Raw genomic sequence first — 72,089 nt, forward strand, 5'->3', positions numbered from 1 at the left:
TACCATTGGAGATGAAATCACTGCTGAGCAGACCTAGGGGGCTGAGCCTTAGACCTGGGGTGAGTACAGGGTTCCAGTGAAAGACAACACACCAGAGGCAGCAGCAACAGCCGCAAGGTTCCCCACTACCTGGTGAAATCACTAACAGCTGGGATCACTAAGGACTGTTCTAAGTGATGAAACCTGAGAACACACTATTGGGGCTAAAGGCATGCAGAGATGCAGCATCAGCATCAAATACATTGCTCCCCCCCCCCCCCCCGCCACCCGATGCAGCAAACTCTAGAGCTGTGATTCCTAAGAGCTGGGCTAGGTGATGTGGTGCTATTGGACCAGACTGGGTCAAGAGGGGACAGCAGCAGGAAGCGGAAGAGGAAGTGGCAGCATACAGCATCAGCAGTGGTAGCGGTATCACTTGCCTGTCCCCCCAGGGTCTGCAGGTGAACCTACCTGAATACACTTCTGGAGCCTGGGACTTCTCTGACTTTGGACAACAAATCCTGAGTGGGGTGTATCAAAGGGAAAGTGGTATCCTGAAGGGACACTAACCCACTGGGTTCTCACACTGCAAGATGGGAAACTGAGGCAAAGGACAACTGCCCAAGATGCTGTGGAGTGAGTGTTTTACCTGTTGCTTGCGTACTTCTGAGTCACTGTTGATGTGTTTTTCCAAATTAATGTTGTGTTCCCTCTCCCATTAATAAAAGTTTGTTGTACGCACACTCAGTGTTTGGGAGTGGGGAAGTATTATCTATTAGAGGTTCCCAGAGATGATGTTTAGTTTTTCTGGACTTCTGGGTTGGGGCTCAAGACAATTTTGTTTTGTAATTTTAAGTGGAACCTCTAGCTGTTGAACCCAGGCCTTGTTGCTGTGACGACCACCTGGCAGCACAGTTACACATGTGTAAGCTAACACATGTTCATACCATTTTTTTTTCTAAGTGAAGATAAGGCCATAGAGGAGAATCCAGAAGCTGGCTCTATTTTTAATTTAATTGTCTTATTGTAGATGTTGAAAATGATAGTTTTGCAATAAAACAAATCCAGGTAGTCCCAAATCCAAACAAAATGACTCATATATATTTCAAGTACAGATTATAAATGGGTATTTTTGCAACAAAATATTTCCATGATTATTTTAAGCTAATAGGGTTTTTTAATGGGGTTAAATAGTAAGGTGCAGAGTTGCAGGTAGTTTTCTTGATATTAATCATTTTCATGAACATAGACGTCTATTTGGTCAGCATTAGGACAGTGGATTTGCAACACCCCATGCCTATGTTAGAGCAAGTCAAACCTCAGACTTTCCATTCTGCAGGAAGTTCCCACATTTCAAAATTTGTTTTTCTTCCATATTGGAATGGAAAAGTTTCAAACCTTCCCACAAAATGAAATTAAAATATAAATCCCTTTCAAGTAAATCAAAATATTTCAATAAAGTGGAAATATTTCAATATGATTTTGACTTTTTACCAAATTATAATTTATAATATATAATATAATATAAAACATTTCAAAATAAAAGGGATTTTTTTTGTGTGTCCAAACAAGTGTTCCAGTTCAATAAGGTAAAAATGGACCTCATCAAAAGGCTTTGTTTCAAGTTTTTTTTTCTAAATGAAATATCACTGAAATCAACATGATGCTGTAGAAAGTTTCAGATGTGATTTCTGACGGAAAAACATTTGGTCGGAATTTTTTTCACCAGCAATATTTGTGACAACATAAGAAGAATATAAGGTTTAGCAATGATTGCTTTTGTTCTATGCATTGTATGGTCTTTAATGCTTATTGTGCTTGACAACAAATCCACCTTGGCTTCATAGCTAGGCTTACACAAATTGTTGTTATAAAGTTTTGGCAATAATACTTCAAGCTGGGTCTTATAGTTCTCCCTCTTGTGTCTCTTTACTCCTCCATCATTATGTAACCCTTGGGTTTTATTTTGTGGAGAACAACATTCTATCCACAGCAGAGTCATCGCTGGTTCAGCATGGTCTGTTCTTGTATTATATTATATTTTATATTATATTTATTATAAAAACAATTGGGAAAAGCATACATTAGTGCAATACGATTGCACAACTAAAATGATATAACTTAAGCTATGCAAGAATTAAGGTTCCAGCAGCAGCAGAGCCACATTGTGCAATCTGAATGTTTCATGGTATCTTTCCAACATAAATATCACACAATTAAGCAAGAAGGCAAGAATAGAATAAATAGACAACATGTGCTGACTGGCTGAGTTAACTCTGCTGCGAAAACCTTGATTCTTATATTCTTTCTGTGCTTGTGACTGCATCCACAATAGTGCATGCACAGTGATATCTATTTTTTCTTAAATGGAAGAAAAAGTGTGTGTGTGTGTGTGTGTGTGTGTGTGAGGGGGTGAACTGCTTATGCCCGGTAATGTTATATGGTTTCAGAAAATGAGGTTTTTCATGTTCACATTTGATTAAAATGGATGGGGTATAAGAAGCATGATTATGTACAGAAAAAAGTTATTTTAGGTAATTTTTAGTTATAATTTTCTTTAAGGGGCCAGATTCTCAGTATAAACTGACATGCTCCTTCTATGCCATTTGGCATCATCTGAGGAATTGGCCCGAAGGCTTTTGCAGTAGCACTCAATTTACTGAACGACCATCAGTTTACAGGAGGAGGGATATACCAAATCAGTTCCAACAACATTTTTAAAACTTCACAACATTTCGAATGTAACTTTTCTGTAAAATGTGTGGCATATAAGGAAGATATGATGCTATGGTCTACTACAAAGACTTTACGGGCACTCGTTTTGAATGCATAACTAAGCACTTGTGAATAATGCTGCCAATAAAACTTTTATACCCCAGCACCCTCTATTCTTTCTGATATATATAACTTGGAATGCTGCCTACTGGCTGAATTCATACTAGTGTGAACTTCAGGAAGCAGTACTGCCTTGAATCGAGCTTTTCTCTCTGACTAGAATAAGTTTATCCCACCTCTCTCCCTCTCCTCTATAGAGACCATCCTGTCTGAGTCCTGCCAATATTTGGAAATTCAATGACTGGAAAAAGCTTAGCCAGCAGCTGCCAGCCAAAGTACTTGGTAATTGAAAGCAAGAGTAGATAAATCTCCCCAAAGAAGAACCAAATATAAGATATGAAATAAATGATATACAATAACAAAAATGTCAAGTATAACCAAATCTGATTCCTATTTTCTCAAGTTTGGTTACAAAGGGGCTCCCACTGAAATCCATGACAAAGCACCCATCAACTTTGAGAGCTGGCTGAGATCCTGATCCTTGTGGTCTGATTGATTTCATGAGATGCTGAGTGCTCTTGATTCCCATTCACTTCATATCTCAGGACAGAGCCCTTAATGTGCAGAATGCATCACAAATCCAGTAACAGGATAGCAGACTCCATCCACTAATTAGCCTTGACTGCTCTAGACCAGGACCCCAGTTGGCAGACACAGTACAGATGGCCTGACTGTTCTCCAACTTACAGCTGTATAAATCTGGAGCCACTCTGAAATGAATATTGTTTCAATGAAAGAAAAGGAGTACTTGTGGCACCTTAGAGACTAACCAATTTATTTGAGCATAAGCTTTCGTGAGCTACAGCTCACTTCATCGGATGCATCCAATGAAGTGAGCTGTAGCTCACGAAAGCTTATGCTCAAATAAATTGGTTAGTCTCTAAGGTGCCACAAGTACTCCTTTTCTTTTTGCGAATGCAGACTAACACGGCTGTTACTCTGAAACCTATCGTTTCAATGGTGTAAGCAAATAGAGAACCAGTTACATAGCAACTGGTGTGTGGATGATATGAAAAACTTTAACCAGAATTCTGTAATTCCCCTTCACCCATTTTACCTTTTAGGTTTTTTTTCTTACTTCTGATATTCAAAGGAATGGTCATACATTAGAAGTTAGAGGTGGAAAGGACCTATTAGACCATCTAATAAGTTCCTTGCCAGGGCTGGACTTTTCTGTATAATGCAGCAGTTCTCATCCTTTATTCAGTACTTTCTAGTGCTTTGTGTGGCTGACATATCTTGTACCTTATTATATTTGGGGAAAATAGTGTATATTGGAACTACTCCTGCTGAACTTTTTTCTTGTCACGTTTGGTTTCCAGGACCACTCTCTTTTAAACCTGGGATACAGGGCAGTGTCTATTCCTGACTGATTAGTAGAGGACTGTGCAGAAGTGGGAAGGGCACAAGAAGCCTTCTCCTTCAGTTATACACATTATCAAAAGTGTCTGTACTCAAAGCATGCAAGGAGACAATTCCTCTGTGCTTCCCTCTGGGCACACCGCAATGGGGGCAGGGAGGAGGCAGGATTGTAGCCTATCCCCTGAACATTGGCCTGCTGGGCTGACCAGGGAGCATGAGAGAACATTCCAGAACAGCAGTTCTCAATCTTTTTCTTTCTGAGGCCCCCCCCCAACATGCTATAAAAACTCCAGGGCCCAGCAGGGAAGTGGAGGACTCGGGGCTCTGAGCCGGGTGGGGGCTCAGGCATAGGTGTAGTTTGACTTCTATTTGGAGTGGACAGGGGCCAGCGGGGCTTGAGCAAGCTCTGCATGGCAAGGTCTGGGAAGGGAGCGTCACCTCCACCCCCTGACTCACCTCAGCAGGTCACTGTTAGGATAGAGATATTCAGGCCTGCCTGTAAAGGCCTTGTCAAGGTTCCTTCCCCACTCTGAACTCGAGGGTACAGATGTGGGGACCTGCATGAAAACCCCGTAAGCTTATGTATCTTGTCTCCTCATTGGTCATTTTGGTCAGGTGCCAGCGAGGTTATCCTAGCTTCTTAACCCTTTACAGATGAAAGGGTTTTTCTTCTGGCCAGGAGGGATTTAAATGTGTTTACCCTTCCCTTTATATTTATAACAAACCCCCCAAATCACAGATAGGGTGAAACGCTGACTGTAATTTCTTCCTGGAGCTCTAGGGGAAAACAGAGTTAATAAGACACATGCACCTCTAAATATACTACCAAGTATATAAAGACTAACAATATTTTCCACATCTCAAGGACGATTTTAACCAGTTGATTCTGGGAAACTTTAACGGGAGAGTGCATCAGCCATTTGTTAGGAGCTCCTGAGATGTGTTGTATGTTTAAATCAAAATCTTGGAGAGCTAAACGAATAAGTTTTTTGTTATTTCCCGTGGCTGTATGAAGCCACTGTAGCGCAGCATGGTCGGTTTGCAGGTGGAAACGCCATCCCCAAACGTATGGGCGTAGCTTTTCTAGAGCGTAGACAATAGCGTAACATTCTTTTTCACTGACTGACCAGTTGCTTTCCCTCTCAGACAGCTTCTTGCTGAGAAACACTACAGGGTGGAATTCTTGATCCGGTCCTTTCTGCACTAAAACTGCTCCAACACCATGCTCGGACGCATCTGTGGTTACTAGGAACAGTTTTTCAAAGTCTGGGGGCCTTAGCACAGGGTCAGACAGGAGTGTCGCTTTAAGCTTGTTAAAGGCCTTCTGACATTCTTCGGTCCACTGAACGGCATTTGGCTGTTTCTTTTTGGTTAGGTCTGTCAGCAGGGCAGCGATTTGGCTGTATTGCGGTACAAATCGCCTGTAATATCCGGCCAAACCTAAGAAGGATTGGACCTGTTTCTTTGACTTTGGGACAGGCCACTTTTGGATAGCATCCACTTTGGCCTGTACGGGGTTGATAGTTCCTTGACCCACCTAGTGTCCAAGATAAGTCACTTTGTTTAGGCCTATTTGACACTTCTTAGCCTTAACAGTTAGTCCTGCCGCCCTTATGCGCTCAAAGACTTTTTGTAGATGTTCCAGGTGTTCTGCCCAGGAATCTGAAAATATGGCCACATCGTCAAGGTAGGCGACTGCATATTCTCCTAATCCCGCTAGGAGACAATCTACAAGTCTTTGGAAGGTGGCGGGTGCATTCCGAAGCCCAAAAGGGAGTACATTAAATTCATACAGCACGACATGTGTAAGGCTGACCTTTTCTTGGCGGATTCATCTAGCGGTACCTGCCAGTAATGCTTGGTTAAGTCCAAGGTAGAGATGAACTGGGCCCATCCCAGTTTCTCTAATAGTTCATCTGTGCATGGCATTGGATAGTTGTCTGGGCGAGTTACAGCATTTAGCTTACGGTAGTCCATGCAAAAACGTATCTCCCCATCTGGTTTGGGAACTAGAACCACTGGAGATGCCCATGCACTGCCAGAGGGGCGGATTACCCCCTGGATCTCCCATTCTATAGCAGTTTTAGCTTGAGGAGACACCCGGTAAGGTTGGACTTTAATTGGGTGAGCATTACCTGTGTCAATGGAGTGGTATGCCCGTTCAGTCAGTCCTGGGGTGGTTGAGAACGTTGGCGTGTAGCTAGTGCACAGCTCCTGGATCTGCTGTCGCTGCATACGACCAAGGATCATAGAGAGATTCACCTCTTCCATGCCACCAGCACTTTTCCCTTCATAGTAGACACCTTCAGGCCACTCAGCGTCATCTCCTCCCTGGGCTGTAAACTGACAAACCTTTAATTCTCTGGAATAAAAGGGCTTTAGAGAATTAATATGGTACACCTTAGGCTTTCAGTTGGAGGTGGGGAATGCTATGAGATAATTAACAGCTCCCAGGCACTCCTGGACCGTGAATGGCCCTTCCCATTTTATGGGCCTGGAGCACCTTTAAGACCATGACCTGGTCCCCTACTTTGAAGGAATGCTCTCTGGCGTGTTTATCATACCAGGCTTTTTGCTCTTTTTGAGCATCCTGTAGGTTTTCTTTAGCAAGTGCTAAAGAGGTTCGGAGGGTGTTTTGTAGGTTGGTTACAAAGTCCAGAATGTTAGTTCCTGGAGAAGGTGTAAATCCCTCCCATTGTTGCTTCACCAACTGTAATGGCCCCTTAACCTCACGGCCATATACAAGTTCAAATGGTGAAAACCCTAAACTGGGATGTGGTACAGCTCTGTAGGCAAAGAGCAACTGCTGCAACACTAGGTCCCAATCATTGGAGTGCTCATTTACAAATTTACGTATCATGGCCCTCAAAGTTCCGTTAAACTTCTCCACCATGCCATTTGTTTGATGGTGGTAAGGAGTGGCAACCAAGTGATTTACCCTATGAGCTTCCCAAAGGCTTTCCATAGTTCCTGCCAGGAAATTAGTTCCTGCATCTGTGAGGATGTCAGAGGGCCAACCTACCCTGGCAAAAATGTCTGCTAGTGCCTGGCACACACTTTTAGTCCTAGTGTTGCTTAGAGATACTGCTTCCGGCCATCGGGTGGCAAAATCCATGAAAGTCAGTATGTACTGCTTCCATCTGGGTGTCTTTTTCGTAAAAGGACCTAGAATATCCACAGCTACTCGCTGAAATGGAACTTCCATGATGGGGAGTGGCTGGAGAGGGGCTTTGACTGGTCTTGGGGCTTTCCCACTTTTTGGCATACCTCACAAGACCGGACATAGGTAGAAACATCCTTGCCCATTCCCTCCCAGTGGGATGACCTCCCCAAATGGTCTTTGGTCCTGTTCACCCCAGCATGGTCACTAGGATGATTGTGGGCTAAGCTCAAGAGCTTGACCCGGTACTTAGTTGGAACTACCAACTGTCTCTGAGGATGCCAGTCTTCCTGGTGTCCACCAGAAAGAGTTTCCTTGTATAAAAGTCCTCTTTCTACAACAAATCTGGATCAATTAGAAGAGCTGAGAGGCAGTGGGTTGCTCTGTGTCGCTGTCCAAGCTCTCTAGAGGCTTTCATCTGCTTCCTGTTCGGTCTGGAACTGTTCCCTTGATGCTGGAGACATCAGTTCCTCATTGGATTGTGGACCTATGCTTGGTCCCTCTGGAAGCGATGTAGGGGATGGGGCTGTTTCCGTTGACTGTGAACCACTCTCCGCTGGTGCACTATGTTGGGGTTCAGGCTCCGGCTGAGCCTCTGGTGTAGGGTTATCGGCTGCTGCTGGTTCAGGTTTGGTGGGGCCCTCTGGTGTTGAGGTTGCAAGTACTGGATTCAGTGCTGGCAATGGGTCTGGTGCTGGTTGTTCCGCTGGTTCCGGTTCTGGAACTGGCTCTGTCTGGGTCTCTGGGACTGGATCCACTACTGCAGTTGCAGACATTGGCCTGGGATCTGGGTCCATCACCTCTGACCGTGTCCTGGTAGAAGTTTCCGGAACAGAGCTAGGCATGACGGCTTGCTTAGCCTGGCTGCGGGTGACCATTCCCACCCTCTTGGCTAGCTTCACATGATTGGCCAAGTCTTCCCCCAACAGCATGGGGATGGGATAATCATCATAGACTGCAGAAGTCTACGTTCCTGACCAGCCCTTGTACTGGACAGGCAACTTGGCTGTAGGAAAATTGAAAAAGTTGGACTTGAAGGGTTGAATCATCACTTGGATCTCTGGGTCGGTTAAATTGGGGTCCACTAAGGAAGCATGGATAGCCAACACTTGTGCTCCAGTGTCCCTCCATGCGGTGACCTTCTTCCCGCCCACACTCACAGTTTCCCTCCACTCCAAGGGTATCTGGGAGGTATCTGGGCCTGAGGACCTCTGGTGTGATTCCGGTGCAATGAACTGTAATCTGTTGGGGTTCTTGGGGCAGTTGGACTTCACATGGCCCAGCTCGTTACATTTAAAACATCGTCGAGCTGACGGATCACTGGGGAGAGGTGGGTTGCTGGAGAACGGTGTGGCAGGATGATAAGGTGTCTGGAGTATTCCTTGGTGTGTAGTTGGGGCCTTGGGCTGCCCCTGGTAGTAGGGTGTGATCTGAGGGTGTCCCTTCTGGTATCTGCTCCAACTGCGACCAGGGTTGTTCCTCTCTCCTCCCTCCACCCATTTTGTTCCGGCTTGCCCCGCCTCTCTGGGACTGCTCGTATCGATCAGCATAAGAAGCAAGACTTTCTGCTGAGTCCATTTCCTTATCCCATAAACACTGTTTTATTTCCTCCTTGGACATATTCAGGAATTGTTCCTGAGCTATCAAATCACACATTCTGTCAAAGCTAGTGACACCCTTTCCTTGGACCCATTTATCTAACAGATCCTTCATCTGGTTTAGATAAGCCACATTACTTAGTCCAAGCCCTCTCTTAAGGGTTTGAAATTTTACTCTGTACGTTTCAGATGTAATTTGAAATTGCTTTAAAACCAAATCCTTGAACTTATTATAGTCAGAAGCCTCATCAATAGGCATCTTATTGAATATGTCCAGAGCTCTTCCAGTCAATTTTGTGACCAATATGGTCATCTTGTGAGCTTCAGGAATTTTATGGAGAGTGCACAGTCTCTCAAAGGTGAGAAAATATTCAGCAATATCACTGGATTCATCATACTGTGGACATAGTCGCTCCCATTTGTGGATTGTTGGAGAAGGATTGTTAGGGTTATCCAGTGGATTCCACCCAGCCCTTACCTTCTCCGTCTCCAGTTCATGCTTCCTCTCTTTTTCTTTTTCCTTTGCCTCCATAGCTCTCCTGTGAGCAGCCTCTTGGTTCTTTTCTGCCTCTATAGCTCTCTTGTGGGCAGCCTCTTGGTTTTTTTCTGCCTCTTTCGCTGCCTCCATTTCTTTGTCCGCTGCCTCCATTTCTTTGTCCTTTGCCTCCATAGCTCTCCTGTGGGCAGCCTCTAGGGCTTTTTCTGCCTCTTTCACTGCCTCTAGTCTCTCTGGGGGTGTGGGTTCGAATCCCACTGCTGCCACCATGTCAAGGTTCCTTCCCCACTCTGAACTCTAGGGTACAGATGTGGGGACCTGCATGAAAACCCCCTAAGCTTATTTTTACCAGCTTAGGTTAAAACTTCCCCAAGGTACAAACTATTTTACCTTTTGCCCTTGGACTTTATTGCTGCCACTACCAAGCGTCTAACAAATATATAACAGGGAAAGAGCCCGCTTGGAAATGTCTTTCCCCCCAAAATCCTCCCCAAACCCTACACTCCCTTTCCTGGGGAAGGATTGATAAAAATCCTCCCCAATTTGCACAGGTGAACACAGACCCCAACCCTTGGATCTTAAGAACAATGAAAAAGCAATCAAGTTTTTAAAAGAAGAATTTTAATAGAAGAAAAAGTAAAAGAATCACCTCTGTAAAATCAGGATGGTAAATACCTTACAGGGTAATCAGATTCAAAACATTGAGAATCCCGCTAGGCAAAACCTTAAGTTACAAAAAGACACAAAAACAGGAATATCCATTCCATTCAGCACAGCTATTTTATCAGCCATTTAAACAAAACAGAATCTAACGCATATCCATTCCTGTTCTGTTTCTGGCAAAAAAACAACACACAGACAGAGAGAACCTTTGTTTCCCCCCCTCTGTCCAGCTTTGAAAGTATCTTGTCTCCTCATTGGTCATTTTGGTCAGGTGCCAGCGAGGTTATCTTAGCTTCTTAACCCTTTACAGGTGAAAGGGTTTTTCCTCTGGCCAGGAGGGATTTAAAGGTGTTTACCCTTCCCTTTATATTTATGACAGGCCTATACTTTAAGAATGTAGGTATATGTTTATCATTTAGCTAGTAATACAGGTATACAAGAAAGAATCTGTGTAAGGGCCTTCTCTCACTATGACAGTCTGGGGCCCTGTTCTTAGGCCAATGCCTTTGGCTAAGCAGCAGAGGCAGCCATAAGCTGGGAAGTGAGCAGTCACATCCTCACATTCCAAACTAGTCAATATGGGGCTGTTAGGAAGGTGATCTGATCTATCACCTCCAGAGAAAGGGAAGAGCCTAGAAGATGCCAAAGAAAATTTAGTTTCATTGTTTTCTGTCTGGTAAGAACTCACTTATCAATAGACACAGCTGGGAAACCCTTATGTCTTTATAGATGTAGTTGTGAAATCCTCACTTCTGTATTGTTTTGTCATTATAGTTCCCACTTTGCTATTGTTTATTTGCATGGTCTCTGTCTGGTTCTGTGATTGTTTCTGTCTGCTGTATAATTAATTTTGCTGGGTGTAAACTAATTAAGGTGGTGGGATATAATTGGTTAGCTAATCACGTTACAATATGTTAGGATTGCTTAGGTAAATTTCAGTAGAAGGATTGGTTAAGGTATAGCTAAGAATATTACTATATAAATTAGGGGCAAACAGGAAGTAAATTGGGATTCAAAAATAAGCAAAAAGAAACTTGGATTTAAGCTTGCTGGAAGTTCACCCCAATAAACATCGAATTGTTTGCACCTTCGGACTTCAGGTATTGTTGCTCTCTGTTCATGTGAGAAGGACCAGGGAAGTGGGAGAGTGAAGAAATAAGTTCTCTAACAGCCACCTGCCTGTCTGGGTTGTGGGGGGAGGGGGTGGGGTGCAACCAAAATTATAACTCAAAGGTGGGGGGCTCAGCTCAAAAAGTTTGAAAACAGCTCAGGGTGCAGGAAGAGGGGTACTTAAGGGCTGTGTGTGTGGACAGGGGGTAGCTCAGGGTGCAGGGAGATGGGTAGCTAGGGGCTGTGTGCAAGCAGTGGGTAGCTCAGGGTGCAGGCAGAGAGTAGCTAAGGGCTGTGGGTGGACGGGGGGTAGCTAAGGGTGCAGGCAGGGGGAACCTAGGGGCTGTGTGCAGGCACTGGGATAGCTCAGGGTTCAGTGAGGGGGTAGTTCAGGGTGCAGTGAGGGGGGTAGCTAGGGGCTGCGTATGGGCAGGGGGTAACTCAGGGTGCAGGCAGGGGGTAGCTAGGGGCTGTGTGCAGCTGGGGTGGGGAGGGGTAGCTCACGGTGCAGGGAGAGGGGTAGATGGGGGCTGTGTGCAGACAGGGACATAGCTCAGAGTGCAGGGAGAAAGGTACTAGAGGTTGTGTGCTGGGAGGACTCCCCTGCCATCCCTGTTCCTCGAGGGCTCTGCCAGCATGGACCTGGGTCTACACTTTTACATTCCTTACTAATGACATGATTTGACAATTCGTAACATTAATTCGTAACATTAATAAACAGTCTACCTCAATCGATAGCACTTTATCAGTTTCTTCCCTTGCATCTTAGCCCACCCTCCCTACATGTGCATTAGAAAGCCATGACAAAAGCCAGATGATGGCTGAAGTGTTGTGATTTTGCCCTGAAAAATGGCTGAAGTGTTGTGATTTTGCCCTCTTTGCCCTCTTTGCTCATATGAAGAAATATTTCTTTTAAAGAAAGAAAAACCTCTTCTAGTGGAATCATCATTGGCTGTTGTGATTTGGTGTTGTATTGATTCATTATCAGCTTTAATAAAAGTTCACAAGCATTGCTATTATGATCAATTATTAGAAGAAATGAAGTTTGGGGTATTATGCTCCCTCATGCTACTGGACCTTTATAGTCAAGTATGGTTGGATTTACTGGATCCACTAGTGAGGCAGCTGGTAGATTAGCACGTTTATTATATGAGAAAACATCTGTGAATTTAGAATTGACTATGTTATGGTATTATAAAGAGGAATAGCCCAGTGATTTTTCTGAGTGGGTATATCAATGGGAAACTTTAAGAAATATTCAGACTAATCGGTGGGAAAGGGAGGAACAAGCATTTCTGGTTATGGTCCTTGAAGCATGCCCAGTGGGTTTTAAGGATTACATGCAGCAATATACCCCTATCCTCAATAGGACTCAGCATTGGTGAACAGTAAATAAGAATACTATAACTGTTGTGGAGGCTAAATTATTAAAATGGAAACAGGAAAAACATGAAACTAATTGGAGGGGTGGGGGGTGTGGCTACAGGAGTAAGGGAACATATAAAAGGCAAGAAGAAAGGTGTTTAAGAGATCGAAGAGGTATGAATTGAAGGGAAAATTCTATTGTTTTGGGGAAATTATGGGAATATACTAAGGAATTATAAAAAAAAAAATTAGAGAACAAAAGTCACCTGATGGATTATGCTGGGTAAATCACTGAAAGGAGAAGCAGGAGAAAGAGTTTTTAAAATGCCTGGGTGATAGAATGAAAAAGGAGAGTCGTACGGTGGGCTCAAGTGTTACTCATTCCAAGAAGAAATATTATGCCGGGCGGAGGGAGAGCGAGGGGGGGAGCCACAGGCAGCTGTGCAAATGTAAACAAACTGTCTGGGGGCCCACCAGCACATTACCCTGATGGGCCGCATGGGGCAGGTTGCCCACCGCTGCTCTATACCATTATCTAAATCATTGATGAAAATATTGAATAGAAGTGGACCTAGAATCGATCTCTGTGGGTCCCCAGGTTAATAGTGAACCACTTATAACTACTCTCTGGGAATGGTTTTCCAACCAGTTATGCACCCACCTTATAGTAGCTCCATCTAGGTTGTATTTCCCTAGTTTGTTCATGAGAAGGTTATGCGAGACAGTATCAAAAGCCTTATTAAAGTCAAGATATACCACATTTACTGCTTCCCCACATCCACAAGTCTTGTTACCCTGTCAAAGAAAGCTATCAGGTTGGTTTGACATGATTTGTTCTTGACGAATCCATGCTGTTACTCATCACCTTATTATCTTCTAGGTGTCTGCAAATTGATTGCTTAATTATTTGCTCCATTTTCTTTCCAGGTACTGAAGTTAAGCTGACTGGTCTGTAATTCCCCCAGTTGTCCTTATGTCCTTTTTATAGATTGGCACTGTATTTGGGAAATGGGACACTCACCAATCTACATGTATTAATCAGCCAGGAGATTGTGAATTGGTTTCAGCATCAGGCATTGAGAAACACTTCAATTATTTGGGAGAAGGTAAAGTATGCTTCCATGTTAGAGAATTTGCTAATTTTCAAACTGAAACTCAAAATATTATTGTTGTGGGCACTGTGGTGGCAGTTACCTGGTGCATCAACCAAAGTATTCAAGAAATTCAAGTAGGGGACCAAAAGTAAACTGTACTCATCATTGTATTAAAGGATCAGGAAATTTCAGGAACATCTTGAAGGGGATTGTGTAATCAAGTCCTATCTCAGTTGGAAAACCAAACATACATTACACAACTTAATGCAAAATTAGGTAGGGAATATTAAGGTTAAAATGAATATTGTTAATAGAAAAATTGCAAAACAAGTTGAAATTATCAAAAATATTATCCAGCATAATTGGTGAGAATTGGTTTTGCAATGGTCACTTACCACAAAGGGAGTTTTGAATGTAATGCTACATCTTATAGTTGTATTATGCATTATACAAATTGTTTGTGTATTAAGTATGTTTTTGATGTGTTGTTGGACCAAAAGAATGTATGTTGGACTGTGAAGCATTCAAGAGAAGATGAAAATTGAAATGAACTTGTTAAATTAGTTAAGCAAATTGTAAATAGGACCTGAAATGAAGCATAACGCTAAGGAATATCCTCCCTTGAGGGCTGGTGAGCCAATGATGAGTAAGATCCCTAAAAGATAGGGGCAACCTAAGACAGGCCCGTTGGGAAAGCAAAGAAAAGGAGTGGAATGTAGGCTGCACTAACAGTATAGTGCCAGTATAATGAGTGCCGCCTAAGGGCTGTCTATCAAGGTGCCTCTTGTGTGACCTTTGTGGATCTGCACATGTGCAGAATGGACTCCTGGCCTGAGGATTGCAGGTCTCAGAGTCTTGTTATGGTTATGATTCATGTGAAGGGCACTAGTCTTGCTCCGCTGAGCAACAGTTCTTACTCTGTCCAGCAACAGTTCCTGATTTGTTAATTTGTTTACCTATCAATAACTCCTTCATGCTCAGTATTGATTGGTCAATTGTTAATACATATACTGTTACCAGTTCTTTAGAGGAAGTTATCTGCTGGTCAGGTCACCCCACTGCATCTCAGCTTGAAGCAACATTCTGGTGTCTGTATTACTGATGTATTACGGACCATGAGGGTAGCAGGTAGAACCTGAGGGGATTACTACCACCCATAGGAAGGATAGGGTGGTCACTAGATGGATAACCCCACATAGATGCCACCTCAGATGATCTTTCATTCCAGCTCTAGTTCCTGTGCCATTTTCCAATAGCTGGTAAGGGAACCCAACTCTGCCTGCAACTCCAGGTTCCAGCCCTTGGACCCTATGACTAGTAATCTCAGTGTCAGTCCCTAGTGCTGTCTACCTGAGCACCTTACTATCCCACATCTCTATTGTTGGATCATATTAAAGAAGTTTTGTATTAAAATTACAAATGAGTTTGATTCCCCATAGTTTAAATTCCAGGGTATTACTAATTAAGAGGTCTCTTGGGTTTTGGTGCTGTTTCTCTCTCTCTCTCTGTGAAACTTGCAAGCTGCTAATTGTGTTAGTACATTCTAAGACAGAGTCTGTTCTCAAAGCAATTCTTTGTAACAACAACTATTCACACAAAGAGAGACTCAAAGCAATACTCTGTAACAACAGAAACAGCACCCAGAGACTCCCCGCCCTTTTGTTGTATTCATCTTGCTTTTTTAACAATTGTGATTAAAATAGAGATAGAGGATGTATGTAGATGGATGCTTGGTGTGGATAATAACTGAATGATCAGGGAGGTGTCAGCCTAAGAATCCAGTGTCCATCGGCTGAAGAAGGCGTCAAGTGGAAATAACCAGAGGACCCCCGGAGGGCAGACTGGAATCCACCCAACAGCCTCAAGGGTGGGAGAACCAACGAATAAGATAACATCTGGCAGCACAGAGCCGTCAGGAATGTGCCATCGGCTGATTGATTCAGCAACAGCATGATGAAGCAATTCCCATAGACTGGAAGAAATTCCTATAAAAATGGACTCTAGAAAGTGAGAAATTTGGGGTTTGATTCTGCAAACCAAGTTCCAGGAACATCAGATGAGCATCTGACAAGGCCCTGCTCCCTCCTCATGTCCAGGCCACCAGGCCAGTGGCTTGGCATGAGCAACTCTAAGGCTGGTAACGATGATAACAACCTTGCAGAACCTGTGTGTGTGTGTGTGTGTGTGTATGAATGAATGTGTGAATAAATATGAAATTGAATGGAATGTTATAGCTATAACTAACTGCTTACTATGATTCTTTCTGTATTCACAATAAATGTGGCATTTTGCCTTTTCCCCTTTAATAAGATCCTGCTGGTTTTTATTTTATTGGTATAACACTATCATATGGTCTATCCCTAGGTTTACTACCAGAGCTTCCTCTGATCCCTGTGACTAGTTCACCTCCGTTGGCCTCTTGCCAGACTCCCTAGGCCAGGGCAGATCTGGGGCTTATTCTCCCAGTAGATTTCCTCCTTCTTCCTGACCAACTCCCTTTGCCTCTAGAGAGTGACTGCAGGCCCCTTCCCTGTAAGCCTCCTTCTGGTCTCACTTCCTGGGCTTCATCTGCAGTTAGGATTTATCAATCCCTGCGTTCCCTCCAGGTGCAGCATATAAGGTTAGTTGGCCCCTTCCGGCCCACAATAGCCCACTCAGGGCTTGTGTGGCGCGAACAGCCCATCACACCCATTTTTCTGTTCCTTTAGTTCCACATCATCTCTCAAAGCCCCAAATCCCTTTCTGCTCCAGTAAGCCCCTGAGAGTTTCCCTATTCTGACCCCAAGGATGTACCTTCTCTCTGATTCTTACTGTTATCTCTGATCCTGTTTCTCCTTGTCTCCAAACAGTTTCCAACATGCCCAATGACAGCACATTAGTTAGATTAGCTATAATACTGAAAAATATATGTTCTTATGCTACAATAATGAGGACCATATAAGTCTCTATGTACTGTAGGTAGACTGTGCTGCTTTCGAGATGTGGCTTTCTCTGATTGGCTCTGGATGGCTGCTCTGTTGAAATCTCATGAGATTAGCTTGCCCTGGTCAGAAAGTGCCAGAATACATCTCCTCACACATTAATTCAAGCTGAGGCTTCAAATTCATGACACTTGAAGATGACAGCCCTCCTGGCAGAGATGGCCAGACCTGCTGAGACCCAAAGAGGGATTTCAGAAAGGCCTGTTGGGGCTCAGGAAGGAAGAGGAGGTAAATATCTAAACATTTTCAAACCAAATTACAGTTATGTCTACCCTTACATCCCCTAAAACTTGCTTTCCAATTTGACTTCTTTATCCAAATAGATTACATAGGGTTTTAGTTTGATAAATAAAATAAAACAGCAAAAGAAACAAACAAAAGTGCCTCAAAGGAACATCAGGTATAAATGTGGATCATTGTAATTATTTATTTAAATGCATAGACATTACACATTAGTTCAAAATAATCTATATTTCTTTATGTTTTCATAACATCAAGAATTGAAACATGAATACTAATAGATATCTCAGTTGTAACATATATATGTCATCATATAATATGGAAAAAATATGTTCAATAATTCTCTGCAACACCTGTGTCAAATGAACTTTCTTCTCAGACAAACATTTTGTGAAAAGAAAGAAAGAAAGAAAGAAAGAAAGAAAGAAAGAAAGAAAATCCTAAAAATGTGTGAGAAACAAGAAATTGCATTGCATAAATACTTAAAACATTTTGGGGTTGGTTTTCAATAGCAAGAACCAAATCTTTTGTTGTATGTATGAATGCCAAAACCGTCTATTCTGTTATGGTATGGTATGGTATGGTATGGTATGGTATGGTATGGAAGAAAATGAAGAGAAAACCAAATATACAAGCATTTAGTAATTATAGATGATCTGAAATCAGTTTACTTATTAAATGAATCCCAGCATTCAAGCACCTCTTTAATGAAACAATAAGACCTCACAGGAAACAAAGATTTACTTCTTCAGAGCAATCCCCTATTGCCACTAACTCCCTGTGAGGAGGGTATTATCTTGAACTTTGTATCTAAATAGTTCCTGCCTTGTGTGATGATGTGCTGAAGCTCCACTGAGTTTGTAGGAAGATTTTTATCAGGGTGAACAGCATAGCGGGGTGCACTATATTGTTATGAGCTAAACATGGGGAAACCCGTTTTCCACCTTGATTTTTGTCATTTTGCAGAAGAAAATAATTTTGAATTCAAAATGTTTTATTCCTGTTGTCTCTGTAGTGCTTCTCAAAGGAGAGCTCTGCACAGTAATGCTGTTAAGCATGTTGGAAGTGGATTGCTCCTAAACCAGGAGTTGAAGCACATTCCATTAATCAGTCTGAATCAAGTATTGCAATCCATAACAATATAACTAGGAAGTACTTCCTGTTTGCCAGACAATAACCATATCCTGAGCCAAACTCAGTAACCAAAGACTGAGCAGAAGGGAGGCCTGGAAATTATGATTAATAATAAACTAAAATTTCATAAATTAATCAGAAGTATTTTTTTTCCTCTAGAAGAAATGAGAAGTTGAGGGGACCATGTTCATTGTAGGCATAACAATGGTGAATTCTGAGGGAAGCTCTGAAACCCAATGTATGGGTTCACATACTCTCTGGTTATCAGAACGAGTGCATAGTTAAAAGCCAGGATGCAGGAATTTATATATGTCACATTTACAGAAAACCACCAATAAAAATGGCAAGTCATTTGTGAGCTGCCCTCAGGTTGGCTAAGATCATCCACTTTAGTAAATGAAATCAACAGTAATTGAGGGAAACTTTACTCACAAGACTCAAGGCTTTACAAAATATCTTATTACTAGGTGGATAAGGCCCCTGTCAGTAATGATTTCAAATTGCCTATGAACATATTTTAATGATCCCAAATCTCCTCTGGGGGAACAACCTACTTCAGGAACTCTCAGATTCACTTTGCTCAAATGGCCCTGTGAAGCCTTACATCCCTCTTCCTAGGGATCAGTTCACTCCCCACTGAATTCCAAGGGAAATTAATTAGGCCTCAATTGAAGTCAATGGGAATTTTGCCACTGATTTCAATAGATCCAGAATCAGACAGTTAGGTAAGAGAAGATAAGGAAGAAAACTAGATTTCAATGGAGTTGCATGGATGTAACTGAGAGTAGAATTAGACTTCAAATGTACACAACTCTCTTAGCAACCCTGGGAGTTAAGCACACGAATCTGGAAGAAAGAAAGCTCCACAGAAAAACTGGTAAATATCACAGCTAGGGTCTTATATATATGCTAAAGAAAAGACAGCAATTCCTGCTTGTGGACCTATTGAAATCAGTGGCAAAATTCCTATTGACTTCAACTGAGGCCTAATCCCTTTCCCTGGGAATTCAGTGGGGAGTGAACTGATCCCTAGGAAGGGGGATGTATGGCTTCACAGGGCCATTTGAGCAAAGTGAACCTTAGCGTTTCTGGAGTAGATTATTCCCCTGGGAGGAGATTTGGGTTCACTTAAATGTGTTCAGAGGCAATTTGAAATTATTACTGACAGGGACCTTATCCACCTCCCAATCTTCACATAGGACACTTATTGACAATAATGAGAAAGTTCCTTAAGTGCAAAGTGTAATGACGACAGGGTTTTTTGTTTTGTTTTTTAGAACAGTCTAAATTTTCCCCTTTGATGCATGTAAGGCTCTTATTTAAATCAGCGGGAGCCATATGCATGCTTCTGAAAGCAGAATTTGGCCCAATGACTCTTTGGCCTACCCACAGATGCTCTGCTCCACTGAACATGGCTCACAAGCACTAGAGCATGTATTGTAACATCAGAAATAAAACTAATCTTCTGCAAAAATGTCTCCAGCACCAGAATATATCGCTTAGCACCAAAAAGGCAGCCTTTGCTAGCCATTTGCTCAGTAAATGACACAACAGTGAGTCAAAACTATCACAGGCAATTATTATAACACGAAGGGCTCCACTGGGTTCTTAATGGCATTGCTGCATCCTTTTAGCTTTTTACTCCTATAACTCTAATAAGTGTCTCTTATTTTAAATCACAGTTATTCTTCATCCCTATTTTATTTCTTGTACAGTTTTGTAAATATCTGTTTTATATTTAAAGTAAAACAAAAGATATTGTATCCAAAAGGAATATTTTTCCAATAGCCAGTCTACTGTTATAAAAGCACACTGCTATTCTGCTCTGTAGGGAAAAAAAAGTGCCGACTTGTAAACCTATGAAATGGGTGGAATATTCCCATGGTATTTGGGGTTTTGGGGGTTTCTCTTTTCTCAGTGTAGCTCTGTAATGGTGAGGGAATATTATATGACACCTTTGGTCTTCAGCACATTTCTGCTATTTTTATTCCAACAGCATTTTGTGTCAGGTAATCAATCAAGCAGCATTGACACAGGCTATCAAAGTAGATGGTTGCTGGCATTGTCATTATTCAACCCAAGGGAAAGCTGATGAGAGAAATTACAGGGATTCAAATAGATAATGCACGTTTATAAAAAATTGAAGAGTAAACTGCATTTGGTTAGTCAAATGTCCAGTTAGTTGTAACCTTCTCTGTTAAATGAAATATGTTAAACTAAATGTTTGTTGCTGGTTTTCTCAGAAGCTGCTCTTATGAAATAGCTTATATCCATATTATTTCCTGCTGCTGCTGTAAATTACAGTGTGATTATGACAGATATAATTATCCGTAGCACCATTACTGTGTTTTGAAAAAAACTGCACCCCTGTTTGATAGTAGCAAAGTTTGCTATTAGTTATATCTACAGAAAACAAAATATTCCAAATGATCAGCTTATTATTACCAAGTTAAAAAAAGTAACAGATACAATAACATATATACCCGTTATAATACTTTCAGCTGAATTACAGAATTATAAATTAATTTACAATTTCTAGTTCTGTTTGGAAAGTGTACCACACAATGTACAAGTTGCAAGTTACAAAGTGCATAGTTATTAAACATTAACTCCAATCCTTAGGCTCTGCAGCTTAGAACTTTTGTTAACATAGTCTCTGCCTGTTATTTTTTACAAATTTTTGCAAATGTAAGGAAATGCAAACATGTAAAATTTTATCTGTTCCCCCTTCATCCGCCAAAAAACATCTGTCATGTGGAACAAAAATGCATTTTGCCTCTATATTCCTTAGTCAAAAACTCCCATTGGGTTACAGAACATGGCCTATGTACCACTTAAAACTAAACCTTTCAAACAGAGCCTTAAGTGCTGTAGAGACCTTGTGTTTTCCTTTTGCAAAGGGGTGAATTTCACCCAGTTGGACTATTTGACCAAGTGAGGACTGCAGAACCTCAAGCCCATTGTTAACAGTGAGGAAAACCTGTAACATTTAAATTGTTACTAAAATAATAGTTACAGAAACATCACACATGGTTTGGTTTTTAAGTTCTGATGCCTAGTGGCATTATATACTTCTCTAATTATTGTCTTGTCAGACAAAGGAATGTCACCCAGAGACATGCTTGAAGAGCTACAGTACAATAAATGACTTTCTCTGAGTTAGTGTCAAATCATAGAGATCTGAAAAGTGATCATTCCATTTGCCATATACTACAACACTCATTCTGTCCATATAATTGATCCCTTTGGCAATAGGGTTGACTACATGTAAATTATTCCCATATTTGTAATTTTAGTAAAGTTATCCTGTACTCTGGTGGCAGACTTTCTTAACCAGCCTTGGGAAGAGGACATCTTTGCTTTAAAATAAAATGCATATATGATTGGTTCTGGTGAAGCTATACTATACCACTCTAATTGTTCTACTGAATCTGGCTGTTCCAAAGCTCATGAACTTCAAAGCTCCCAACACATCTGTGCCAGGCAGAGTGGAAATGTGGGAAATTGTAAACAACTAATCACTTGTATTCCCTGTTCATCATGAGCAAAATTCTGCTTTGCGATATGAAGGTACAACTCTCAGTCACTTCAATGACAGTTGCACACATGTACCTGAGGGCAGAATTTGGACCCTGGTCTGTTACGCGTACCATCCAGGAAAGCTATCCCTACATATATACAGTGTTCTAGTTTCAGCTGTAATCCCTTTCTCCATAAATTTTCTACTTAGCTCCCACAAGAAGTTTGCTTTTTGGGGGAGAGTAAATATCTTTTTCTTCGCTGGTTTATAAAGATACTTTTCAGGAAATAGCCTCACCAGATTGTGTAAAGGACTCTGTCAACTGTTTTACAGATTCTGTTTGTTTGTTGCACACTGTTAAAAAATCCCCCCCCCCTTTTTTTAAATAAAAATTCCATTTTCACTTTGTGCTTTTTATTTGGGATATCCGCTAGTCAAAATTGGGCAACACTTAGGCCTAATTGGAAGTTTTACCTATAGGACTATTTCAGCTAGGGATGTGATCTTTTTTTTTTTTAACTGACATATTTATAAGGTAAAAGCCCTAGTATGGATGCAGATATACTCGTATAAAGGTGTTTTATGCCAATATAGTTATTCCCCTTCCTATACGGAATAGTTATAATGGTAAAAAGTGCCTTTACACTGATATAACTGCATCCACACTAATGGGGTTCTACAATGTTAACTACAGTATAGTTAAAGTGAGACAACTTTCTAGTTTAGACAAAGCTTTAGTCAGGTTGGTGAACACTTGCAGTTCCATCATATTTCTTAGTGGTACAAGGGCCAGGAGGGCTTCCTATTCTTTACTTCTCTATCTCCACACAGGCATCATTGATGATAGCAGCAGCGGTGTGTGGAACTCTTGAAACACCTTTAAGTTAATCACTGTTGTGCATGGGGGAGCTAACGTAAGGCTGAATGCTGGAGTTCCTCCTGCACATATGTTTTCTCTTGCTCAGAGTCCCATTGACTATGCAGGAGTAAGCATAAGTGCAAATGGGAGTAACCATTTGCAAGATGAGGGCAATGTATTCGGGGCGGGGGAGGAGTTGTACTTTTTTTGTACATTTGTACATTTTTCATTTTTAAAGCACTGGTATAGTTGCCAGTGACCCTGTATCTATAATTTCAAATTTTAGACTTAAGTTGACAGTGCCCTTTTAAATTTGCTTTTAATATCAAACAGAACATATTCTTTACGAATCAGAGTAGCAGCCGTGTTAGTCTGTATTCGCAAAAAGAAAAGGAGAGTACTTGTGGCACCTTAGAGACTAACCAATTTATTTGAGCATAAGCTTTTGTGAGCTACAGCTCACCTCACTTCATCGGTGAAGTGAGCTGTAGCTCACGAAAGCTTATGCTCAAATAAATTTGTTAGTCTCTAAGGTGCCACAAGTACTCCTATTCTTTAGGAAGTTACACTTTCTTAAGATGTTATAAGATTATCCTTTCTCTACATGATCATGGCCTGAAATGGAGAATTATAGTTATACATTCCAAAGAGTTAAAAATGAATCTATACTGTACTCTGAAAGCTAATTATACAAAAGCATATAAAAAGAAAACAAGGGTATTATTACTATATATATATATATATATATATATATATATATATATATAATATGTGCAAAATTCAATATACAAGCTTTTGTTTCTCAGCCATATTATTTAAAAATAATGTAAACTCATGTTAACTTATTTAAACCAATATAAGTAGTTTGATGTTATTCCTGGAAAACAAAGATTGTCAGTACAAGCCGATCCATAACTAGGAGGGCAAGCGGAACACGGGACTCCTACTTTATATGGCGCTTCTCCAATCCAGTTGCCCCTGAAAATATAAAGTAATACATATTTTTAGTAACTTAAGAAAAAATATCCCTTAATAAGTGCAAACTAAGTATGGGTGATGGATTGCCCATAATGTATTTATAAAATATTTTCATATTGCATGGTTGACAGACACTATTTTCGGAATGACTTTTGCAACTTTGCTCTCTAGAAAGAGAAACCAACCGGGGGACTCCTGTTAATAAGATATTAGTGTCACAATGTTGTTGCAAAGTTTTAAAACTTTCATTGATTGTATATTTGTAATGTTTATTTTCAAGACGGGAGTGGGTCTTTTGAGGATCTTGTTATAGGGTTTAGCTGATCTGGGATCCATTTTGCTGGGTATTGAGTGTGAACTCGTGATGGTTTGCTCAAAGGAACTGGGAAAACGAAGGACTAGTCACAAAGGCATGTAAAAAGAGTGCAGGAACTGTGAGATGGTTGGCAAGTTTCACTGAAAGATGAAGTCAGGGGTCTATTGAGATTTCATGATGACCAGGGATTTGTCCGGAGGTTGTGGGTGCGTAGTTTCTGCTAGAGGACCGAGGGTAAAGGTAGGTAGCAGGCTGCAGAGGCAAGCATGAGGAGTGGGGAAGTCTCAAATGAGTCACCTGAATAAGCATCCAGACTTCCAGATGCTTATACAAAGCTCTAAACTTTTAGAGATTGACCCATCACTATTGACTCTGGGATTACAGGATGGTCACTGGAGAAAGAAAGCTAAAATTAGATTTCTACTTAAATGTTGCATTTCACTAAGAAAAGAACCTTCTAATATATGTGTGATGTGCTACAGCAGTGAGTAATGCAGTTATTTGTGAAGCATTTTCTCATTCCCCCCTTCCCAGCCAATAAAGATGGATCAAAAAGCCTAACTTTGGGTTGTGTCTTGGAAGAAAGTAGGAGTCTCTCAAATACTTTACACATTCTTATTCCTATTCCAAACGGGCACAGCAGACTGCACAAGCAGGGAACAGATACTGTAATCTAGAGGAAGTGCCACAAGTTTAATGTTGGCTTCATTCACTGTATCATGAGTGATTAATAGAGCTGTACATTAAGTATATCAGTTAATTACGTCTAAACCATACACACATTTTTAAACAACCTTTCTTAATACTGTTTCTGAAATCAGAAGTTCAAGACAATGTGGACCTCCTGGCATATTTTTCAACCAGTTTATAGTAGGGTATACACATCAGCTAATAGGAGGTATAGCACTGATGTCCTAGGAAAATTCCAATTTGAATAATGTTATTCTGCACCTCTAAAACCCCTCTCATTTAAAATGGTTACAGCGTCCTTCACTTCCTGCCCTCAACTGTTGTATAGTTCTGTGGTATGTTGTGTAGCTGAGAGGTGCAAATGACTTAGTGATTAGTGAAGTGTGAACTATATGTAGATATACAGGTCCTGACCTTGAAGTCCTTGCCAAGTTTCATTCATTCTTTTCAGGCAAATTTCCACTGACATCAAAACAGGGACATAGGAATTGTCATGCCAGACCAGAATAGTGGTCCTTGTAATACCAAATCCTTTATCTGACAGGGCCAAATACTAGGGATGAAAATACTGGTCTCACTGACTTCACTGGAGCCAGGAATTCACCCAAAATACTTCAGAGGAAGATGTTAGAAACCCTTTAGGTTATGGGATAACCTGCCTATAGGGGATGTTTCTTCCTACCTCTAGTCAGTGAGTAGTTGGCTTAAGCTCTGAAGGATGATAGCTCACATCTCATTTAAAACACTGTTTTATCTTATCTGGTGTAACTGCAGCCTAACCCCTTTTTAAATCCTTCTAAGCCTTGGCATCCATATTTAGCGGCCATAAGCTAATAACTTTGATAGACTAAGGGCCTAGTAAAAACTGAGTTGGGACCTCAGGATTTCTTCTACAGATTGCAAAGTATGTCAGGATTTTCAGAACAAAAGAAACTAAATGTAACATATCATTATTACAGGGTTAGTAATGCATCAAATAATGAATCAAATAATTCAGCAGTTCTCAACAATGCCTCTTATTCATTTGCCATAATTGAATGAAATGAATGATGTACCCTAATAATTTTGTAATTACTTTCTGTTTTTGTAATTTTTGATACATACATACACTATAATGCCTGGGTTGCTATTAAAGACAGGCTCAAGTTATGATATTTGGAACCTGATTGGAATATCAGTCCAAACATCCCCAAAGTGTGGAGATTGGAGTCAGCTCTAGTTTTACTGTCTGATCCCCCTCTAGTTCCTTTGCTATGACTTTTTATATTAATTGTATTAGTAAATATAAAGGACCTGCAGTCTTGTCTCCCAAAATAGAAGTGGTTTCTTCTTTGGGGTTTTTTTCCCCAAAATTTCCCTGTTTGGGGGTTGCAACTCTTTAGAGACACAGTTAAAAATTATCTTCTTATGTATATGGCAGCTGTGACAATGAAATTACTCACACTCATTCACTGCCCTGTTCTTTACCACTTATGGGTCTGTGACATTTAAAGTTTATCAAACCTGTACTACTCATCATTGTTTATTTGGGTTGTTTTATACAGCACGATAGAAAAAAAATAAAAAAGAGACCTGAGGCGCTTACAGTTTAAGGCCCCCGTCTACAATGGGCCAGCTCATGTCAGTAAGTGCAAATCAACCTAAGTATGGATTGCAGAACTGGATTCCCTAACAAAGCCAGGGAATGAGGAGAAACAGGTGGAGGAAAGGAATAATGCAAAGGATGAGCATTACAATAATAAAAGATCATGAGATGCGCTTTTGTTAAATACACATCTTGTTATTCCCCTTTGGTTTGTTTATATACAAAAGTAGTACATTTTTATAATTCCAATTATTATATTTGTTTGAGGAAGCAGGCCCAGCACAAAAGCACGACAGGAATGCTAGCTGGAAAAAGGGAGTAAACAGTCCTATCAAATAACCCGTACATGCATGAAGTATAAAAGTAAACAGAATGAAAAGAAAGCAACTCACTTTGGGGCATAGTTGCATACCAAGTAAACAGCTCGTCGCCAAACAGATCCCCAGACATTCATATTGTGGCATGTGTGGACTGCGCAGCCTATACGGTTGGAAGTGGCCCAAACCATCTGAATAAATAATCATTATTCTTTTGGTGAAGTCAACATTGAAAAGAAATATTATTTATTTACACACACACACACACACACACACACACACACACATCACAGACAAGTCCAATTTTGAACCATAGATTGGTGAAAGATGAATGGAACTCATATAACCTGTGTATAATGTGTGCACATGGGTCCATAGCATCTCAGAGGGCATCTAGGGTTGCAATCCTGAGGATATGGAAAAGCATAGTCTTTCACTTCATCATACCACGGCTTTACCAGCTGAAGAATGGATCGATACCTAGATTAATTTAAAGACATAGGTAGGGAGGGAGGGAAAGTTGATTTTTCAAAACTTGTTATGTTAGAACATTTGGCCTGGCATCCATAGCACAGTCATTCACAAACTACTATTCTGTGGAGACCTGAAATCCTTGGTTACAGTAATATTTGCCAATGATTAATTCTCATATTCCTGAATGGAATGAAAATCTTTATAAGCTGTAAACAAATTGAGTTCTTGCCATCGCAGTAGCTAAAATGTTCAGACTGGTGTAGCTCCATTGAAATTGACACCAGCTGAGGATATGGCCCTCAATTTTTTTATAAAATAAAAGATTTACAAAATGACAGCTACCTACCTTCCAGTTCTTACAGATAGGTTTTGGCCCAAGAATCTCAGTAAGTAGGAAGGTCCATGGTCCCAAATGCATGTTGCAGCCCAAGCCTCTGCAGACTTGGCAAGAGTTTCATCCCAAACCTGACAAAGTAAAAAGTCCTTAGCAATGGTAGTGAAAAATGTAGACAAATGCAAGATGCAGGTATGATATGATATGATCAGGTCAATATAACATATCAGATTAATAGTTCAACACTTGAAGAAGATTTTTATAATGCTTGATGTTAAATCTGTGGTTCCCATGAAAAAATATGTTGTCTGTCTTACAAAAAATAAAATACAGTGAGAGATCTCCAGCATCCACAAGAACATGGCTACAGCATGTATGGGGACTTGTCAGATCTATCAGAGGGCCAGACCAAACCACAAAAGTCCAGCACCCCAAGTATGCACCTGTGCCCCATCCTGTAGGAGGAAGGGTCTTCCTATGGCACTATTCTCCCAATCCACTTTCCAGGAGTCTTTGGAAGCTCTCTGTATTGGATAGAGTCCAGAGTGGGCAGTGGGGATCCCGTGAATTGTTGGGGAGCAGGGCTAAGAAGACACACATTGTCCTGTGGAAATCCTAGAAAGGATAATGCAACCTCAGATGGTATAACATATTCCATGAAACCTCCTACACACAGCAGGTGGAATAGCCAGCCTGGCTTCTTTGAAGCAGGGCCGGCTCTACAGTTTCTGCCACCCCAAGCAGTGAAAAAAACTGCCGCCGCAAACAGCAAAAGGGAGAAGCTGCCACCGATTTGTTGTCGCGGCCTGCGGAACAGAGAGGCAGCAGCTGAATTGCCGCCGCGGCTGGCGGGACAGAGGAAACACTGCCGCGGAAACACTGCCGCCCCTTTCTAACTGCCGCCCCACGCACCTGCTTGGAACGCTGGTGCCTGGAGCCAGACCTGCTTTGAAGCCATGTTATCAGGAAAGTGAAGGACCAGAGTGGAGGCAGAGGGTGTCCTCGGAACTCATCCTCCAGGATCCACACTGAGCACGTGCTTCCATAGTTCATCCCACAGGGGATCAAATGCTATTCCCCAGTGCAATAATCAGCAAACAATTCTGTGAGGAGTTCTTTTAGTGATTTCCTCCCCCTAAGTTTTCTTCCATGATTTTTACTGTGAGAACAAATGATCCAGCACACAGTTTCTTATTACTAGGGATATTTGAATTAAAGGGGAATTTTTTCCCCTCAGGGGTTAAATAGTGTCTTCTGCTTGTTTCTCATTTGTTCACATAGATCTTTGGTTTGACTCAACCACAAACAGTTATGAAGTCATAAACAGAGGAATGTGTCAGTCAAATAATATAAATAGCAGCAATCAATAATCTCTTACAGAATGAACACATATTCAGGGTAATGCCTCTAATAATGAATATTTTACTAATATCATAGAATATGGGCAGATCCCAATATATTTAAAAAATAAAGTTGCGCTCAAGTAACAAAGTCTAGCTCCAGACTTAGATGCATGTTCATAATGCCTCAACGTTCAGGGTATTCCAGTTCAGACTTTTGGTCCAGGTCAGCTTTAACAAAAACAAATAGAAATGCAAGAAAAAAACAAACAATCTGGATAAATATTTTATCCAGGCCAAAAATATATCTCTAAAAACAAAAGCAAACTGAAAACATCCAATGAGGCTGGAGAATGGAACATACACTTTGTCACATATGATGTAAGATGGACAATTGGGATAAACGTCATAGAGGACAATTTGGCACATAATGCCCATATCTTGACAATGAACTAACGAGCTGCAATTGACAGACCAGTGAGAATGATCTCAGTACTAGAAAAATAGTTGAGAAAAATCATTGACGTTAGGATTATGGAGTGACTCAAAGGTGCCCTCTTTCAGTGTAACCAAATATGAGATGCAGGAGAAGGAATTGATAGTTTTAAATTAATTTGATTTTCGAAGTGCTTTTGATGAAGAACCTTACAAGAACCTCTTGAGGAACTCTAGTAGCCACTGGAAGGAAGTAAGTCTCATCATGGATTAAAACTGGTTGTGTCAGGAAGCTAAGAGTAGTAAGAAAGTAAATAGCCAATTTTAGGTAGGATGCTCCAGGGATCCACAAGAATGCAACATTTTTGGATGACATTTGGATTAGACTAGAGAAGGATCTGAGCAATTTCAAAAAGACCTAACCAAAATTAAATTATATTTGGGTAACTAGCTAATTATATTTGGGTAACTAGCCAAGTGGACAAATAAAAGCCAATGAACTATGTAAGTGTAGGCACACCTGTCTGAGGAGCCTCTGAATCCTTTCACAGATACCCTGATTAGACAAACCTCTAGATACTTTATGCTGACTTTGAAGGATTGCAAATCCTATGATGCACTCCCTGGATGCTCTCTGGGACTGGACAAAGCTTCCTGGGTCAGAGACTATTTCAGGGGGTCAGCGGCCTCCATTTTGTGAGTAGGGAACTGCAACAGACAGCTGCTTCTCCCCTTTGGATCTGAGCCAAGGAGAAACAGAGACCGAGTCCTGTGATTGAGTTGCCAGGCTGAAGACACATGACCAGGGCTAAGACTACACTACAGATGACAGCTTGTTAGTGCTGAGCCCTTGCTCATGGTCTCTGTCTCCATAGCTAGGCATTGAGGGGAGGAGCTGAAGACTGTCGGTTGTGCAGAACATCTGAATCTTGCTTACAGACCATTGAGTAAAGAACAAGTTACCCCTGAGCTATGGCTCTGTAATGTAACAACTGTTACTGCAACCTACCACTGTGCAACTGAAGCTGGTCACAATACAAAAGTGCCTCACTCCTTGTTTCACCTGGACTGCCTTTGCTGGACTTACCGAGTGCCGGCTTGAACTCCTGTTCAGCCACTGCACCAACACAAGAGAGGGCTGTAAACTTAAGGGCGAGCGCACAGTCAGGGATGGGGTGGTATAATGCCAAGAGTGTGGGTGAGGTTTATGCTGAAATTGCTGTTTAAAGCTGCTGCCATTAGCTGAGCTATTACAGCACCACTACTGTTTTGGTGTAGATATAGCACGAGTCTATATGAGTCTGTTTCATTTTGTATTGTATGGGTAGGATAACTTTTAAGTAAAATTGTGTTGGTTTTATTCTGGGTGTTTATTATCTGCATAAGAGCCATTATTTATATTTGTGTACCTGGAGGCCACCAAGGTATATCCATAGGTGTATACTGTGCCTGTCCCGGGAGAGGCACCGCCAGCTATCAATATTCATAGGAATTAGAGGAGTAATGCAGAGGGGGGGTGGGGTTCTGTGTCAAGCAATGTGCAGGGGATCAGACTATAGGATCATGATGGTCCCTTCTGACCTTAAAGTCTATGAGTCTGTGGGTGACTAGAGGATTCCCACCTAATTCTCCATCTCATCTGGGACCCCCAGGGTCTCCATTATCCTTAATGATGTAAGGCAGAGGGGGGAGTCACATGGGGTCACATGCCCCCCCTCCAGATTTCTCAGGCCGCCTCTCAGGCCACCTCCCAGCAGCAAGGAGGCAGTGACTCCCCCTTGGAGTGGCGCTGACCATGTGTGTGTACAACGCAGGGAGGGAGGCAGCAGCAGGGCGACTGGCTGAGCTCCCCCCCACCCCGCTACATGGGACTGCTTCTCCTTCCCTGCTGCTGGAGTCCCAGTGCTTCTCACTGCCTGCTTTACAGACCACCCACTGTGGTCAGTCACAGGGTTGGATGCAGAGGTAATATGTGGGGTAGTCACGTGTCCCCCCAGAATCTTTCAGTTGTGCCACCCCTCTCCCCCCATCCACAGTTATGTGTTACCTCTGGCAACAGATGAGGGTTGCCTGTCCCTGAGTAACCTGAGAAGGCAATAAGGGGGCGGGGGGGGAGAGAGGAGAGTTACATAAGGAACAATTTAAAGGCCACGCTTTAGAAGGCTAATAGTGGAAAAAATTACAGTAAAGGTCCCTCCAAAAAGGCACCCTCCAAAGTGAACCTTCAAAACTTGCTGAGTTCACAGTCCTATGTGCCCAGAGCTGCAGTAATGGGGTTGTCCTGGAATAAAATGGTACTATAGTTCTAACTCACATCTGTGACTGCATGTGAAGATTTCAGAATTTTGTCTATGTAAAATTTATGAATGCTAATTGATTTTATGAAATTGCTGTTTCAATGAATGTCTCAGTGTATACTCAAAAAGAAAAGGAGTACTTGTGGCACCTTAGAGACTAACAAATTTATTTGAGCATAAGCTTTCGTGAGCTACAGCTCACTTCATCGGATGCATCAATACTATGTGGATGGCTCATTAAGGATACTTCACTCTAACAATGGGCCATAAAAAATACTTCATATTGCCCATATAGCTCTCCCTGAGGATGCCTCAGGCACTGAGGGGGCCAATGGCCAACCCTGTGAGTCAGCAAGCCATGTAAGAACATGTGATATGCTCATGTGACCCTGGACTACATCTTCGGACAGTAACTTTCCACAAACAGGTTTCAGAGTAACAGCCGTGTTAGTCTGTATTCGCAAAAAGAAAAGGAGTACTTGTGGCACCTTAGAGACTAACCAATTTATTTGAGCATGAGCTGTAGCTCACGAAAGCTCATGCTCAAATAAATTGGTTAGTCTCTAAGGTGCCACAAGTACTCCTTTTCTTTTTTCCACAAACAGGGGCTGTAGGCTTTGGGACAGTAAATTTCCATGCACATGACAGAGGATATAAAAAGGCAACTGAGACATCTCCATTTTGTCTTCATTTCCTGCTTCATTTCTCTGGACTGGATTTCTAACAAAGAAGCTCTAAACAAGGACTGATTACCCCAATTTGTTTGAATGATTCCAGAGAGGCTATTGCAAGTTAGCAGTTTATTCCATCACTGCTACAAACTTGGTACAAGGACTTTGCAATTAATTGTATGTATATGATCTATTAACCATTTATAACTCTCTCCTTTTATTATTAAACCTTTAGATTTTAGTTACTGAAGGACTGGCACCAGCATGATTATTGGGTAAGATCTGAGTTATATATTGACCTGGCTAAGTGGCTGATCCCTTGGGATTGGAAGGACCCCAATTCTGATTAAACTGGTTTTCAGTAACCACTCATCATAAAGTCTAAGTGTCTGGGTGGAGAGCCAAGGGCTGGAATGCATAAGGGGGCTCCGTTTTTGGCTTCTTGTTAACTAGTGTGGTGATACCGAAGCTCGTATATGTTACTGATTTGATCACTGATCACTAAACTCTAATGATAGAATGACCACCAGTTTGGGGTGTGTCTGCCCTATTTCTTAGCAGTCTGTCCCGAATTTGGTATTCTCAGTTGTGACCCACTGAGGCATGGTGACAACATAGTCTCCATAGATTTCTATCTAATACTAGGATTTAAATAGGATTATATATGAGCACTATGAAATGGATTGTAAACTGGCAAAGGATAATGATAGATAACAATGCTTTTTGCATTTGGAGATGGATAAATGTGTCCAGTGATATACTTCAGTGATTAGTGCTTAGGCTAGTTTTATTCAGCATATGACTTGGAATAGAGAACAAAGAGTGTAGCTGCAGTTGACACTAAATGGGGAGATGTTGCAAACATGAATCAGGACAAAAAAATAAATAAATCAAGGGATTTGGAAAGGTTGAAAATATAGACGAGAAATCCCAAGATTATATTCTCCACAGACGAATGCATCTGATAAAATGTAATCCAAAGAACCAAGATACTTGAAAGAAAGAAAGAAAGAAAGAAAGAAAGAAAGAAAGAAAGAAAGAAAGAAAGAAAGAAGGAAAGAAAGAAAGAAAGAAAGAAAGAAAGTATTGATTGTATTCAGCAAACTAAGGGCCTGTCTCTGGAAGCCATCCATATACGTAACCCCTGTGGACTTCAATGAGCGTTCCACATAGACAGGATCACAGCCTAACTTTCTGTCTGGATGGCAAAAGAGAAACGTGCATACAATTTCAGGCTGTGCATGCAGAAGTATCTTATCAGAGCAGGGAAGCAGTAAGGCCCTCTTTTTATGGCATTGATGAGACCACCCCTAAAATACTGTGTTTCTTTTGATTTATTAATTAATCATTATTCATTTTCAGTCAACAGTACAAGTTGCTAGGAGTTGTGAAACATAAAATAAGACATAATTCTTTTTATTACTGGCTTGAGTGAGGCCAGAATTTCATCCCTGTTGCTGTTGTTTTTACTCTCTTCAAGCAAGAAGTACAGTAAATCCTATCACTCCCATCAAGTATAGCAAATAGCAGAGGAAAGTGTAAAAAATACTGCTAATACTGCTAATAATGAATGAACTGTAAGAAGTGAAACTAGTATTCTTTCATAAGGATTTTTCAATATAGTTTGCTAACAGTTACAAACAACCTCCATTCCCGAGGTGTTCGTAACTCTGAGGTTCCACTGTAGGTTCCATAGTGCCCAATTTGTAGCTGTTAACAGCATCCTGTCACACCATGAAACAAATGTCTTTGAGACAAGGAAAAAAAATGTATTTTCTAACTTTGCTGGGGATGTCTGCAGTCAGAAGTCCTCCATCACCATTGCTTTCACAAAATCGAATGCAAGCTTGCTAAAGAGCTGCTGACTTATACTATACATAGGTTTCAATTTCTAGATATATTTATTTCTTGGTAATTTCCCAAGAGCAAAGTGCACCTTTTAAAATGGTCTCTAAACAAAATTACTTCTGTTTTATTAGTGAAGTAAAATATTTAATATGCTTATTCTTAAATACACTATTGCACTTGGCAGCAGCTGTTCAGGACAGTTTGAACATACAAGCTTTGCTAAGGGCATCTGTGGACGATGAATGTGCAATGTCATGGATAAATTATACTGACTAAAACAAAACAAACTGTAAAATCAACACTCTCCATTTTTCTGAGCATGCTATTGGGATATATCAGACTTTAATGACTCAGATTTTACTGGCCTGCAGAGAGCACATACCATTTTCACTCTGTACATGCACCTCAGAAGTTTTCTCTTGCATTCATTGAGTGCCTGCTGTATGAATACTCAGTTGTAATAGAATTCATGTCACCCATTTTTTTGGGTTTACTCTTTTGGAGGAGTACTTACTGGTCTCAGTGTAGAGCAGGCTAAAGTCCCACTGTAACCTATCTTGAAATGACATATTATGCATTTATCACTGGATTCAAAGTTAAGCATTCGTCTAGGGCTTGTCTATGTGAATATTTATTTTTCGGCAAGCTGGGCTGTGAATCTACCTTGTGCTAACCTCCCGTGCACTAACTATCCATGTGGACCCTGCTGATGCACACTAACAGTTTGGGACTGCACTTAATCTACTCCCATTTCAAAGCAGTGTCTAATTCAGCACCCATTGACTTCAATGGGGGCAAAATGAAGTTTGTGATTGTATTCCCTCATTATGTTCAGTCATCATGCAAAAGTGGGGTCATGTAGAGTTAACAAGCACAGCTAAATGTTTCAGCTTAAATGCTCTCAGCAATACAATATGCAAACCATGCTGATGTTTAAACTGCCACTGTCAGATGTCAGAGTTCGCATCACATTAAACTATATGGAGCAATTCCTTTCAGAGGAATTTTGTCTGTTTGAGGAATTCCTGGTAGCTCACGAACCACACTGCATCACGTGACAGCCTGAAGGTTTTCTTAACTAGAAGGGCTAGAAATACGCACACACTCTATGTATACTTAATGGAAGCTTAAAATCTGTGCAGATTGAAGGGTCTACAAGAGAAGTGCCCATGTGTGAGCATTGGTTTAGTCCCAGTCACAGCCCTGGAGGAGCTGGAGTTGGTATACAGACCTCTTTCAGTCCCTGGATAGCACTAGAAGAAGCATAGGGCTCTTCACATGACACCCCATCAACTTCTCTAGACAGCTTAGAATGGTACTGACCAGTTCTGGAGGCAGCTGCATTCAGCCTCAAAGTCTCATAGCCTAACACAAGTCAAAAGGGAAAACCAGTAGAGAACTTTGAACCTCAGACTGGTGCATGGAGAACACCACTCTCCACTTGATGAAAATAAACAGGCAATCCCACACCTCGGTGTGTATGTGCAAATATTGCTTTTAAATGTTATACTAGAGTATATTTCTTTGACTTGATTTATACTGACACAATCAATTGTTTCCTCCCTGTTATGAAAGATTATCAAAATTCCACCACTGGATAATCTTGTACCAGAGGAAAAATCCATAGCCACTCACTAAATCAATCACTCACTAAGGAGGTAGTTTTCTACCTCATCTCTTTAATGCATTATCGGAGAAACAAAGATAAGAAGATGCATAATTTTAACCACCCATATTGCCCCTATCATCACTGAGATTTATGATCTGACTTTTAAATTCTGCAAGACGTGTTGTGATTTTTTTTTCCCCTTGGAAAGAAATTGCTGCTTTATTCCAAATTCACCAGCAAGGTCTGTCAGCAGTTTACTAAATTTCTTATGCTTAGGAGTGTTGTTACAATCTTCTTTTTAGTGGCTTACTCCAAAAGTGGACTACAGTAGAAAAACTTCTTTGAGCTTTTTTACGGGAAGGTAAAATAGCATCGATTCAGGCATAGCTCCTTAAGCCACTAATACCTATTTATAGTTGAAATGGTGTTTTTAAAGCCAGCTCTTTAACTGTGTCTATGGCGTCGGAGTTATATTTTGGTGATTGAATTCCTGATTTTGGCGATTGAATGCAAGCAAGTATTCCAGCAAATATATAAATGGGCCTCTGAATTTGTGAGAAGTCAGACTCAAGATCCATAAATAAATTTTCCTTTTTTTTCAAGGAAATCAGTCACTTTCAGTGAAAAAAATTAATTTAGTTGAAAACGCATTTTTCCGTTGGAAAAAAGTTTTGATGGAAATTTTTTGACCAGTGCCAATGTTTTTATCTCAATCCTCTCTTACTGTGATGTGTAAAAAGGGAAAATAGGAGGTACAGCATTCTTCTTCTCTCCTACTCTACAAAGGGGAGAAGGTTGTCTGGAGCAGCAGGAGGTGCTGGAAAGGTAAGAGGGCATCGTGTAGAAAGGGACAAATCAGGCAAGGTATTCAGTGATAGTACCGGCACTTCTGTCATGCGCCCATATATTTCTGCATAATTTGTGCTTTCATTTAAAATATTTAAGTTTCTAGCCCTTATAATCACAAATAAAATTTTATAAATATGAGTAAGTATAGTGTTGTCTCCCTGAATCTGCTAAGAGACGGGTGCCTTAACTGGCCAATTCATATTAATGGGATGTTAACTCTGAAAGGTAATGACAATGCTTTAAATTACATTAATATTAAACTACTGATCATTTTAGGAGAAATGTTGAACTACTCTGGAATACTGGGAAGATCTTAGGTTTATGGGACAAGTACAGTTGGAGTTTAGCCACACTTGCCTCTGTTTTGATACTGGTCTCGTGTTGGTATGAGATCTTAATCTTTCCTTGCACAGATAATAAACTTGCCTAAATAGAGATATATTTTAATTTGACCAATTTAAATAAATCACTTTGATGTAAACTTTTGGAGTAGAGAGTCTTTCATGTGTAGTTGTATACATACCTGAAACCTTAATTGCACATGCATAATTACAGCATCAGATTGTGAATAAAATGAGGAGATAAGTAATTGTGAGGCCATGTGTACCCTAAGAAAGTAGGAAAAAGAAAAGGAGTACTTGTGGCACCTTAGAGACTAACCAATTTATTTGAGCATAAGCTTTCGTGAGCTACAGCTGATGAAGTGAGCTGTAGCTCACGAAAGCTTATGCTCAAATAAATTGGTTAGTCTCTAAGGTGGCACAAGTACTCCTTTTCTTTTTGCGAATACAGACTAAGACGGCTGCTACTCTGAAACCTAAGAAATTAGGCTGACCCAGCTACGTTGCTCAAGGTTGTGAAAAACCCACACCCCTGGGCAAAGTTGTAAAGTTGACCTAACCCCCAATGTAGACAGTGCTAGGTCAACGGAAGAATTCATCCAAGAGTTTACCAACTCTTGGGGAAATGGATTAACTACAGCAACAGAAGAACCCTTCCTGTTGCTGTAGTGAATGTCTATGCTGCTATAGTGATTTAAGTGTTGACATAGCCATTTTGTCATGCAAATATAAGCAACATCCTCTTGGCTACTAACTTGCAGACTCCTTTTATATTTGTGGCCTCATTTACATTATATTTGTGGCTGCTGATGGATTTTTCTTTTCAGTTAACAAACAAAAACCAAATCAAACCAAACCACCACAATGGCCCAAAGAGAAAACGGCAGGTACGTTTACTGATGGTCCATCAAAACCATTACATTTTTTACATCAAATTGCCTGTTTTATTTTTCACAAGACAAACATTTTTGCTTATTTATTCAACTGGCTGTGCAGATCGGAAATACTTCTTCATAAAAAGTAAAGCCTAGGGAAGGAGAAAATCCTTTGCAAAAAGACTTCTCTCTGTGACAAAAAAAAAATAATTGGGGAATGGGAGGGGGAAATGGGATGACTGAGGAATGAAATCCTTGGCCCCAATCAGCTAGGCTGTCTATTTTGTTCTTATATAGGTTCTTATACCATGCTCATCACTGTAGCATCTGAGCTCCTTCCAGTGGTGCATGAAGCAATGCGACTACATATTTGTCATGCGTTGTTGTCTGTACAGCTAGAGTACAGCTACAAATGTAATCATGGGGAGGAACAGCAAACATGGCCTGCTGCTGTCCCATTGTGCAGGGCTTTGTTCAAGGTGATTCACTCAGTGTGCAGATCCCAACTGGCCATGCTGGCACGCACCTAGTACCCCTTTCTATGGAGACCTACCACATTGTGAAGAGAGATGCAGAATTCCCCTGCACAGATTCTCTGCTGGCCCCTCTATACAGTGGACTCGCAACTTTTAAAATGTTTTCAGGTATTCTGTGGATATGTAGGACCCCCCCAGTATTTGGCCCTAAGCTTAATAAAACAACCAGCATTCCTTCTGCTTGCATGCTTTTTTAGCAGGGTGATTGAAAATGCCTCCTCTCTTCTCTCTCATTCTTTCAGTACATACTGTGTGATGAAAACATATGAGCTCATTGGAATTTATATAGACAGATTTGGCAAGCTTTATATATTTATTTGGGCTGTGAGATCATTTGGATTCAAGGCTGACTCTCTCTAAGAATAAGAATACTTTCTTTGCTCTCAACTGCCACCTGTTAGAAATATTACTACGCATACTGTAACTAATTAGTACCTAGTGTGTGTCTAAATTCTGCCTTAATACATGCAGCATATATTTGAAAATGTAGGTAGAAATTCTAAAAGTCCACTTTGTAAAGAAAAAAATGCTCATTTATCACACAAGGCCACCTGCAAGATGTAGCTCCATTTTGGATATTATTGCAAATAAATATGAGCAAACAGGTTCACATAAAGTAACCCAAAGGGAAATTGTTCTGAGTTTCAAGGACAGTTGATTAACATTTTAAAATATATAACACAGCTCTGAACTTCTGGTAAGCAGAATTGCTGAAATACTACAAGGAGGAGGGTTGCCAGCCCTCCAGGATTGTCCTGGAGTCTCCAGGAATTAAAGATTAATCTTTAATGAAAGATTATGTCATGTGATGAAACCTCCAGAAATATGTCCAACCAAAACTGGCAACCCTACAAGAGGGCCGCTCCTATGGTATTCATTTCCAGCATGACCAGGATCAGATGTCCTCGAAATCTCACAAAAAGCCTGCTGTCATGAGACTTCAAGCCAATTTGCAGAAACAAGAGGGGTAGATAAAGTTTTATATAAATATCTACATTTTTGTGTACCTATTCAGTCCAAATCAGTCTTCAGGTATGTTGGCAACAAGAAGAAAGCCAAGGAAAGTGTGGGCCCCTTACTGAATGAGGGAGGCAACCTAGTGACAGAGGATGTGGAAAAAGCTAATGTGCTCAATGCTTTTTTTGCCTCTGTCTTCACTAACAAAGACAGCTCCCAGACTGCTGCGCTGGGCATCGCAACATGGGGAGTAGATGGCCAGCCCTCTGTGGAGAAAGAGGTGGTTAGGGACTATTTAAAAAAGCTGGACGTGCACAAGTCCATGGGGCCGGACGAGTTGCATCCGAGAGTGCTAAAGGAATTGGCGGATGTGATTGCAGAGCCATTGGCCATTATCTTTGAAAACTCGTGGCGAACGGGGGAAGTCCCAGATGACTGGAAAAAGGCTAATGTAGTGCCAATCTTTAAAAAAGGGAAGAAGGAGGATCATGGGAACTACAGGCCGGTCAGCCTCACCTCAGTCCCCGGAAAAATCATGGAGCAGGTCCTCAAGGAATCAATCCTGAAGCACTTACACGAGAGGAAAGTGATCAGGAACAGTCAGCATGGATTCACCAAGGGAAGGTCATGCCTGACTAATCTAATCGCCTTCTATGATGAGATTACTGATTCTGTGGATGAAGGGAAAGCAGTGGATGTATTGTTTCTTGACTTTCGCAAAGCTTTTGACACTGTCTCCCACAGTATTCTTGTCAGCAAGTTAAAGAAGTATGGGCTGGATGAATGTACTATAAGGTGGGTAGAAAGTTGGCTAGATTGTCGGGCTCAACGGGTAGTGATCAATGGCTCCATGTCTAGTTGGCAGCCGGTGTCAAGTGGAGTGCCCTAGGGGTCGGTCCTGGGGCCGGTTTTGTTCAATATCTTCATAAATGATCTGGAGGATGTTGTGGATTGCACTCTTAGCAAATTTGCGGATGATACTAAACTGGGAGGAGTGGTAGATACGTTGGAGGGCAGAGATAGGATACAGAGGGACCTGGACAAATTGGAGGATTGGGCCAAAAGAAACCTGATGAGGTTCAATAAGGATAAATGCAGGGTCCTGCACTTAGGACGGAAGAACCCAATGCACAGCTACAGACTAGGGACCGAATGGCTAGGCAGCAGTTCTGCGGAAAAGGACCTAGGGGTTACAGTGGACGAGAAGCTGGATATGAGTCAGCAGTGTGCCCTTGTTGCCAAGAAGGCCAATGGCATTTTGGGATGTATAAGTAGGGGCATAGCGAGCAGATCGAGGGACGTGATCGTTCCCCTCTATTCGACATTGGTGAGGCCTCATCTGGAGTACTGTGTCCAGTTTTGGGCCCCACGCTACAAGAAGGATGTGGATAAATTGGAGAGAGTCCAGCGAAGGGCAACAAAAATGATTAGGGGTCTGGAACACATGACTTATGAGGAGAGGCTGAGGGAACTGGGATTGTTTAGTCTGCAGAAGAGAAGAATGAGGGGGGATTTGATAGCTGCTTTCAACTACCTGAGAGGTGGTTCCAAAGAGGATGGTTCTAGACTATTCTCAGTGGTAGAAGATGACAGGACAAGGAGTAATGGTCTCAAGTTGCAGTGGGGGAGGTTTAGGTTGGATATTAGGAAAAACTTTTTCACTAGGAGGGTGGTGAAACACTGGAATGCGTTACCTAGGGAGGTGGTGGAATCTCCTTCCTTAGAAGTTTTTAAGGTCAGGCTTGACAAAGCCCTGGCTGGGATGATTTAATTGGGGATTGGTCCTGCTTTGAGCAGGGGGTTGGACTAGATGACCTCCTGAGGTCCCTTCCAACCCTGATATTCTATGATTCTATGATTCTATGATTCACATATACTCCTAACTGTTTCAGGTTTGCCCATCACTAATGGCCAAATAGTTTTCTTTCAATTCTCTGCTTTTCTTCTCATCTTTAGAACCAGGCTTTAAAACAGTAACAAGCAAAGGAAGAAAATCAGTAGGCTGACAAATGTAATAGTAATAAGTTTCTTTCATATGTTATTATTTGTGTATCTTTTGGAAAAGTCAAGTGAAAGAGTTACAAACCTCAAAATATTCAGTGTTTTCCTAACCTACTCCAAGACTCATTTTATTTGGCACGATCTTACTCAGGAAGAGGTACCAAGGGGATCTAACTTTATCCAACTGATGATCATACTGATAATTTGCCAAGAGCCTGAAGGAAGAGTCATTTGAAATCTTTCATCTGAAATATTTTCAAAGAGAAATGTCTTGTATTCAAGAACAAAAATCTTAAAGGAAATTTTGTTTCTCTCAAAATTATCCTCTTTTATATGAAAAACCTGAAACTTTTCTAGTTTTGGTATATCAAAAACTTATTGTTTTTGGTTTTTCATTAAAAAACAACATTTCAGAGAAAAAAAACTTCTTCTATTTCCTTTGAAAATGTTCATGGAAAATACTTACCATTTTCCAAACAATTCTATCAGAAAGACAGATGTAACATACATAAAAGACCCTATAGGAGCTGCTTTGTTCTTCAGAATACAGATATGATCCAAGGAGTGATAAGTCTCAACATGTGATGCTCCATCTTAATACAAGTTGACAGGCATTGAATGAAGATATAGAGAACCATTGTTCTCTGGGCCACACCTTCACACTCAGGGTCAAGCTGGCTCTGGGCCACACTGGAGAACTGCAGAGGATGTATGAACTATAGTAAGCATAACTGGACTATACCATCTTATAGAGAGCAGGTGGTGTCTCAGCAGTTTTTGTCTCTTGCTCTCTTTGGCATGCACATTTCCACAATTCTGGAGAACACATTCTCTTTCTCAGTTTTGTCTCAGAGGTAGAAAGAGGACAAAAATGTAGAGGTTTGAAGTCACTACCTTCTCCATTCATGTATGAAGCTAAGTACTTTGTGTACTTTGAATCAGGATTCTTGTGAAAAATGTCTGTCTTTGTTTTTAGCCAAGAAGTTCAAGAGGTGCTATATTTAATAATGAATGAATGTCCAGTTCCTAGGGCTCAGAGTTACTGCCTTTCTATCAGAAACCTCAATAGGTTTTCTTTTCCCCCTCTGACTCAAACTCCCAGAAGGCTTTCTGCTGATATTACATTTACATAATGTAAATGTTCATCCACACTTTAGCATAGACACTCCAAAATATTTATGCCTAAAACAAGTGAAAGGAGTTCTCATGCCAAAGCAAATTTAAACAGAGCATTCCTTACCATTTTATTGTTTGAGAAGTTCTTCAAATTTTGCCGAGAAGGGATGTTTTCCAGTGGAGGTCTTTTCTGTTAATCTTTCAAACTGTTCTCCAATCATTCACTATGAAACACTTCCTGGCTTTTGTTTTTGACATACACAGTAAGAGCTTTACTTGGTCTGGTGGGAAGCTGATTCACTCCCTCAGGTAAGTGAGAGCATCCTAAAAGCTGCTCTGACTTATGCTGGCTGCCAGTGGCCCCCGAGGTCAATACAGCAGAAGTGGACCACTGGGGCACAGGGAAGCCACAGCTAAGGCCCCTTTACACTGCAATGTCCCCTGACCAGACACCAGATCCTTGTACATTAGTCCTGAATACGCCAGATTTAGAGACAATTTGTTCTGCTGGCATGACAGAAAGCAGCCTTAACATAGGGGAGAATCTGTGACTTGTCTGTCCGTTACTTTATTTCAAGCTTTACCATTTATATTTTTGAGATTTTTGAGAACTATGTGACTGAGACAATTCAACAGACATAACTTCTTGAACAAAGTCCACTGTATGTTATTCCTGTGTTGGTACTATTGAGGTAGTTAGCAATCCACCAATTAAAATTATTGGGCCTAATTTTCATTTACACCAATGCTGCCTTTCACTGCTCTGGTAAAGGAGCCTTAAAGTGGATGTAACTGTAATTTACATGTATTAACAATAAAAACATGGTAGGACATAACCTATGCAAAGAGATTAAAGACATTTGATATGTATCATACAACCTAGAGAAATGATGCAAAGAAGACAACTTTCTGTAAATACTTGAGAGGTAATGATATGAAATGGAACAGGGAGATACATTTGATTAGTTGGTTACAAACAGTATATAAAGAGTAATAATCTCAACTTCCAAAGGAAATATTTAGGTTAGTCATTTGGAAATCATTTCTAATGCTAATGTAGCCCCTATTTCTTTTTCTGATTTCATGATGTTCAGCCAAAAACATTTCACAGGTTATACTAAGGCAAATTCTTTGCTAAGAGAGGTTACTGAGACATCATCACTATGCATGTTCAAGAGTAGACTGCCATATGTGTTTAATGAAGATGACAGTTCTGCAAGGGGTTGGGACAGACTGTACGAACTAAGAGATCCTGTCCAACTCATTATATATGACTCTTAAAGGAGTTTATCCTACAATCCTTACAAGCATAGTTGATTTCAATGGGATCATGCACATGAGCAAAGGCAAACAGCTCAAGAAACAAAACATCTTCTGAAATATATGAAAGAACAAAAGAAACTAGTACATTGACACCTGCAGCAGTACTAGTTGCATAATGCTAATGTGCCAAAGTATATAAACAACAAGGCATTTTATCAGCAGTGCCAGAGTGCTGGAGGACAAACCAACTAATCTCACTTTATTGTTTTATGATGAAAGGTTTTCAGGTGTCAAATAAGCCTCTTTAATGTGCTTGGAATGGTAAGCAAAATTGCTTCAATCTACTTGACCTATCCACCACCCAGTGTGTACTTCAAAAGCATCTTCAAGAGTAACGGGATGGCTAGGAATGTTTATACAGAGACTTTCACCTTTAGCTCTCTAGTTTAATCCAACTAATAGTATTTGAAAGTTATGACCATCCAATGGATACTTATGGCATTCTGTGAAATGAATTTGGGAGCTCAATACAGCTCTTGGTGAACCTGAAGACGCTTTCTAAATACACACTGGGTGAGATATCAGTTGAAAACTAATAACTTGCTGGTCAATAATATCAGGGTGAAACGTATGTAGCAACATTATAGGCAAAGTTATGAATTCCCCCTGTATGATATTGTTAGCACATGTTCAAATGCACACAGTCCTGAGTAGGCAAAAGTTGTGAAACAGGTCTCTCCTAAGCAAAGGAATGTATGTTTACCAGTAGAATCAGAACTGGGCCCAAATAGATTAACTGATTTTAATCATCTGTTTGCAGTGTTGCTGTAGCCATGTTGGTCCCAGGATATGAGAGAGACAAGGTAGGTGAGGAAATATCTTTTATTGCACCAACTTCTGTTGATGAAAGAGGCAAGCTATTGAGCTATATAGACCTGAAAATCAGCTCTGTGGAGCTTGAAACCTTGTCTCTCTCACCAACAGAAGATGGTCCAATAAAAAATATTACCTCACACACCTTATCTCTCTCTTTAACACTCTGCATCAGATATTGCTTAATACAATAGGTCTGATTCTTTTCTTGCTTTCCCTGGTGTAAAACAAGAGTAACTCACTTGAAATCAATGGAGTTACACTTGTGTAAACCCATATAAGCGGAGGAAAACCAGGTCTCAAATAATAATGTCAAATAACACAAACCTTTCATGTTTGCCAGTGCAAAATCCAAATAAAAATGTTAGGACCAGAATGTATGTGTTTTACTTTTATATGTCTGAGACTGATGCGTGGCTACAATAAAAATATATCCCATTGTCCTTATCAATTTGGCTATCAAACTAAATGTGTCATGGAATCTCAAGAGGTCTGGCAATAAGTTAGCTGGCTACCGTATACAAATCTTGTGCATTCTTGGCCTTTCCTCATATCAGGAGTATAGCCAAGAGAAGCCCTGTAACATGTAAGAATTTAAGACAACAGGTGTCTCAGCACAGCAGATGACATAATGCCCAATGGACTCAAAATATTACTAAATGTAGAGATTGCATGGGAGGCAGAACAGACTTGGGGTCAGAAGATGTTAAAGGAGACAAGCATGCATGGGGGAAGGGGCAGAGAATTGGAGTATGGGGTCCTGTGCTAAATCCTAAACCCTTATCAGTAGAAGGGACTGAGAAAGTGGAAAGGAGTAAGAGTATAGGGCCTTTATGAGGAAAAAAAGGATGTAATCAGGGGGAAAGAGGAGAATGTGATTTGTTTGGACAGTGGGGAAAAAACAAGGAGAAACAACATATTTTTGAGGTTTTTTTTCCAAATCAGTTTGCCCATCCCTATTTTAATGTACTATATGAAATGATCCACTTTCAGCTTGCCTCACCAAGATGTCTACTCAATGCACTGAAACAGCATCCTCAGCTATTTCAAAGTTCTCCTGCATCTGACCTGCTTTTCCCTTATCTTAAGGTGACTAAGACAATGATTTAGGAAGACCAGCTTCACAACTAGCTGTGCCCTTTTGCAGGGGCCTCAGGGTAGGATGACATAATTCTGTGAATGTTCAGCATGATACATTTGGTCTATTGGCAATGACAATATGTTCCAAATATTGTATGTAGGAATGGATATTGAATATCATAACCTCATAAATGTAACAGAGACCTGATGTTCCCAACAGCACATTGCTGATGAAATTATACATACTGAAATTTCATGAAGAAATTACATGGAGGCCTCACAATGGAATCCAAGCTTTCCATAAGACTCCAATAGAATGCTGTTGGGTGAGGGGGCAGCGAGGTGAATCATTGGTAGTGTCTTGAGCTACAACTTGCAGATCTAACTGAATTGTGATCCCTAGTCCTTTTGCCCAAGTTCTCTGAACTCTGAAAGAGGAAACAATGGAACGCATCACTGCCACTGTGACCCCTGCTGACTAATTAAAACAGGAAGCAGTGCTTCAGAGGAGGCCTAGTTTTTGTCTTGGTGGCTACTGAACTGGCTGATGCTGAAAGCAGCACAGATACACCTGCTGGATGGCTGGTTGCAAGATATTCTACGTGAGGAGGGCAAGAAAGGGAGTAAAATGTAGCTTGTCATGAATTTCACCCCTACTGCCAACGGCAGGATCTTGCTTCTTTGTCAGACCTGTCAGCTCTAAAGGTCACCACTTTGGGGTGAAGCCCAGCAGAATGCCCAGCGATATGCAATGAAGCCCTAGCAGTTTCTGAAAGGTGTTAATTCACCCAAATAAATTAAATGAATGGAGCCATCCTCCTCTTTCCTGCTCTTCACAATTTCTTTACTTTTGTCTTGTGAATGATTATTTTACAAAACCCATGAGAATATGATTTTTTTTCCTGACATTGCTTCTGAAGCGAATTTCATCTGGTTTCATTGTAGTCAATTGCACAGTACATTTCCAAAAGACACAAGGCAAAGGGAGGGTGAGGCTAGACGGCCCTTCTCCCAGACATCACAGTGATGTTTATTTATACAGAATCAATAGAAACCATCAGTCACAGAATTCAGTAATTAAAAGGCTGATTGAGCTTGACTTTTGACCTTTTTATTTTTTTCTGCCTTTGACCTTTCCACTTAACCAAACGTCAAACTCAATCTCCATCAGAGACACAAGCCTGATGCTGCAAGGTTCGGCACACTCTCAGTTCTCTGAGGTGCCCTTGGGAGATACTCAGCATGTTGCATGATCAAACCCAGATTTAGGTACCATCTGTGACAGAGAGAAGTCCAAATTGTTAATCATTAGCTACTAAAGAGGAGGGGTTTGTTTTTACTACCATCATCCCCTTTTCTGCATGTCATGTTAGTGGTGTCATGTTTCTTAAATCTGTTAACCAGCTGTTGTCATCTGAGATGCTACTGTGTCTTTAAGCGAATATTATACTCCATAAACAAAATTTGACTGCCCTTTAAAAACAATGTGAATTCTTTACTTAGTAAGTAAAAGGACTTCTGCTTAACTGGCCTATTTTTTACATTAGAGTACTAAAGTATGCATGCATTGAAAGTTGAAACACATATCACAGATACACTGGCTGACCAGTCATTTCAATGACAAAGCATGAAATCATAATGAGGAAATAACTAGTGTGTTCAGTTAGCATACTGTAGGAAAAGATATTTCCCAGGAAGAACTTTAGCCAATAAAGGGAAAAAATACCTAGGGATATCATGCACACTGATTTCTGAGTAAATCCAACATGTTTAGAGAAAAATTTTAAACAAGTACTGTATCTGACAGAGAAATAAAACCATTATATGAATACAAAATATGCATGCAAAATGAAAACCATGATCACCAGACAAATCAATCTCTGCAAATAGTATATGTGGAAGAGACTAGCAATGTTCATGGGATGAATTTTTTTAAAAAATACACCAGTGTTAGGACTTAGTGTTCTCCCTAGTAATTCAGTAACTGAACTATTAATAATTAGGATCTTAATCACTTGGTTTAGATGCTAATTATTTAAAAGCAGATTGTATACCCCTTACTTACCCTCATGAGCAGTGACTCACAGGAGTAACCCTATTGACTCAAGTCCCATTGACTTTATTGGAACTACTTGTGAGAGTAAATGTTCACCAGGGTGAGTAAAGGGTTCACAATTTGGCTCTTAGCTCTTATTATTATTCATTACAATACTTCAGCTAAAAAAAAACATGTTATAGTAAAGCCATGCAGTGGTTACAAATCATTTGTTTACTGAACTAAAAAATGTTGGCTTGGCTCTGGAAAATGAAATCACTGATTTATAGTCTCTTATATTTTCCAGCAGGTCTAATGAAATGTTATTCCCCTCTCAGAAGTAAACGAAAAACCACTTACCATATACTCCATGTTTGAAGCAGGTGGAAAGACTTTGCCTCGGACTTGATTATGATAATCAAGGATGGCAATCATGTCATTCTGTGAAATGTATCGCTTCCTCCTGACTTTGGGGATCTTTTCAGAGTCCAAGTGAGCTGCCAAAGCTGCTTCAATGTCAGTGAAATTTTTGTTTGAGAGGAATAGGTCAGTGGAATTGGGTAATGCTATTGCACTTGTTTCACATAGAATGAAAAATAAGAAGGCACAACTGATTGCAGAGATTACTGTCATTTTAGGGCCAAGGGAGATAGGCCACAGGGTTGCTCAGCTTTAAGGCAGGAGAGCAGAGAGCAGATCTGTGGAAAAAAGGTGTCAAAAGATGTGATTCTATACACAAATTTATGGCTTGATAGAAAAAAGGAAACTTTTTTCCCCCTAAGATCAAAAGTCCCCCCCCCAACTTGTTAAATCTCTGATACAAAACAATCTAGAACTATTCCTTCATAACACAGTGTAGGAAAGTGAACATTCATATGAAGGTTTAAAAACTAAGGTCAAATAAAATGCCATCATATATGGACTGCCATAATTACAGATACACATTCTGCACACTGACTGTACTAATACACACCATCAGTTTTTTTACTACACACCATACCCCTTGTTCTAACTGGGCAGACTGCAAGGAATCTCACAGAATTTTATTTACTGGGGATGAAAAATACATTCCAGGGCATGTCTTTTACTGCTTGCACTCATGGTTCTGATAATGCCTCACATACAAACTAACAGGCAAAGAACATAAAAAGCATGAAAATAGGACAGCTTAGTAATAATATTCAAATCTCACTCCAGCAAAAAGTGATGAACCGTAATAAAAATGCATGCAAAGCAAACTTATTGAGCTGAATGGCTTACCTCTGTGTAATACCAAAAATCAATACAGTACACTGTGATCCCAATTTATACAGCTCTTTCGTATGTTGTAGTGTGAACTCTTATAATGAGGACTGTGTCTTGTTACAAACCCTCAAAGAACAAAACTCTGCTAGTTTTGAAGCTGCTGGCTACAGGAGCTACTAACAGCTTTTATATATTACAGTCTGTATGATCCAGAAAGGGCAGTCTCTACGTCTCTTCCTAGCCAAAATGGGAGGGGATGAGTTTTGCACAGAACACACAATGATTGGGTGGCATCTTTTTAATGTAGGTGGTTAAGATATTGTATCACACCCACTGCTGCTATACAACAAAGAGGAAAAAGACAAACCTCTTTTTTCTCAGTACTTCTTACCTTTTCTCTTACAGTTTTCCCCCCAGCCTCATTTGATTAAATTCATCTTGATTTCTTAATATTATTTTATGGTGATAATGGGAGGTGTATATGTTTTGTTTTAAAACATCAGTATTCAAGTAACAGGAAATACAATTTATATAGGCAATGACTGAGTATAAGGTAGACCTGGTAACTCAGACAACATACAATGCAGCATACAAAGTTAGTGCTCAGAACAGTCCATGGGAATGCCTTTAAAGAATGGTTTGTCACTGAGCTGTGTTAGTGAGCTTACAGGACATGCAAGCAGCAGCATAAAAGAGAAGTATTTAGTTCATTCATTGTGGAGTGCAACAGACACTCAAAGCCCTGCTCCTTTTCACTCACTCTCTTGCTCTGGCTTTCTCTGTCCCTCTCTCTCTCACACACCTACAAGTTCCAAAGCAAGGATCAATAAAGCTTTTAACTAACAAATAGGTCAGTTACCTGAACTTCTAGCTCTGAGAAACTACAGAAACAGCATGACTAAGAGTGAAAGAGGGCCAGGGAACCATCTGTTTCAGATTTAACAGCATATAAATTGGAATTATTTAGGCACAGGATGGTTCAGCCACTCATACTGCAAAGCTGAGGGCACAATACTGAGGCCATGAAGAATGTAACAGCAGCAGCAGCCAGTGGCTAGCAGCCAGCAGTCAGATATTAGGGGGCTAGAGACTGGAGCATGTTCAATGTCAGGCTGAACGAGTTTCCAGGAGTAGGAAATTTGGGGCACTCGGTAAGACAAGACCCCTCAAATTATTTTGTGATTTCATAAACAAGATGTGGAATATTCACGGGACATGGGGAATGGAAACACTTTCAAAAGAGGACTCATCATTAGTTTATACACCATACATTATCACTGAGTTTGCTAGTGCACGAGTTTACAGTATTTCAGCTGAAGAAGCACGACATGAATTTATAGCCAGGAAGTGTGATCCAATGGTTAGTTCATGGGACTGGAAGCCAAGACTTTTAGGCTCTATCCCTGGCTCTACTAGGGATCTCTGTGTGTGGTCTACACAAAGTCATTTCATTTCTCTGTGCAATATGTACAATAGTCCTTCACAGACATGTTGTAAGACTCAAATAATTCAGTTTTGTTGATGCACTTTGCAATGAAAGGTGTTATGTAAGGATAAGGTGTATTATTATGATGATTATTATAGTGTCATTATGTATGCCCAATTGTCCAACACTGGTGCCTAAATTGTACCCATAAAATATTCATATGGATGACCAAACAAGAAATCTTGAACACAGGCATATTTTGCGTGTATGATATTCGATATTGGATAATTTGTTCTATTTAATTTTCCCCCTATGTAAATAAAGTCCATATTTGTGTATATTACTGCTAAGTAACGATCATCTCCTTGTTTGAATGTAACAAGACAAATACTCAGATAGTGTAAATTGTCAATGATTTGAGAATTTGGCCCAACCTCTTAAGAAGTTCAAAGGATTAATTTTGTAAAGCAATCACATTTTAAGATTGGTATAATTGTTACTTAACATTTATATTGTTGTTACAACATTTATATTGTGGCTAAAGGCAACAATGAAGTAGAACCCCATTGTGCTAGACACTGTACAAATATGATGTATTAGCAAACATTATAAAATATCAACACCACTGACATTTGTAAAATCTGGCTGCAAATCTCTTAAGAACAGGTTTGCTTGTGAGATTTCCTTTATTTCCATTCCTTTTGGTTATTGTTTAACTAGTAGTGTGCATGTCTAATGGCCATTTACAGTAAATGCTCATGTAAAAGTAGACACACAAACTATATGCAATCCTAGCAGGCATAGCCATGAAGAGCAGACTGCAAACACGACAGTTCTTGGTGCATCAGAGTGAGACACACATGTACCAACAAGTACTTAAATAAGAAGCAATAGCAAATGCTGAAGCAGTAACTCCTACGAAGGTAACGGAGTCTAAGGCCAGAAGGGACCATTGTGATCATCTAGTTTGACCTCCAGTATTTCCCAGGCCATAGAACTTCCCCAAAATAATTCCTGGAGCAGATCTTTCAGAAAAACATCTAATTTGGGTTTAAAAATCATCAGTGATGGACAATCCACCACGACCCTTGGTAAGTTGTTCTAATGATTAATTACTCTCACCATTAAAAATGTATGCCTTATTTCCAGTCTGACTTTGTCTAGCTTCAACTTCCAGCACTGGATTGTGTTATACCTAATTTTATCTGAAGGATCCTAGGCATCACATGCATGAGGTCTAAATTAGGTTTTGTTCTGACGTAAAAGAGTCAAGAATTTGAACTGCAGTTGAAGTTACTATGAAAGACAGATGAAGCCAAATCAGCTAAATTCCAGGGGGTGTGGTTGCCAGGAGTCACCAGGGATGTTTATGCCAGGGACAGAGGTAGAGAGTGTAAGGAAGAATGAAGGAGGACAGAACAGTGTAGCATCAAGGATGACTAAAATCTGTAAGAAGAGAAGTGAAATTTGAATTGAACTATTTACCTTGATACCCAAAGAAAGTATTATGCACTTCACAAGACAGGGGAGCATCAGACCAAGGAGCCCAAGCGGGGGTGGGAGAGGTAACAATCTGACCAGAGTTAAAGGGAGATTATAGGGAGTAAAAAGAGGTTAATCAGTCAGTAGTTAGAAATATGGCCCAAGATATCTGTGAGCCTGATTAATGACAGAGTGTGCCAGGATAGGATTCCACCAAAGGGTTATTGGGTAGCTTGAAGAATGATGGGGAATGTCTCATGATTTTAATCCACATGGCAGCAAATGTCACCAGTAAAGGAAAATTGATGAAAATTATCTTCTGAGAGATAGGGAGACAGATTGCAGGACTGGATGGTCTTGTCTATCATTTCACAAGGTAGAATAGCCACCCAGATCAAAACAACAGAAATGACAGAATGCTGTAAGAGCCAGAGATACAGATTTTAATTGGGAGACAGGCCGTAGGTTTGTTTCAAACAGAATAGGAAACAGGAGTATGAAACTCACTAGTGCCTGGAAATGTCACGTTAAATAAAGTGGTGAGACTAAGGACCCTTGGTTCTTCTGCAGTGGCCTATTGGGCTGATGAGGCTGAGGGTTGTGATGCCTGTTGTATCTCTGAATTGCCAACATTTGGCTTCCATCCAAATCTTGCATCCTTTTACTGAAGTAGCAGCCTTCTGTGGTTTCGAAACTGAAGAACCAGATTTCCCTGTGTGCATGCATGGGTGAAAGTGAAAGAGAGAGATTTGTCTTGCATTGTGTATGTCATCAGCAGGCACATCAATTTGTCACACAAGAGCCTTCACATTAGTAATACCTACTGTTATAACCTCCCATGCCTATGCAAGAAGACCAGGTGGCCCACATTTGCTAATAAATGCATCTGTGGAAGAAGTGTAGTAAATTTACTCCTGCCCACCACTGGTTTACAAGAGACAGGGTATAAGGGAAAAGAGAGGGCATATAAAGTTTAAAAGAAAGTATTGAAATAACAGATTGGAAACTGAAAGTGAGGGAGAAAAGCATGTAGTGGGAACCAGACACGTCTCAATTTCTGGTTTAGCTAAACACCTGGATGGATCCCTTCCTTAAATGGAATGTGCCCATAGATTCCAAGGCCAGAAGGGACCATTGTGATTATGTAGTCTGACCTCCTGTATATCACAGGCCATAGACCCACAACTCCATTCATTTAAACCAACAACCTCTTCAACATGAATTCATTATGCTGAGTGTTTGTAAAAAGATGAAGAATAATGGATTTTTTTTCATTTTTTTTTTAAATTTTACATACACTATAACATATTGGCAGACTAGATTGTTTGGGGCTTGGTTATGAAATATGACGTCATTTAACTCTAAATTACCAATCTGAATCCAGGTTTGAATATTAAATGTCAGCCATTCAATGGGTGATCTCCATTCATTTCTCAGTGAAGAAGTATGCACATTACAAATGCTACCATTCTAGCTGGCACTTTTATTGGTGTTCTCTACAGATGGGCGGGTCAAGGATTGAGCCAGTATGGAAGGTACACTATCATCTCACCCCTTGAGGTGACCCCTTCAAATCAAATCAATTTTACTTGGCTGCATAAGGCTGGATTTGGGGATCAATGTAAGACACTCAGGATTGAAAGATTTGGCCTAATGTATTTACTTTGATGTATATTTATGTTTTTAAAATGGCTGTCTCAGGTTCCAAGTACCTTTTCCATAACTTTTAAAACTCTACAAAATGTTTAAAAATAAAATCAATTTCACCAGCCTGTTCCTACCCTGTAGCCCCAGTAAAAATATATAAGCAGAACATCGATGAGTGAAAAATATCAGATCTTCAAATTCCCAGCCATCAACCCACTGCTCCGACGCCTAAAGAAAACAGATGAATTTCACACTGGACCTTCAGGTCAACAGATTAGGACTATGTCAGATCAAAGTAGGGAATGAATTCCAAAGTCAAGGGCCCTGTGCCACCAACACCCTCTCTGTTGCACCAAAAGGATCCAGCCACTGTGCTGAACTCATCTTCAGCAGTATCACATGGGGGGATGGATACGGTTTCAAGCAGACAAGTCCCAAGCCAGCTACGACTGTATAGGTAAAATCCTAATTGCCTTTAAACTCCAATTGCTAGGGAATGAAGATGGAACACATGAAGCACTGGTGTCATGTGCTCAGAAAGAAACACACTTCTGACCAAGCAGGCTGCTACTTTGAGCACCAGCTTCAGTTTCCCATTTGATTTAATATGTTGCCTCATGTAGAAAATGCTGTAGTTTAGTTTTGTGGTTATGGCTGAGGATATGGATGTCAGCAGTAGCAAAGCTGGCATCTGAAAGACACTTAGAGTAATTTCTTCAAATTGGTCATCTCAATACCAGAAATATGTCAACAAACTGGGACTCCTGAGTGCTATACTACTACTACTACCAATAATAATAATAATGAATAATAATTAATGGAGGAAATGTTAACGACTCCTGGCAAGAATCCCACTTCACCAAAAATTGCTGCTTTGAGCATACCAGATGCAGATATGTCTCCTAGAATGTCCCTTCCGTATTCCCAGAAGTTCCTTACTAGGTGTATTATGATGTTCCATTGATTTGAAGCAACTAGCATACTTTTGGACATAGATAAAAAAATAATTTCACTGGAACATCAGCAGCACAGAGGAGAGTATCAAGAGTATTTACTAGACAGAGTGTACTTGTCATATTAAAAGTACATTTTCCAGATGTTTTGTTGGTTGCTGTCATATTACACCATTCTGTGCAGTACTATAATGTCCCTTTAGGGTTCTTATCGTAACCAGCAAAACGAAAACAAATGAATGTATTAGAGTTGAGAGTCTTCGTGTTGATAAATTACAAAACAAAGTCTCCCAATCCATTAACGTAGCGTCTGCACTGCTCATCATTTTGACTCCTGGTGAACGAGCCTAAGCATTTTTGTCATGCTGTCTCATAGCTCTGCAGTAATGTTTCCCCTTTATATGGTCCTTTGGAGATATTTAAGCATCTTTACAACTAAAGATGTCACTGAAAAAAATCTCGTGTATTGCAGTACTAAAAAAGGTAAGATTTCTCATACTGAGCACAGAGATTTATATGTTTAATTTCTGTTGGACTGAGCAGCCATTTCAGCAAAGGATACTATACTGAAGGGAAAGGGAAGACTATCTGAATAGATATCCTGCTGTCTGTCAGACAGCAAGGATATAAATCCAGGGAAGCACAATTTGGTCTGAGTGCTATTTCTTTACTCAACACTATTAATACTTCTTTTCTTATGAAGAGGTGGACAGAGACCCAGCATCAGCATTGCAAAATGCAAGGCTATTCATCATCACTATTTCTTATTGACATAGAGGACTCACCTTTCTGAGTATGCTGCTTCTGTGAACAATAGATAAAGTTTTACTCAGAAATGGCCAATGATTTCTGTTTGTGGAAAGTTAATTTTGAAAAAATCCTTGCTAAATTATTATGTGGGAGGAAGTGTGGTCTAGTGGATTACTAGTAGATTACTGACCTGGGTCCAGAGTCAGAAGAACTGAGTTCTATGCCTGTCTCTTCTACTAAGTGCTGGATAACCTTTGGTAAGTCATTTCCCCTCCAAGCCTTTGTTTATTAGGAGTATAAGCTCTTGATGGCAGGGACTGTCTCAATATATGTGTCCATGCAGTGCTTAGCACAATGTAGCCTCCAATCTTGGTTTGCACATCTTAGTGCTACTGTAATACAAATAATTGACTTCAGAGGGAACAGAGTTAAGTTAATTCTTTGAACATTTATCTAAGAAATTTATATGTCCCCCATTCCCATAGCATCTCAGTGCCACACCGTCTTTAATATTCTTATCCTTACAAAACCATTGTACTGTTCTATCCATTTTACAGGTGGAGAACTGAGGCACGGAGAGACACACACATTTTTAAAGGTATTTCGGAGCCTCGTTCCCATTGATTTTAATGTGTTAGGTCCCTAAATACCATTAAAAATCTGTCCCTTGATCTCTCTGTGCCTCAGTTCCCCATCTGTAAAATGGGTATAACCTATGGGGTCTCATAGGAAGTCTGTGGCAGAGCAAGGAATAGAAGCCAGATCTGGAAGTCCCAGGCTAGTGCCCTAACTGCTGGGGCATTCGTCCACCCCTCACTAAATGTGGATTTGGTGCCCAGCTTTTGGCACCCAGTTTGAAAATGCTGGCCAATGTACAGGTTAAAAATCAATTAAGATAATATAAAATTAGATCGGAGTCTGGGAATCAAAGCAGGCAATTAAAAATTACAAGTCTATTATTGCAGGATAAATTATTAATAGGTCCAGAAGATTGTTCTCTGAGAATCTGTGCCTGGAGGGAACCATTACAGGTAGATTTTCTCTTCACTTTCAGGTGCTGGGGAGGGGGTGTGTGTGTATATATATATATTCCTGATGAGCTATTATTGGGGCTTACCCTCACTCGTTATTTTACTAAGTGAGGGTCAGGAATAGTGATGTTGACTTAACATCTCAACCCCATGACAAGTGAGACTAGAGCTCCGGGGAAGGATGCTTCTATCTACTTTTTGGAATAATGTTTTAACTCTGTTTAAATGTAGTTCCACTTATAATGATTTCTAACATGATTTCACAATTTGGTTGACCAATGCAGACGGCGCCAAACCATTGAAAAGTCTTGTTTAAAGTCATGCTTTAGACCAGGTAAAACTCTTGATTCCCAAGACGACACAGTTTGACTTTGTCTGCACAGGATAGACAAATTGTGGTAGAAACCGTTCTAGCAGAACTGAAAAGCTCAATTGCAAGGGCTGGAGCTAACTGCAGTGACTTTTCTTCCTAAAGGTACATATCTTTTCCCCAGAATCAGTTGTATTGTATAATGATGGCATCCAAATGATTTAACAATTTAGTGGGTAAACTAATTCTATTGGCTTCAGCTGAATTCAATGAAGTTAATTTAGTCTACTTCATGTGGAACATAAATACGGCAAAATTCTCCATCACAAATGGCCTTTCACTGCAACAAGAATATTTACGGTTACAAAAATTCCCACTTTTGACTTTGTAAAGCCACTGACTTTACATCCTGATGTAGAATTCACTCATTTTAAACAATGTTTTTTTTCTCACCATTAAGGCAAGGACAGTCAGTAATTAGAAAGATTTTGTCTCCCTCTACAGAGGTATAATCACTTAATGGTTGGGATGTTGTCTTCCTCAAGACTGGATTCAGTCAACCTCATGTTGGGATTTTTGTCACTGAAGCTGAAGTCACAGAACTATAGGCCTGAATTTCCCTCTTTAGAGCTGAATTATTTCTCTAAAGCTAGAGCTACAAGTTGTGATAAGGACATATCCAAAGGGCTACAGGCTGATTTGATTCACATACAGCTATAGACTACTGCTACTGCATTCATACCCACTCCATGCTCCCCTCAGCACTTGCTTCCCAGCGGACTGTGTGCTCTCTCACAGTGCAGTAGCCTTTATGAAGCATAAAATACAACAATGCAACAAGATCTAGGATTCATGTTAGAAAACAAAAACACTGGTCTAGCCTTTTGCTCTTCCTCTTTGGAGGTCACAGCTGGTCTTCTCTTCCTGTCCTTAGTGTAATAGAAGTGTGGCAACAAAGACAGAAACAGGAGTCCAGCCTTAACTATAAGCAAAGAAAGAGAAGGCCAGCTACATTGGATTTATGTGCAATGTTGACTACCATTTTTTTGCTTTACATGAGTTCACTCCAAATGTTGCCATTTTTAACTTTAGTTGGGCTCTCAAATGCTTTTGGTAGTTTATGATAAATGCAAAATATATTTTTGATTTTAGCTCAAATTTTTCACACTAAAGAATGGTGCAGCCCACTGGACAAATATGGCACACCATGTTCTATAATGTGGCACCCAGAACCCCTCAGTTTTAACAACAAGGTTCAGGCCACAGACAGTATAAATGGTGCTCTTTGAGCAAAGAGGCCATGCAAGTTGCATAGTCAGACATCTTGGATCAAGATAAGGCATCACTGGAACTAGGATGCTCATGCTATTCTCATGGGTCCTAGCATTAAAGATGAGGTCTGAGATTTTCAAATCAGTACAGGGGATTTATCAATGCACCTTTCATTAAAATTAGTGAAAGATGCATGGCTAAATCTCCTGCACTGCTTGGAAAACCACATCCCCAAGGGTACATGCAATCAACTTCATTTTAGGCAAAGTCTGTGGGACTCTCTAGCTTCATGTAAGTATGTAATGTCTAGCTGTGAATAGTCTGTGGGGCACAGGAAGTAAATGACATTTTTAAAATGTCAGTGGTCCATTGAATGGAAACGCTCAAGGGAAACTATTAAGAAATTAACAGGATGGGTTAAAGGACCTTCACCCTAATGAGATTAAAATGGTGAGAATGGCCATAATAAACTCAATTTCTGAAGCTGAAACACTTTGGACAGAGCTATATTTTTTTCTGTTCATATAGTTGTAAGTAATTTTGTAGTGCTTGTTCCTTGGAGGCTGAAAGATTTGAAGATAGATGCATTTCAACTATTTATATCACCTGAATCAATAATATTATCACTGGAAGTGTAATGTTTTTTCTGATTCCTTTTGATATCTTTCCTGTCATCATTAGCTTTCCCCTAAGCACATCTGCATTCAATTTGGGAAAAATTGGCAAAGGCTGAGGTAGACACCATCAAGTCTTGTCAATCTTCTATGTCTTGTTAGATTATTTACGCTTTTATGAATAGAGCAAAACAACAGCCTCTTTGACCTTAAGCAAAGATCTCAAACAAAGATCTCTGGTAATACAACTAGACAAAATATTTTCTAAAATGGGAATGCTGGTGTCAAGTTTGTTTTTATAGTGAGTTTGCCAAATGATGCAAATTCTGGAATTCTACATTCTGTATTAATGTGAGACTGTGTACAATATTATTTTGATGTACTTCAAAATGTTTTTTCCCCAGTTGTATACAGCAATGATGATAATTTAGCAAGTAAAGATATTTCTTTTTCAATCAAAGTTCAAGAAATGAAATCTAAATAATTCAGATTTTAAAATCCTTTTTGTTTTTCAAACAAATGAAATGTTTTATATACTATGCTAACTAGAATGATTTCACAGAATTATTTTAAGCATAGGCATAAATGTCCAAATTCAGCTGTAGGCAAGGGGGTCATAATACAAATGAAGTCACTTAAGTTGGTCTGATTACACCTGGGTTTAATAAAGCCCCAAGTTTTTATGTGGTTACTGTGTGTACTCTTGTAATTACTGATAACAATATATTACATAAGAATCCATAAGATAATAAAGTGTTTTGCAAGTTATACACAGGAATAAGTTCATTCACCATTGAAATGCTTCCAATCTTTAGGGTCTATTTTTTAAGGGAAGAAACTTTTGTAAGTCTTAGTACAGGGAATTGATAGTTCCAGATGCAAGAGAAACATCCTTTTGTTGCTAAAGCAGCGATTGTATCAGAAGTTGCTGAGAAGCCCAGCATGGTCTGAGAGTCCAACTGTCCATAACCTAAAGCCAGCAGAAGAGCATTCATAACCTGACAACTCCAAAGGAAGCTGAATTCAGACCAGAACCTACCATATGTCATTGGTGTTCCTGGAAATTAAAAGTCATTGCCTTCTCAATCACCTTTCCCTCATAACAGATGTTTAAGACTGGGAAGGAACTGTTCAGTCAGGAAGTCAAGATCTACCCCAATGTGAAGTCCCCAAGGACCCCAATCTATGAGGACTCCAAGAACAATGTTCAGTACCAGCTCAGAGAACCTTGAAATTTGTTATAGAATCTGGTCATTTGTACACCAGCAGAACCATAATTTACACAATTTCTTCAAACTCCATAAAGTTGAGGGGTCACCGAATACCCAGCTGTCCCAAAGTAGGGTTATAGTGACATTCAATAATAGAATAATCAAAAGTGCTGGATTTATTCAGAAATGGCCTGCCATTACCCTACCACAATTATGCAGGAAGAATCTGTTCCACCCAGGCAATATAGGTAATTCTCAGTAGGGGCCATGGGAAGATTTCAAAGGACCCTAAAATGAAGCAACTTCTCCAGTCCCCCCTACTAAGAGTAATCCTAATGAGTAGGTTCAAAACTACTTTGCTCCTTCACTTACCCTTCCCATAAATTCCCTATATGGAGCCATCATCCAGTCATACCAATGAAATAGTAAAAACAAAACAATCACCAAAACACTTTGGCCAAAATGTCAAAATTGGAAAGAGGCCCAAATGTCTACCTTTCAAAGGTAGACAGCCAGATTCATATTTATACACTTAAATAAGCATCCTGTGTGACAAAGTCAGGCTGGACAGCTGTAAGAGAGTGGTGGAAGGCAGTATGTTAAACCTAGAATAAAGCTTTCCCTTTAATCTGAAAAGGGGTAACTTCAGGTCAGTTAGGGACACCTGAGTCCAATTAAGGGCTGCCTGAGACCTTTACAAACCCCTCTTCTGGTGAGAAAGGAGGAAAGACAAGCTGCTGCAGGGCTAGTATGGCCTCAGGGAGAAAGGCTTCTCCAGGGTGGGAGGCTGCTCTCCTCCCTTTAGGGAAAGCTGCCTAACTGACTACCTGTTTAGGAGAAGGACTGGGACCAATAACAAGATTACACACATATAGAGAGGAGGTAGGTAAACTTATTCCCCTTTATTTAGTGTTTTGAATTTGTTTCTTCCTTGGCAGGAGCGCTGGAACATGGGGGCCATGGTGCCATGGCCCCATCACTTTTTATGGCAAGTGATGGGGGAGAGGGTGCAGTGAGAAGCGAGTGTGGGGGGGTGGGTCTGGGGGGGGGGGAAGAGGCAGCCTCACGGTTGCCAATTTTAGTGGGACATATTCCTGGGCGTTTCATCATATGACATAATTTTAAAATAAATATTAATCTTTAATTCCTGGAGATTCCAGGCCAATCCTGGAGGGTTGGTAACCCTAGGCAGCATGGGAGTGGGGCTTGGGGGGAAGAGGCAGTGTGAAGGCAGGGCCTCAGGGGAAGACGTGGCGAGAGGGCGGGCCTCAGGGAGAAGGGGCAGCATGAGGCTGGGGCCTCAGGAAGAAGGGGCAGTGCAAGGACGGGGCCTTGGGGAGAAGGGACAGGGTGGGGTGGGGCCTTGGAGGTAGGGTTGCCAACTTTCTAATCGCACAAAACCGAACACCCTAGCCCCACCCCTTCCCCAAGGCCTCACCCCTGCTCACTACATTCACCCTCCCTCAGTGGCTCGCTCTCTCCCACCCTCACTCACTTTCACTGGGCTGGGGAAGGGGGTTGGGGTGCCAGAGGAGGTGAGGGCTCTAACTGAGGTTGTGGGCTCTGGGGTGGGGCCAGAAATGAGGGGTTCCAGGTGCAGGAGGGGGCTCTCAGCTGAGGCAGGGAGTTGGGGTGTGGAAGGGGGCTGAGGGTTGAAGAAGGGGGTTAGGGTACATGGGCTCTGGGCTGGAGGGGGTATGGGCTCTGGGCTGGAGGGGCGGGCTCTAGGGTGGGGCTGAGGATGAGGGGTTTAGAGTTCAGGAGGGGGCTCCAGGCTGGGGGGTGGAGCCAAGGGATTCAGAGTGCAGGAGGGGGCTGTGGGTTGAGGCAGGGGGTTGGGTGCAGGAGGGGGCTCTGGGCTTGGGTGGAGCTCAGGACTGGGACAAGGGGTTGGGGCTCAGGGTTGGGGCATAGGCTTACCTCAGGTGGCTCCCGTCAGTGGCATAGCAGGGCTAAGGCAGGCTCCCTGACTCTCCTAGCTCCATGCTGTGCCCTGGAGGCTGCCAGCAGGTCCGGCTCCTAGGTGGGGCGAGGGGGGGGGGGGCAGGAGGCTCCTTGTGCTGATCTCGCCCACAGCCACTGCCCCTCCAGCTCCCATTGGCCGTGGTTCCCGGCCAATGGGCATGCAGAGCCGGTGCTCCAGCCAGGGGCAGCGCATGGAGCCCCTGTGCCCCCCCCGCCTCAGAGCCAGATCTGCTGTCTGCTTCTGGGGCACAGCGCTGTGCTCTGACGGGTAGGGTCTAGCCTGATTTAGAACTACAGCATCGCTGACTGGACTTTTAATGGCCTGGTCAGTGGTGCTGACTGGAGCCGCCAGGGTCCCTTTTCGACTGGGTATTGCGGTCAAAAACCGGACACCTGGCAACCCTACTTGAGGAGAAGTGGTGGCACAGCATGAGGCCTCAGGGGGAAGAGGCAGGGCCTGGGCCATAGTTCAGGCACCCGTGGCCCCCTGACTTTTAGAGAGCTTCCGTCACTCCTGCTCCTTGGGCCTGACCTGAGGCCTCCCTGGAAAATATTGATCAATAAACCCAAAGTGGGGGAGAAAAAACATTGTCTGGAGTGGGGCTACTTTACTCAAGATGCCCACCACTGGCAGAGGAAAAAGCGCTGAGCCTGACAGGTGAAGGAAGTGCATTGCCACACCTGATTTTCATATATGCTGAGCAATTGCAGTTCCCATTTGAGCAATTGCAGTTCCCATATATGCTGAGCAATTGCACTCCCAGTTCCAGCACCTCTGAAAATCAGGCCATTTATACAGAGTGTCTAAACATGGGATTCTTGTGTAACTTTAGGCACCAAGTTTTGTGCATAAGGTTTCATTTATAAAACTATCCTCCTATTTTGTAGTTGCTATTGGTTGATGTTCAGAAGCTCTTAAGTCACTTAGGTCACTGAAAGTCAATGAGGTAAAGACTCCTAAATCACACAGGCCTTGGGGCAAAATTTTCAAAAATCAACTGCAGGTGTAAATAATGGCAATTAAATCTGTGAGTGCAATGCGGTAATTAGGCAATCATTTACCATCATTTGCACCAGCAATTGTCTGCAAAAGCAAAACTGCAGGCAAAATGAGAGGATGATGTGAGGCTGTTTAATTTGTTACAGTATACGGTAGTGCACAGAATGGTGTACTTGTTCATAAAGTGAATGCACATAACGGTCCAGAAATCCTTGCCAGGTTTATGTCGTGCCAAGTGAGATTCACTTCAGTAGATTGTCCAGCTGCCAGCATAAATTACAAATGAAAGCAGTATGACGCATGAACCAGTTTAAAGACAATCACTAATCTTTTACGGACTTTGACTGGAAATGTTGCTTGTCATGTTATCCTGAAATGTTTCTAAATAGGTCATTAAAAATAATAAAGGGTCCATAGTGTGCTAAAAGAGAAATAAATGTCATTTATGTCACACTAAATTCCCATTGTAAAAATCTCTCCAGTTCTTTTATTTTCTCATCTTTTACTGGGGGAAGAAAGCTGATCTTCCTCTCAGTTACACCAGTATATCTCCACTGGCTTCAACAGAGTTACTTCCAATTTGCATTGGTGTAAGTGAGACAAGAATCAGTCCTTTTATTTTTTTTGTTTGTTTGCACTTTCACTGCTTCAAAAGCTGAACTATTTGAAATGATAATTCACATACATAGGATGGCTTCAGACTGGAATGACCTAAGCATATATATTCACAACAATCTGAAAAAGCAACACTGTGTAACTTATACAAATACTTAGGGCCACATATGAATCTCAGTTACATCAATGTAAATTAAGAGTAACTCCTTTGCAAACAATGGTGTTATAGTAACATTAAAAAGTTATAACTGAGAGAAGAGTAACGCGCCCAGGAGTCCTCCATCCATTTACTCCATCCCCAAGTAGAAAATGAGAAAAACAAAAAAGATGGAAGTAAAGATCTTCAGCTGGAACTGAGAGTGGTATGAATGGCATTTAGCTCACTTTTAGCTCACTAAGAGCTTGTCTATATGAACATTTAGTTTGTGGCAAACTGGGGATTAACTCTACCCCACTCTAGTCTGCTTTTCACTAAGTGTCCATTTGGACCTTGCTGCCATACACTAACAGTTCCTTAGTGTACTTTGATCTACTCCCATTTCAAAGCAGGGTAGATTAAACCCTGGGAACCCTTAGTGCATAACAACAGGATCCACATAGACACTTGATGCATAGCAGGCTTCCGCGGGATAGATTTATATCCCATCTTGCCCCGAACTAAATATTTGTATAGACAAACCCTATGGTCACTTTATTTGAAATGACCTATTTAAAAAAAAATTCAGAGAAATAATGACAAGCAGTAATTCCAGTCAAAGTCAGTAAGGAGTGGTGAGTTTCTTTAGCTGGTTCTTGATTTTCCTTAGTTACTTTTGTTTGCCTAATAGCATTGCTCCTGATTGATACCTGTAAACCTGACCCTAAATAAAAACAAAAACATCAGCTTTGTGCAAATAATATTGGGTTATATTCATCCCTACTACAGTGTATTCATCCCATTGAAGTCAGTGAGTTACACCACTGAAGTTAGCCCATTGTTCTCAATGATTTGAGTAATAAGCGATTCTTAATCAGAGATGTGCAAAACTTTCGTTATAAAACCTACAACCCATGTGAAACATGTCTGGTTTTATATATCATTACACACTCAAAACTGACCCCATAGTCATCAAGGGGTTCATGACTCTTTTGAGTGAACCTGGGCCCAATCTCTAAGAAATCTCATCTGATTTGTCATTTTGTATCAAAACCATGTCTTTCCTGCATTTTGCATTGCTTTGAATTTATTCAGTCCTGAAACTCAAAGGGAAATTGAATTCTTGTGAATCCATCTGACAGTGAAGATAACATTTGCTTTACATTTGACTCTGTGAACTGAAATCAATAAGTTTTGCACAGCTCCTTTGTTAACCTTTCACTTCAGAGGAAAATTCACATCTATAGAACCTAGTGAATTAAGTCTTTAACTCATGATATAAACATAACCGGCCCTAATAGAAAATATACTGTGTCTGTATTGAGTTACTTGTGGCTGGCAGAAATGTCCTGTTTATAAAGTATAGCAAAAAGTATTGCAGTGAAAAAGTGACACCACTAGAGAGGGGCCTGCACAAACATCTGCATACCACTTAAAATATAGTTTTGCTCTGAATGGTGCCTCTAAAAATGGCATCATGGTGCTCTATATGTGTTATGTCTTAATGACTTATGGATCAAATATGCTCTGTTTACAAGCAAAAATATATATATTTTTCTAACTGCCAGCCTTGCACACTCAGCCTGGGTTCTTCAAGTCATGCTGGTTTTCATCCATCTTGTGCATCATCAACAGAAATGAAACTGTGCTGGTTAAATTAAGTAATCGAAAAATTTGTGCAGCCCCAGTGCCTTCAGCATGGTGGCAAAAGGGTTAGAGCTTGATCCTATGATCATTAAGTCAATGCCTTAAATGGTGCAGGAGTGGGGCCTAAACGATTGGAATTCAGCAAACAATTGTGTTGATGGTATAGAATTGGTAGCTATCTCTCTGTTAGCTGTTATGGCTTTGTAGGGTTAGAAGGAGTAAAATGCAGTAAAGCCTTATTTTTGTCCCTAAAGCAAGTGTTCAGAATACACACAAGGAGCAGATCTGTTGAGAGAAAAAAGGTACCATTTTTACTGAAAAAGTTTTATGGGTATTTTAAGTGTCACTTATTTATTGTTCCCTTACTGTTTGCCATCTGTGCAGGTAACAGAGTTTTGTTGGAGGCTGGTCCCAGAACAGGGGAAAAACACCCACAGGAACTAAGGATCATCACAAACCTTACCAACTTCTATTCCAAGTGAAAGACACACTTTGTGACCTTGCCTTCTGTAATATAAACACAGCACAGTGTGTTCATATCATAATAAAATAAATAATTAATAGAACACCAGAAGAAAACACAACTTTGCACACACTGTTTTTCTCTAGGGAGAAGAAAAGAGAGAGAACATACCAAATGTGACAAATAATATTAATGTAGCTTAGTGCAGTAGTGGAAGGCACTCAGATGCTCAGTGATGAGCACAGTATAAGAACCTGAATAGCGTAGTATAGAGTTGTGATAAATGAGGTGGGGAGGGTAGCTCCCTTTTATGGACACCCAGCCAGCCAGTTAGCTATAAAATTCCTGTTAGTAGCTGTTCTCTACTTGCTTTACCTGTAAAGGGTTAACAAGTCGACAGATAAAAGGAAGAGAGTGTGCACCTGTCCAAAAAAGTCAATGGGAGGGCTAGAACTTTTTAAAATTGGGGAAAAAAACTTTCCCTTTGTCTGCCTGTGGCTGTTCTCCGGAGAGAGGAGACACATATCAGCAATGCCATAAGAAGCTTTAAGCCAGGTATGAAAAATCATCAGATCATTCCAAGAACTACTTATCTGATAAAGTAAGTAGATAAGATATGTAAGTAGATCAGGAAATGTTTAGGAAAATGTGATTAGGTTTATTTCTTTTATTTTGTAAGGCTTGTGGGCTCCTCTGTGCTAACCCCAGGTGCTTTTGTTTTGCTTGTAACCTTTAAGATGGACCTCTAGAAAGATTTTGATGCTTAATCCTTATAAGTGGTTCTTTTTAAATCTAGCAAAAAGCTTAAGTTCCAAATGTATTTTCTTCTTTTTTTGTTTTTAATAAAATTTACCTTTTTAAAGAACAGAATTGAATTTTTGTGTCCAAAGAGGTGTGCATAGGTTGCTTAATTAGCTGGTGGCAACAGCTGATTTCCTTTGTTTTCTTTCTCAGCTCTTTCCCAGAGCGGGGGTGAAAGGGCTTGAGAGTACCCCACAGGAAGGAATTCCCAAGTGCTCTTTCCTGGGTCCCAAGGTTTTTTTTGCATTTGGGTGGTTGCAGCATCTACCCACCCAAGGTCAGAGAGAAGCTGTAACCTGGGGAGTTTAATACAAGCCTGGAGTGGCCAGTATTAATTTTTAAAATCCTTGCGGGCCCCCACCTTCTGCACTTGAAGTGCCAGAGTGGGGACTCAGCCTTGACAAAAATGCATACAGAGAATGTCCAGTGGCTATTGCCAGCTCAGGGGGTATTCTGTGAGGGGGCTCAATGTTTGAGCAGAGCACAAGTTGTTCAGATAGCACCTATCCATTGCGGTGAAAAGGCAGAGTGGAAGCATGTGAGATATGGACATATTGGGGCATTGCTTAAACAGGGCAGAGTTACAGTTGTGTGGATGTTTACCTTCACTCTGTATTTCCTGATTTTTCAGAAGTCTGAGTTTAGCACTCTGGAAAGTATGAGCTATCACCAGGCAACCATAAATCTGTGTTAAATATTTTTGCCATTTAATTTCCTAGTTTTTAAACAAATACCAAATGTTCACTGGTAGGAGTTAATGGTCTTTTAGACAGTTATAGTTCTCACCTAGGTCTTCAGTTGATATGCTACTGTGGCTAGGTAATAATCAAAAGACCTAGCTTTTATATAAGCGTTTTTCATCAGCTGATCTCAAAGAACTTTAGATAATTATCCCCAATTTAAAGATGGGAAACTGAGGCATACAGAGGTTAACTGATTTGCCCAACATCACCCAGCAGTTCAGTGGCAGAACTAGGAATAATCCCAGTCCAGTGGCCTTTCCACTATGCTACACAGTTGCTATGCACAACCCATCCAAAATGCTTCTCCTGTACATTTTGTTATAGTGGAATGGAAATAATGGTCATGCTTTGAAATGTTTGCAATGTCTGAATGCTTAACAGACCCAGGATGAGATTTCTCTCACTGGCCCTATGTTCCAAAAGCTTGCAATTTATATTACTTGGTGGTTACAATAACTTTAAGAATCAGAGAGAAGACTTATGCATCTTTCTCCTTCTTCACCCTGCCCCACCATTCCACACAACATGTGGTCCCCCATCATCATTTCCCCACCTTTCCTAGCCCATTAAGTGGTTAGTTGGCAATGTAGAAGCCAATAACATGTAAGAAGTTGCTTCTTGCTGTCTCCTGCCCTGTGCTGCTGCATATACATATCACAGGCAGCAGCTTACTGGAGGGCTGCACGCTACCTTGGTTATGTAGCTTGAGCTGCATCCTGAGCAAAGCCCATTACTGCCACTACTCACCCTCGGCTTCAGCCAGACTTCCCCAACCATGCGCAGTGCCTCCTTCAAACTGGGTTGCTACCCTAAACATGGGCAATGTGTATCTTAATTATTTTATGGATTTCAGATTATTAAATTTGCATTACCTTCAGTCTGACAATCCTAACACACATGGAGGGTCAGGGAGAGGGGTTCTAACCCCTGTGGAGAGGTAGGACTCTCCTAGATCCCAGTATATGCATGGAAGGGGAGAATTCTGGCCTGATGAATCCCACCCTATCCCTAAGCTACCAGTTTCTTCTGTTACCCCTCATATTCTCCAACCCCTCTTGTCTTTTTCCACTCCCCATAATCCCTACCCCAAGCCCTCATTGCAGACTCAAGCACCTCTTCCCCTATTACCACCTAATCTTGCTCTCCTAATCACCCCTCACCACCAGTAAGCATTCACATGTGTAATTTATTTTCTTTTTAACAGTACTTTCAGCCCCTTGGAAATGTTCTGATATACTCAGATGACATTTCTCCAAGAAAAAACAAAAAACAAGTTGACAGACAGACTTTTCCCTAGGGTTTAAAGTTTATTCTCAGATTTCTGCCCAGACTGGATTTCCAACTCCAGAGATGCAGGATCAAAGAGCTGGTAAGTGGCCCATTCATCTCAATTAGATGTTCTCAGTTGAAAGAGACTATCCCATGGATAGGACTACAGCTTAAAACAATAACTCTGAGGTGTGTGAACTGCTCCATTCATCTCAGCGGGCATTCCCTTCCCCCTTTCCCAGTGCTGGAGAGTTTCTGATATATGTCAAACATATCCATTCTCAGATCCTCATTCCAGTCTTATCAGTGTGCTCATGGTGCACGAATGTTCTCAATTCCCCATACAGAGGTGCAGGACTTTGCTAGATCCTGGCTCACAGGATGGGTAGGGAAAGAGGATCAGATATCTCCAAAAGGCAAGCTGCCCCAGAACCTGGGTTATCTGAGGGGGGCAGGAAATGGGCCTCTAATATCCCCTGAGGGCAGGGATCCCCAGATTCCAGTTCACATGAGAGAGGGAAGGCTCAGACTCCCATATCCTTACACACACACAGAAGATGAGAATGAGGGACAGAGAGGTGTCCTTGCCCCTATTCTTCCCCCGTTCCCTTGCCATTCACCCCCCCCATCTCATTCCCAGTGTCCCTACCCCTCACGTGACCCCCCAATTCCTCTCACCTCCCCTACCACTCATCCCCATTTATCACCCACCTCTCAATGAATCCCCAAATTCACTTCGCCACTATTCCCCACATTCCTCAACCTGTTAATATACTCCTCCCTGATTTGTTATTTACATAAACTAGACTAATGGATAAAGGAGATAAAAGAACAGCTTGTCCAGTTCAACATTTGTCCCAAGGCTGACCCATTTCCAGACGTCTAGTTAACAGACCATACTGCATTTATTAAAGGAGATTGGGAGAATTCTAAAGTCCATTCATTAAAAAAAAGTAAGAAAAAAGGAGAATATTAATATTTTGAATATTATTTGGAGGATTGGTAATATGTCAGCTCTGGGGTATCCCAATTTATGCGTGTTTGGGTTGAATCCATACTGGCAAGGGCACAGTCATTTCATCATGCATTGCACTAGCCATCCAGAACCACTATACAAATACTTATGTCCATTCTACGTTAGCCCTACCAGTAGCATGTGGACCAACCCAAGGTTCGGCAGTGGCTAGAGAATTAATCCTTGTTACCACTGTACCTGAATGACTTGGCCATGCAGTACACCAAATTCTGTGAATACGCATTGCAAAGGGTCGGAGAAAGCTCTGTCTGTGTTAGAGAAAACTCTGACATTTCCTCCTTTACTCTGGAGACATGTGATGCCTCTTTTTGTCTCTTTGTCCAAATGTAAGAATAGGATTTTACAGATTGTCCCTATTGATCTCTCCCTACTAAGAAATGAAACTCTTCTCTCCTAGTGGGCTATTCCCCTGTGCTGTAGTCAAATCCATTGTACTCCCTAATGTGAGGATAAATCTACACTGTTTAAAATAAATTGAATATTGAGACAATTGCTTATTTAGCCATGAAAAAATGTTTAGAGATGACGAGCTAGCTCCTCCAGTCCAGCTGGGGAATCAAAGATGGCAGTATGCTTTCCCAGTCCTGGGATCAGTCAGGGATCAAATTGGTCCCTGAAGTAAATTAGAGAAGAATCAATGCTTCTCCAACTTATGGTCAGCAGCCCATGGCCTCAATGGGCCATCTTGGCTGGAAATTAACCAGGCTTAGAAGCATCCCCCTTTACCCTGACCATGACCCTTGCATGAGGGTCTAGACAGGTAGCACTGCTGGGCAGTGCTCCAGAACAGATAGGCATGTTCCTTTGGATTGGGAGCCAAAATCCTTGGTCCTACACGGTTTAAACAATGCTCCCAAATCTGCAGCTACATACAGCACTTAGCCCTAGCCCATCCCAAATGTTTGTGTGATGTTTGCTGCTCCTGTACCACAGATCCATAGCCTGGAGTGTGAGCTGCTGCATGCTGACTGACAGATCTGAGTGATAAAAATAACCTGAGCCACAGGGGATTGGAATGCTCGTCCAGTCCTGTGGGGGGCACATTTTCCCCTCCTCCACTTTAACAGGAAACATCCACCCACTATTGTCCTAATTCCGTCCATAAACACACATGAGTTCTGGACTCTCTCTCCCGCACTCTCACCTCTCCAAGGCAAGCCTCTCCCAAGCTCTTAACCTGGATCCTAGCAGTCAGTAGTCTTCACAGGGCCCCAGATTTGCTTGAAGCAGTCCTTCCCCACCACTTTCTCTGCCTATTCTAGGCCCATGCTAGTGCTACAGACTGAATGAAAAGGGTGTGGACTATGCAAAAGCCAAAGGACTTTTCCATTAATTAGTGCTATTGCAGATGAGGGGCTCTCTCATTGACCTACAATACTAGCTCTGTTTAGGATAGATGTAGGAGTTGACATAAGATCTGATCCTGCAAGTTGTTGAATGTTCTCAACTCCCAATCGCTCATAACCTCACAAGACTGGATCCATAATCTTTAAATATAGCTAAGAATCCAAATTTAATGGGATTTGAGTACCTAACTCCCTTAGGACCATTACAAATCTTAGCATTTAAACCAAATTAGTTATCAAAAAAACATTATTTTAACATGTGATGCCTTGACTGTTCTATATAGAGATAGTAGTACTGTAGATCATGCACAAGCATCCTATGGCAAAATATATAAAATATCTTTGATCCTTGGATTGCTTTCCCTTACAAATTTTCAGAGCTGCTTTGAAATGAGAAATACATTGTGGATTTTTTCCCCCTTAAAATTTGGCTGTCTGTCAGAGGGAGAGCAATATTAGGTGTAAATCACAAGGGCACTCGTTCCAATTTAAATATTATTTTTGTACTAGATCTTAGACTATTCCCTCATATATCAACTGTTCCCATGCAGACCAGCATAAAAACATCTGTTTAAAAAACAATCTGTTTATTTTATTATATCTCCCAAAGTTGTGCTTATGAAATCATACGACAATACTGGGAAAGGGAGTGACTTTTTTATTTCTTTCTGTTCACATATATGGCATCTTGCTGTGATGAAGCAGTGCCTGTTGAATCAGTGAACTTGGCCATTTTATCTCATCTGCAGTCTCAAAATAAGGCATGGAAAACAGATCTTAATAATGTGTGTGTATCATTTTAAAATATTAGCACTGCCATGAACAAATAGACAGCTACTAAAACACTCAGTCTAATTTGATATTTATGATTTTCTAGGGTTTAAAGTTTATATTTCATTTTAAATAACAGAAAAAGTAATCCAAAACTGAAATTTAGGAGCCTAAAGATAAGCTCCTGAATTTATGATTAGGCACCTAATAAAAGCTTTATGTAGATGCCTAAATATGGATTCAAGAGTTGCAGAAGTTTACTGATCACTTATTCTTGATTCAGTGTCCAGCTTGCGAAACTTACAGCCATAATGTCTGAGCTTGTGTTGTCTTCTGTGACACAGGTAGAAACAGAACCTGGATCCCTTTGGCTTTGTCTACACTGGCACTTCATCGGCAAAACTTTTGTCGTTCAGGGGTGTTAAAAAACACAACCCCCAAACGACAAAAGTTTTACTGATGAAAAGAGCTGGTGTGAACAGCGCCCAGCCCAAAAGAAACTGCTATTTTTGGTAATGCAAGAGATCCAGCAGCACCTGATTTAATCAGTCTGTGGTGAGTTTGCAAAGTGAGTAAATTGAGCTGGAAATCTTAGACAGCTTTGCCTGCTTCTACTGTACTGTGCCTACAATGATAAAAACAGATTACAAAAATATGCCTGCTGTAACAGAACCTAACTTGCTTTTCATGAAATGTTTTGGAAGAAAATCAACTATTTTATAACATAAAATCATACATTTTCTCAACTGTATAGATCTTTATTTCCTATCCTAAGAAATTATATACTGAATTTCTCATAGTGAAAATGATACTGTGTTCCAAACAACAATCATAGCTGGTCTTTCAAGTCTGTAGATGATAGTATAGTGCTTGCCTATAAAAAGGGAAGAATTACCCACAGTGTTATCTGAATTACTGCAGTTATTTCCTATCCTGAGTCTACGGTAAAAACTACAATCTCTAATTGTACCTCAAGTGACCACATTTCAGGAATCACATAAACTCATTTTTTTAAAATGTTCTTATTTTAATGAGTTTTCTAGTGGTAGAAGAAATCCAAACTCCTTTTAGACAGATCGATGACAAAGATCTCAGATGTACTATAGCACAGTGCTAATATGCAACAAAACACCAACTCCA

At 40.8% G+C, this 72,089-nt stretch overlaps 1 protein-coding gene across 1 annotated transcript; it reads right to left on the reverse strand.

Annotated features, from left to right (window-relative positions):
- Nucleotides 1-23,238: 23,238 nt before the first annotated feature.
- On the reverse strand, nucleotides 23,239-48,579 carry PI15 (peptidase inhibitor 15). Its single transcript, XM_074943047.1, has 6 exons — nucleotides 48,477-48,579; nucleotides 47,577-47,914; nucleotides 27,103-27,221; nucleotides 26,630-26,762; nucleotides 26,358-26,473; nucleotides 23,239-23,374 (listed from the first exon to the last, which is right to left on the reverse strand). Exons 2-6 carry the CDS (start codon nucleotides 47,847-47,849, stop codon nucleotides 23,239-23,241), a joined length of 777 nt encoding a protein of 258 aa, XP_074799148.1. The 5' UTR covers nucleotides 47,850-47,914; nucleotides 48,477-48,579.
- Between the last annotated feature and the right edge of the window lie 23,510 nt (nucleotides 48,580-72,089).

This window comes from Natator depressus, chromosome 2, assembly GCF_965152275.1.
Source record: "Natator depressus isolate rNatDep1 chromosome 2, rNatDep2.hap1, whole genome shotgun sequence".
NCBI lineage: Eukaryota > Metazoa > Chordata > Testudines > Cheloniidae > Natator > Natator depressus.

Excerpts from the sequence above, each read along its gene's own strand:
- PI15 (XM_074943047.1), bottom strand. The coding sequence starts at position 47,849 with ATGACAGTAATCTCTGCAATCAGTTGTGCCTTCTTATTTTTCATTCTA. Across the intron at positions 26,763-27,102 it reads CTATCTGTAAGAACTGGAAG|GTATCGATCCATTCTTCAGC; the intron begins GTAGGTAGCTGT and ends AAATTAATCTAG. Across the intron at positions 26,474-26,629 it reads TGTGCACACATTATACACAG|ATGGTTTGGGCCACTTCCAA; the intron begins GTTATATGAGTT and ends TTATTTATTCAG.